General features: G+C 38.5%; 11 protein-coding genes across 15 annotated transcripts; 8 read left to right on the forward strand and 3 right to left on the reverse strand.

Annotated features, from left to right (window-relative positions):
* The first annotated feature begins 508 nt into the window (after positions 1-508).
* On the forward strand, positions 509-2,590 carry LOC126787624 (patatin-like protein 7). Its single transcript, XM_050513494.1, has 2 exons — positions 509-1,558; positions 1,942-2,590. Exons 1-2 carry the CDS (start codon positions 599-601, stop codon positions 2,323-2,325), a joined length of 1,344 nt encoding a protein of 447 aa, XP_050369451.1. The 5' UTR covers positions 509-598; the 3' UTR covers positions 2,326-2,590.
* Positions 2,591-5,955: 3,365 nt separating this feature from the next.
* On the forward strand, positions 5,956-8,215 carry LOC126787645 (uncharacterized). Of its 2 annotated transcripts, none has more exons than XM_050513532.1 (6): positions 5,956-6,087; positions 6,172-6,233; positions 6,644-6,724; positions 7,447-7,533; positions 7,706-7,759; positions 7,895-8,215. In XM_050513532.1, the coding sequence occupies exons 1-6, from the start codon at positions 6,033-6,035 to the stop codon at positions 8,126-8,128; spliced, it is 573 nt and encodes a 190-aa protein (XP_050369489.1). In that variant the 5' UTR covers positions 5,956-6,032; the 3' UTR covers positions 8,129-8,215. The 2 variants fall into 2 exon arrangements, with proteins under 2 accessions (XP_050369489.1, XP_050369488.1); XM_050513531.1 differs by having other exon boundaries at positions 5,975-6,087; positions 6,166-6,233.
* A 128-nt stretch (positions 8,216-8,343) lies between these two features.
* Positions 8,344-9,636, reverse strand: LOC126787647 (uncharacterized). Of its 2 annotated transcripts, none has more exons than XM_050513534.1 (2): positions 9,513-9,636; positions 8,344-9,016 (listed from the first exon to the last, which is right to left on the reverse strand). In XM_050513534.1, the coding sequence occupies exon 2, from the start codon at positions 8,971-8,973 to the stop codon at positions 8,476-8,478; it is 498 nt and encodes a 165-aa protein (XP_050369491.1). In that variant the 5' UTR covers positions 8,974-9,016; positions 9,513-9,636; the 3' UTR covers positions 8,344-8,475. The 2 variants fall into 2 exon arrangements, with proteins under 2 accessions (XP_050369491.1, XP_050369490.1); XM_050513533.1 differs by having other exon boundaries at positions 8,344-9,020; positions 9,513-9,610.
* A 5,219-nt stretch (positions 9,637-14,855) lies between these two features.
* On the forward strand, positions 14,856-23,046 carry LOC126786568 (probable LRR receptor-like serine/threonine-protein kinase At1g56130). Its single transcript, XM_050512417.1, has 24 exons — positions 14,856-15,054; positions 15,256-15,442; positions 15,564-15,635; positions 15,733-15,804; positions 16,118-16,189; positions 16,619-16,690; positions 16,801-16,872; positions 16,986-17,057; positions 17,153-17,224; positions 17,313-17,384; positions 17,506-17,577; positions 17,679-17,750; positions 17,921-17,986; positions 18,415-18,477; positions 18,720-18,767; positions 18,969-19,027; positions 19,480-19,865; positions 19,978-20,173; positions 20,267-20,431; positions 20,639-20,757; positions 21,041-21,251; positions 21,672-21,900; positions 22,185-22,335; positions 22,417-23,046. Exons 1-24 carry the CDS (start codon positions 14,919-14,921, stop codon positions 22,819-22,821), a joined length of 3,141 nt encoding a protein of 1,046 aa, XP_050368374.1. The 5' UTR covers positions 14,856-14,918; the 3' UTR covers positions 22,822-23,046.
* A 2,138-nt stretch (positions 23,047-25,184) lies between these two features.
* Positions 25,185-25,742, forward strand: LOC126788773 (uncharacterized). Its single transcript, XM_050514784.1, has one exon. It carries the CDS (start codon positions 25,299-25,301, stop codon positions 25,521-25,523), a length of 225 nt encoding a protein of 74 aa, XP_050370741.1. The 5' UTR covers positions 25,185-25,298; the 3' UTR covers positions 25,524-25,742.
* Positions 25,743-25,926: 184 nt separating this feature from the next.
* On the forward strand, positions 25,927-26,873 carry LOC126786908 (pathogenesis-related protein PRB1-2-like). The gene is made up of 3 exons (XM_050512868.1): positions 25,927-25,933; positions 26,111-26,157; positions 26,352-26,873. The coding sequence occupies exons 1-3, from the start codon at positions 25,927-25,929 to the stop codon at positions 26,871-26,873; spliced, it is 576 nt and encodes a 191-aa protein (XP_050368825.1).
* A 309-nt stretch (positions 26,874-27,182) lies between these two features.
* LOC126786909 (uncharacterized mitochondrial protein AtMg00810-like) lies at positions 27,183-28,325 on the reverse strand. The gene has a single exon (XM_050512869.1). It carries the CDS (start codon positions 28,323-28,325, stop codon positions 27,183-27,185), a length of 1,143 nt encoding a protein of 380 aa, XP_050368826.1.
* Positions 28,326-43,254: 14,929 nt separating this feature from the next.
* On the forward strand, positions 43,255-45,559 carry LOC126788548 (E3 ubiquitin-protein ligase WAV3-like). Its single transcript, XM_050514548.1, has 2 exons — positions 43,255-43,357; positions 43,656-45,559. The coding sequence occupies exons 1-2, from the start codon at positions 43,328-43,330 to the stop codon at positions 45,513-45,515; spliced, it is 1,890 nt and encodes a 629-aa protein (XP_050370505.1). The 5' UTR covers positions 43,255-43,327; the 3' UTR covers positions 45,516-45,559.
* A 645-nt stretch (positions 45,560-46,204) lies between these two features.
* On the forward strand, positions 46,205-54,889 carry LOC126789590 (vacuolar sorting protein 3). Of its 3 annotated transcripts, XR_007671540.1 has the most exons (16): positions 46,215-46,349; positions 46,750-47,949; positions 48,411-48,686; positions 48,803-48,999; positions 49,215-49,356; positions 50,092-50,361; positions 50,497-50,569; positions 51,180-51,228; positions 51,589-51,877; positions 52,102-52,157; positions 52,654-52,722; positions 52,885-52,996; positions 53,143-53,232; positions 53,456-53,626; positions 54,117-54,299; positions 54,574-54,889. XR_007671540.1 is itself a non-coding variant. In XM_050515787.1 (15 exons), exons 2-15 carry the CDS (start codon positions 46,807-46,809, stop codon positions 54,207-54,209), a joined length of 3,030 nt encoding a protein of 1,009 aa, XP_050371744.1. In that variant the 5' UTR covers positions 46,205-46,349; positions 46,774-46,806; the 3' UTR covers positions 54,210-54,889. The 3 variants fall into 3 exon arrangements, 2 of the variants coding, with proteins under 2 accessions (XP_050371744.1, XP_050371743.1); XM_050515787.1 differs by having other exon boundaries at positions 46,205-46,349; positions 46,774-47,949; positions 54,117-54,889; XM_050515786.1 differs by having other exon boundaries at positions 54,117-54,889.
* A 668-nt stretch (positions 54,890-55,557) lies between these two features.
* LOC126789591 (photosystem I reaction center subunit III, chloroplastic) lies at positions 55,558-56,487 on the forward strand. The gene has a single exon (XM_050515789.1). The coding sequence runs from the start codon at positions 55,686-55,688 to the stop codon at positions 56,355-56,357; it is 672 nt and encodes a 223-aa protein (XP_050371746.1). The 5' UTR covers positions 55,558-55,685; the 3' UTR covers positions 56,358-56,487.
* Positions 56,488-58,897: 2,410 nt separating this feature from the next.
* Positions 58,898-60,620, reverse strand: LOC126789592 (LOB domain-containing protein 4). The gene is made up of 2 exons (XM_050515790.1): positions 60,364-60,620; positions 58,898-59,597 (listed from the first exon to the last, which is right to left on the reverse strand). The coding sequence occupies exons 1-2, from the start codon at positions 60,544-60,546 to the stop codon at positions 59,262-59,264; spliced, it is 519 nt and encodes a 172-aa protein (XP_050371747.1). The 5' UTR covers positions 60,547-60,620; the 3' UTR covers positions 58,898-59,261.
* Positions 60,621-68,643: the final 8,023 nt, after the last annotated feature.

Below are 68,643 nucleotides of genomic sequence, written 5' to 3' on the forward strand. Positions count from 1 at the left end.
CACCCAGCAGCATCTTTTCCTTTTCTTTCTCCCCAATAAAAAAAAACTCCCTTTGTCGCCTGCATTAGCTCCCGATTAATCGCCCACCTAAGAATGTTCCGCGATCCTCACCGCAAAATTGGTCTTATAGAGTAATTATTTTGTGTACGTATTACGTTATGATATAATGAAAATGTACATAGTGAAAATGACAAAAATTTATTTACATATAAAAATCAATAAAAAATAATCACAAGAAAAAATGAGCTAATAACATTAAAAGGGTAGGACACGTGAGATATGTGGCGGGTATATATAATAATTTCTCTGATCGTAAAAAATGTTTAATTTATTATACATCAATGTATATTATATATTTCACATCCGACAATTAATATATATATATTATTTTTCTAAACTTACTCACAAAATAAACATTATTCTCCTCCATTCCCCCTCCTATATAAAACCTTCATATAGTGCTTCTCTACCCATCATCTTCATCAACAATCTTCAACTACAACAAATTCAACTCTCACCTACTACTAAACAAAAACCAAAGCTCTAGCTCCAGTAGTACTTCTATTTCGTACGGTTAAATCCCATTGAATTGTGTGCAATGGCGGCAGCAGCAGCAGCATTATCCACATCTTCACTGTTCAACATCGACTCCGACTCCGTCGACGTCGACAAGCTCAGCCACGAGATCTTCTCCATTCTCGAGAACAAGTTTCTCTTCGGCTACGACACTACCACTGCCACCACTCCTCTTCATCACATGAAATCTAGCAAGCACGTCACCGGCAAGGTCAGAATCTTGACAATCGACGGTTCTGGAGCCACCGACGGTATTTTGGCCGCCAGGTCTCTTGTCCACCTCGAGTCCTGTATCCGCCGCAAGTCCGGCGACTGCAACGCCGCTGTTTCTGACTACTTTGATGTTGTTTCTGGCTCTGGCCCTGGCGGCATTCTTGCGGCTCTACTGTTTACTAAAGCAGCAGATGGATCTGGCCGGCCGGTGTTCACTGCTCAGGAAGCACTGAACTTCCTCTTAGAAAACCGAAGTAAGATTTTCAAGTCATCATCCCAGGCGGGTATATTCCGGCGAGTTTTCCGGCCGGTGAAGGCGGAGAAGGAGAGAGAGAGGCTCTTCCGCAAGACGTTCGGCGATCAGCTTACTCTGAAGGACACCCTTAAGGCGGTGTTAATTCCCTGCTACGACATGTCATCCCGCGCGCCGTTTCTGTTTTCGCGCGCCGACGCGGTGGAAATGGACGGCTACGACTTCCAAATGAAGGACGTGTGCACCGCCACGTGCGCGCATCCCGCCGCAGTGGGCGCCGTAGATGTCAAGTCAGTCGACGGGAGGACGAAGATCATGGCCGTCGACGGCGGAATTGCCATGAACAACCCTACGGCCGCGGCTATTACGCACGTGTTGAATAACAAGCAAGAGTTTCCGTTCTGTTCTGGAGTGGAGGATCTCTTGGTGGTGTCACTCGGAAATGGAGAGTCGGAGTTCGGAAACTTGTCGCCTTCTGGCTGCCTAAGAATCGCCGGAGAAGGAGCTTCCGACTTGGTAAGACTTCTTAATATTTAATGATGTGCATTTTCTCTTGATTTTACTTTTACTTTGATTGAATCTTAAAAGCTTCAAATGTCAATATATGGCTCTTAACCTAAAATCTATAAAAGAGAGAATACGAGGGTTAGATACACTGTTTACTATGGTTTGATTCTTGTACTTACATGTATGGTGGTTAGGGTGGGCATGATAATTGTGGTACCTAATTATAATTGCTCGAAGTTCTTTCCATAACTTTTTTGTTAAAATAAGAGGTCCTTTTGTCCTTAATTTGGTGCAATATATATTCTCAAAGCATATTTGGCGCGCTATGATTTTAAATTTATCTTTTATGATCGAGTAGGTATGCTAACCAATTATTACTTGTAAACTTGTAGGTTGATCAAGCTGTTTCAATGGCATTTGGGGATTCCCGGACCAGCAATTATGTTCGCGTGCAAGCCACCGGCAACATAGCCAAAAGCGCTGCGCGTATGGACCACTCTAACAACAGCAACAAGAACAACACCAACAGAGACATATTGGCTTTGACAGATGAAATGTTGGCACAGAGGAACGTCGAGTCGACTTTATTCGAGGGGAAGAAAATTGTGGAGAGCACGAACTTGAAGAAGTTGGAGTTGTTCGCCGGAGAGGTGATCAAGGAAGAAGAGAGGAGAAAGACGAGCATTTTGCCGACGGTAGCTTTGAAGCAGACGTCAGGATCGCCAGCCAGAACTTCGTCTGCTACTACCCTATCGAGTTTGTCGTCGTCGTGTTGATTGATCAGTCTAGTGTTTGAGTTATTGAACCGGAGTTTGTATGTAATTCGCAGCCGCTCGCGGTGGTGATTAAGGAAATCAGGCATCCGAGTCTGAGCTGCAAGAGTGCGTTTGAGCTATGTAAACTTATGATAGAGTGGTGTATAAGGAAATTAAATTAGCATGAGGGTAACTAGCTAGTAGTGCAGAGATGATTTTAATTGAAGCTTGGAGAGGTTTCGATGTAGTATATGTATTTGATCCTACGATTGGGGTCCTTATTGTATTATATCACACAATTAATTTGTTATTGAACAGCTTTGGCTTTCGGTAGATGGATGAGGCTATACGTTCGACGTAATTGAAAAATTGTCTGCTATTTGCTAAACATTATTACACAACCAATATATTCAGATTCCACAATATGCGGTTCAGAACTAAGCAAAGTATATTTGAAACAATTCGTGGTGTGATAAAGCCTTAGCTTTGTGAGGTATGTCGGTCTAATTAGTTGCTACGATTCAACTTTAGTTTAGTGCTTATCTTCATTTTGGGTTAGATTTTTGTCCAACGAATCTTATTATCAGGAAAGGACATAAACAGAGGGATTGGGCGACAGAGTGTGACAAGTTTAAAACCACCTCTTCCTGTCCAATCTTGTTAGCAAGTGAGGCTTGTGTCATATAAATATAAAATGGGTGTTGCAAAATGTAACCAGTAAAATTTTACGCACACCCAACAATTATAAAATTAAACTTAAATTTTTGATTTTACCACTAATACCAAACGCACCTAGCAATAATATTTGAGTTGAGATTATACTTCAACCCTGGCTCCATCTACAAATTTGCAACCATTACCCGTAAACGCATATTTATATGGCTTAGGAGAAGCAAGGCTACACCAAAACCAATCAAGTTCCTTGTTTGATATCTATTTTCATATTCACTTATTACATGCAATCATATATATTAGTGTGGAAACCCCAAATAAAACCTAATTGGATGATCTTTGCAACTAATTTAGTAGATTGAATAAGCACGTACGAGGGACCCTAATTGGATGATCTTTGCAACTAATTTAGCAGATTGAAGAAGCATGAGGGATGGGGTCATTTGAATGACCCAAGCTGTTCATATCTAGAGGAAGAAAAGAAACATGAAGCAATAAAAAGAACTAACGGTTACTACTATAATGAAAACAAATAGATTAATATAGGGAATAAGAGATTGAGAATGGGCAGCAGTAGTGTCGATGCCTAATAAACAAATCTTGGCCATCCATTGTGAATTAACAACCAAGTTGAGCTAAATTGTTAAACGTTCTCCTACCCATCTCCCACACAATTCTCTCTCTTTCTCTCTCTCTCCTCCTATGAGCCCCAACAACTTTATTTTCTGCAAAATTAGATCGAGTGCTCTTTGTCTTCCATCCCCATCGCGTTGCCGCCACCTACATTCCCATCACTGCCGCCGATCTCTTCTTTTCACCATGAAAATATTGAGTGTTGGCGTGTTAATTACATGAACAACAAACTAATTACATGAATAACATGGTAAACACATCAATTACTTGCATATACCATTACAATGCTTTGTATAATTTGATTTTGAAGAAAGACTAAACTTCTTGACGGAAAAAAGAAGAAAGACTGCAGCTCCAACTAAACCTAACCATAACGTCAAAGCTATCTAGAAAGATTGGCTTTTCTCTAGTTCGATTGTCCCACTGCTCCTCTGATCTTTGTCCTTGTATTTATCACTCAAAGTTCCAGCATAACTGCATCGCTCATGAAAAATAGAGATCGGCGGCAACAACGACCAGGGTGGGGGGAGGGGGGGGGGGGGGGTAGGTGGCGGCGGCAACGATGGGGATGGAAGACAGAGAGGAGTAGATGACGGATCTAATTTTGCAGAAAATAAAAGTTAGGGCTGAGAGGGTAAAAAGAGAAAGAGGGAATTGGGTGAGAGAGAGGTAGGATAAATTTTTAACAATTTGGCTCATCTTGACTGTTGATTCATAATGAATGGCCACGATTTGTTTATTAGGTAATATTAGAAAAATCTTCATTAGGAGAGAATCCCGGTCCGTACTTTTACGCCCTTAAATAACATTTTTGGTATAACATAGCCCTTTATTGGATATGAGTTTGTTTTCACCTTTTGGATAATAATTCAATTGTAGCTAGATGAAGCCCAAATCAAATTAGTCTAGTTCCAATTCAAGTTTGAAGACATATTTTTGGCAAAATTGTCAAAATACACTCTAAATTTGGCTAAAACTGTCAATTTACACCATAAATTTGTATTTGAGTCAATTTACCTCCTAAACTTGGTAAAAATTGCTGATTTGCACCCCATCCGTTAAATTTAACTGTTTTATCCAATTTTGCGTGAAATGTCATGCACATGAGAGGTAATGTTGTCATTTTATATTTATATTTTTCTTAAAAACAAATACAAATATTCTTTAAAAGGAGGATTATTTTTTAATCAAATTATTTATTTACATCTTTTTTCTACATACTCAACCCTACTTCGAATTATATATTCAACATACCCACTCATTCAAATATAGTGTGTTATATATATATACACATTGTTAAAGGAGGAACGAAACGAGAATAATAACGACGTAATGGAACAAAACGTAACTACTTAATTATTGACAATGGGGCCTATATATATGCATTACCTAACTACAATCCCGTAGAATTCGGAGTCCTAATCTATTACAGAGATGCGAATATATCTCTAACAGGAAACCTAATAAGGCTAAGACACGCACAATGGTAGAATAGTAATTCTTCCAGAACACACATTTATTTTTAATTTTCAATATATTTATTTATATTTTTTAAATATATTTTAACATACTATATCACATAAAATAATAAATATATAAATCAATAACATATTTCGAAAAAAAATTGTAACAAGTGTTCATCTTAAGTAATTTTATTAATTTATTTCATTATTAAATATGAATAAATATATAATGACAATATTGCCCCTCAAATGCATGACATGTGACTTAAAATTGGATGGAAAACATTAAATTTAACGAATAGGGTGCAAATCATTAATTTTTACCAAATTTAGGAGGTAAATTGATCCAAATGCAAGTTCAGTGTGCAAATTGACAATTATGACCAAATTTGGAATGTAAATCGGTATTTTATCAAGTAAATAACTTAAATATTATATATGAATCTTACGTAAGTCAAACTCATAACCTCTCACTTAATAAAAGAAGACTATGTCACTAGACCAATACCGGAAATTGTTGTACTAATTGTTGTACTACTGTATATTGATAAGGATTATCAAGAAAAGATTATGTTCGGAACTAGCTTTAATACTTATATGAAGTAGAGTTGATCGAAATTTTCATTTTGCGTATCATTTAGGCTCAGAACGGAGTCAGGACCCATCTTCATATTTTGGGTCTAGTTTCCAATGTGAAGCCCAATTCAACTTTTATACAGAGCAGAAAGTGAAAGAAGCCCAAATTCCTGAAAAATTCAAACCAAACTGAACAGAACGAACCAAAATTAGGTCGGTTCGGGAAATGTTCTATTCGGTCGCCGACAAACTCACTTTCACATACGTATAAATTCATTTCCGCCAAATAGAATCTGATATTCGATCCGAAGACCCCAAACTGAAAACAGATCAAGGAAGAAGAACGGAGCATCAGACAAGGAGGGAAGGAAGGGAGTTAACGTTATGGCATTTCCAAAGCGATCCGGAACAAAGCGAAAACTGCATGCAGATGATAAAAGTTAGAGCTTGCTCTGAAACTTGTCTACTTTTTATTATATTTGATTTGTTCTGATTGTCTGAACCAATTGTTTCAAAGTTTCAGGTGCATCAGAATCTGAAAGTGATGATGTTTCAGAAAGCCTCTCTGACATTGACGATGCCGAGGTATGACTAGTGTAGCTTCTTTTGATGTGTTCCGAGTTGTTTTGATTGAATGGTTGTCGTCCATTTTGGCTAAGTAGATAGAAATGATGATATGAGTTCAGTTTTGTTTAAATTTGATTGCCCTGGAGTTTCTCATGGGCAAAGCTTTGTGCTTTTGTCATGGTTATGGCAATTGATTGAGATTTTGTGTCTGAAAGTTAGAGGGAAACATATAATGAAAGACAAATGCAGTGATTACAGTTCCCCGTCAGCTTTCTTCAAGATCGCTTGCCCCATAGCTGCTTGGTATATTGCTCGGTCCAAACTTGCTTGTTGCTAACATTTCTTCTTTTTGAGATTTGTAAATGGCTGGTTCATTGGTTTTTCTGATGTATGAAATTTCACATTGGAGGCATTTGTGTGATTTGCAGATTGCTCCCTACCTTAACAGCAAGAAGGAAGCATTCTATAAGCGCATCATTTGGGAAGCAATGAACAATGATTCTGTGAAGGTAATTCCCTTGCACTTACATGGATTCTCCATGTTTGTTTTGCAGGTCCTGTACTTTCTTTTTATTGATGGTTTTTGTCATGATCTATGTTTTAGCCTTTTTTTTGTACTTATTGTATTTGACTAAATGAGAGATAATAATCTAGTAGTAGTTGAGTGCAAGAAACATGTTCGCTCTATTGCACAGCATGTCTACGTTTTTAGTTGGCATTCTACCTGAGTCCTAATATCTGGTTTGTCTAAGCTTTAAGTCCCCAAAATCTTGAATTATGAAGCTTCTCTCTTCCTAATTCCAAGCAATCATTTGTCTCTTGAATGTAATGTTATTAACAAATTTGAACTTCTCTCGAAATCCTGATATTCACCTAATTATGAATCGTAAAGCTCCACTACATAAGTTATTACTGATTTCCTATTATGTTCATTCATCTTGTAATCAGTCTATGAGTCATATGACTAGGTTTGGTACCTAAATTATAATTTAATATGTGTTTATATCTGTATGGTTAGCCTCTCATGTGTGGATTGTGCTCCGAAGCATATGCTTGGAAGTCCTGATCAGCCTATTTGTGATTCTGTAAATACCTACGTAATTGTGAAATGTAATAGTTGTAATGATACGTTGGTGCTGCATTTGATTATTATCTAGTTATGCTCTTTACTATCTGGTAGACCTCTAGCATTGAATTTATTGATTTTTATAAACAATTATTAATCTGACAGGGAAAGGGAAAACAAGCACGAAAACCCCAGAAAACTTCTTCCCCAAACAAAGCAGTCAAAATTTCTGCTGAGATGGATGATGGAAAGGTGAGTTAGTAAGGTGGCTGAAAGTTATTTGCTGCTTTCATATTTGTGTGGTGCATTGTAACTTTTGAAGAAAATTGGTCTCTTCTTCTTTCTGCTCATACCTATTCCTTTTTCCTCAGGGTTGCATCTCCTCAATATTGGATATACTAATGTGGCTATTTTGTTCATGCAGAAGCGGAGTTCAAAAATCAACTATGAGATACTGAAGAATTCAAATGAAGAGGATGTAAGTCTCGTTTTGCTGGCTTATATATATGTAACCACTGTTGCTTTTTATGGCTATGTAAATTTATACCACATCTTCTCCGCTTAACTGCATGCTTAAAGTTGCAACATCTAATATTTTCACTGTAAAACTCAGGTTAACCATGCCCCTGACTTTGAAGAGAGCAGCCATGGTGATGTGGAGCACTCAAATGACAAATTCAATAGTGAAGCACAAAGTTTTGGAGACACTTGTGAAGATGAGTTTGATAATGAAAATGCATTTAGTGAGGAGGCTGAAGGCAGACAAGGCTATGAAGATGATGATACATATTTTGCAAATGATGATTATAACGAATATGGCTATGAGGACGAGTATGGTTTTGACTGATACTGACTCGGTTTTGTCAAGTGTTTTTTGCAATGATTCAATGTTTTCTTTCCTGGTTGTGTTGCATTATGTACCAAACCTAAAGCATTTTTTTCTCCTTAAACAAATTGTTGATGTACTGGGATCCCTAGCAATTTTGTCTCCTGCTCAAACAAATTGTTGAGATGTACTGGGATTCCTAGTCTGGAAAGAAATTCAAGCGAGAATTGAGCATATATTTTATACGGGGCTATTATTAATTTGAAGCTGTTTGATACAAAGCAAGGAGCAGTTTGAATGAACATTGCCTTCAGTTCAATTCACATGCTCTGACTGAATTATGCATAGGTTCTAATTTTCAACACCACTCACAGTTTGCTAGCGAGGGCAAGGTACTTGGTATGGCGGCCCTGAGCAATGATCTTCCCTGTCTTCTTCCTGAACTCAACACTAACAACAGCAACAGCTTTCCCAACCCTCAAAGTCTTGGCCTCAATCTCAATTTCTTCCCCAGCATATGCAGAATCCAAGTACGAAATATTGATCTCCACTGACACTCCAACAGTGGGAGCTCCAACAGTAAAGATTGCAGCCGACCCGATCAAATCCACAAGGGTTGCTGTGGCTCCCCCGTGCAGGAAACCACCCCCGTTCAGCAACCTTGGGGGCACTTTAAAGGTGCAGACAATTGTGCCGCGTTCAATGCGATCAACTTGAATGCCCTTCATGATAAAAGGCTCAAAGAACTTATCCGGCAGCGTATCCATGGAGGCTGCAGTTTCACCTTCCTTCTCCAAGTACCTCCTTGCCGCGTCCATATCTATTAGCACCTCGCCGCCCTTTGTGGCCTTCATTTCAGTTGCCATTCTGGGGATTTCTCGCTGCAATTGTGGTCAATGAGGTTGGTGTCTTCCTAAATATGCAAGAGGGACTTTGTCAATCACAGTCTCAGCAAATACAACAATGCAATTCTCAATGTATATAAGCCAAGTATTCCAATCACTAGCAGCAGAATTCAACTAAATTTCCCATCTTTTCCAAACTAGATACATCATTACTCAAATTATAAACATCAAAATCATTCCTTTCCATTCGCAGAAACACAATCAAGATAGAAGAGCTTCCTAACCATGAGAAAGAGATACAACCGCTTCATCCCTTGATATATTTTCATCTTAAGAGATGCAATTGGTTAATCCCACATGAAAGAACTGAACTTACATGTAAAGGAAGCAGATATATAACACATTCAAGCTGAAATTCCCAAACAGAACAGAAGTTCCCAATTATTAGGAAACAAGTCCAAATACTCTTTATAACTAAAACCCAGATCAGATCAATTGAAATAGCGGATTCCTGCTCTTGATTCAAAACCCAATTTAGGGGGATAGAGAGAGATCCAAACCTTGGGGTTGTCAGTGGTGGTCTTCCTCACTCGGACTCGGCCTCGCGCGACTGTGGGAGCTTAGCTGACAAACGTGAGAGATGAGAGATTATTATACTGAGAAACCGATACGGGTGTAAATGAATGAATGGTTAAAATAGATGTACCGCCGCACTGGTGAATATTACATGTAAAAGTGACAAAGAGTAGACCGTGTGCTTGGACGTTGTGTGTTTTCATCCTAAAAGTTGATATAATTTATTTATGAAATGCATAACACTATAATATGAGTCAAACAAAGAACTTACTATCGATGAGTATGGTAGTAGTTTTAATTTATCATATTTTGATGCTTTTGAACCGGATACAAATATCGTCACTGATCGTACGTGCTATGTCTTGATGTTGGTAGCAATGTATTGTTATACTCGGAATAGGGTAACCTTGATCGTAAGCCGAGGGCGATTGAGGGTATGAGCATAAAGATTGGTTCAAGAACTTGTGCCGTAATGCTAAAGTCAAAACTTTGCTTAAGTTTGTTAATGATTTTCTTGTGCTGCTAGATTTATTATTAGAGATTTCTCTAGTCATCCTATTTGCTACAGTGTTAGAAGGCTTTTCAACGCCTCATATCAAATTGACGTAGGTTCTAGTGTTCTACTATAAAAGATATATGGTGTGCTGGCTGCTAGAGAGTTTAATCTCTCGTGATCAGTTTACTAACATGTCCATTCTCTGGAAGCTGAAATCCATCATCAGGGATGTTAAAGTGAAAGGGTTGATTGGATTCTTCGACAAAGTCTCTATTTCAGATGTCTACAAATAGGGGAACTTCATTGCGGATGTACTTGCTTCTTTTTTAACCGTTCTCTTCTAGAGTCGAGAAAAGATGGACACCATCTTTTCCCTCCCTCCTCCAACGCACGCTAACATAATTCTGGTTCTCTATTCTTCTTTTGTTGGTTTCAGAGACGACTCACTGTAATCTCATTTTCTTTATTTATTTATTTTCAAAATTTTTATTTTTTAAGTATAGATCATACCATAAGAGTGATAAGACTGGGCCTTCTATTGAAATCCGTGATACATAAACGAATGTGAGTCGGACAGAAAAATCCATACCAAGCAAAGTGCTGGTTTTAACCCCCTAAAAAGAGTGCTAGTTCTAAGAGCATCTGCTCGGTAAGCTGCGGATGAAGCAATCGCGATCGTCTCTTCCTTACTATATATATGATTCTACCTGATATATCTGAGTTGTTTCTGGTTTCATGTTACCATGGCTCAAAGCCTGTACTTGGTAGAGTTTTTTGGCTCCGGTGATTATAAGCTAAGCCACTCAAAGTATTTGGTAAGTTGATTTCTTCCTTCTGGCTTCCAAAAACCTTCACTTTTTCCTCGACTTATAAAAGTTGGTTCCCCTACTTTTAGACACCAGAAGCCTAGAAAACACGGAGCTTTTGCAATTGCGAATTAATGAAACTTTTAAAATAACATTGGACACCCTCTTAAACATTTACAAATTATAAGATTGTTTTGCAAAACCAAAACGAGACAGTGAGAGACGTCGGCCTCTCTCTCTCTCTCTCTCTCTCTCTCTCTCAGTTGAGCTTGTTCCAGGGGTGAGATTCTAATTAGGATATGAATTTCTTATGTAGTGGTTGCGTATTGGCTTTTCTCATGAAGATTATATTGTTTACCTATAGTGAAGTCTTATGAGATTCTGAATGAGACATATCGTTGAAGGAACAAAAGGTGTTGCTGGATCACGAGAAGGTTTGGGTGGAGCATGTGAAGAGTTGTGTTCATACAATTTTGGGAGTTAATGGACCTCAATCACCATTTTGGGTTGAAGAATCAAAATCAAGCAACATGTCTTGGCATTCTAATTCAAGGTTAGTCTTTTAGCAATCTCAATTCCAAATTTCTCTAATTACGTCGTAAATTTGGCTACAAGTTTGTTCTGGGTTGTATGAATTTGGGATATGAGTGGTATACATGTTTATGATTTGTATGTTATTCTGTAATATGTGTATGAATGAATCATGATTTTTGTTTCTAGATCCGATCATTGAGTCTCCATATCTGATATGGCGGCGGGGTCAGGGTGTCATGTTTTGGCGCAGGCTTGGCGGCGTGTGGTGGCGGTGTGGTGATTCTGGCAAGGTGGTTCTACGATGATTATGTTCTGGTCGCAGGTGGAGATCTCTCTTCTCTCCTTAATCTGGGTTTGGGCCATATTGGGCTGGGCTTGGATTAAGGAATTAAGCCCATCTAGGGGCAACTATATTTTTACTGTTTTGTTATTTTTTGCTAGTAGGTTTTACGTTGTTGTTTTCAATAAACAGAAGTGGGCTTGGTCCCGGGGTTTGCACTCATTGTGTCTGGTTTATCCTAAGTAGGCGGCGAGTTCCTTACTTGGTCAAATGGTCGCAGCCTCCTAGTGGTAGGATGAAGCTTGAGGTTGCTGGTATGTTTCAGTGGCCGCATAGTGGGAAAGCTGATAGATATAGTAATTTATGGCTCTTTCCGGTATGTGCGACGAATTTGTAAAGCAAACGGAGCCGCCAATGTTGCGCTCCTTGCTAACTAGTGCTTGTTAGAATGCATAGGTTATGTGGAGAGATCTGATATTATTTTAGAGCGTTCTTGTAGTATGGGGTTTAAGCTCAATGTCCCCTCTTGTATTCTACGGTTTCATTAATGGATACGTTATGAGGGCATCCGCTCATTTCAAAAATTTGTATATTAATGTGATTAGTAATTGGTCTATGAACGTATTCAAGATATTGGCACATGCAATGAACAAATTGATGAGCAAGCAGTAGAGTACATTCATCATTATGAGGTTATAATAACTCTGGGAAGTTCATGCATGATCAATACTGCTACAAAGGAGAAAAGATAAGATTATTGGTTACAAACTTGAAGAGGGAGCTCGAAATAAGGCAATCTTCTTGCAGATTAATTGTTACTGTTGTTAGAGTATATTTATATAACGAAAGTGGTTGTTTTTTAGAATGAGACCAATGATTCATGTCCAGATTCATATTCACACATATGTATTGGATAAATCTTGAATCAATATTATTCATTATTCATTGCCAATTTTCCCATTATTCATTGTTTTTTTTTTCAGATAGAAATTGCTAGCTTGTACATCTGGTCTAATTGAAAGCTAAAAGAAATTATCATATATGTATTGGAATATGATCAATGCAAGTTTGTAAAAATTCTGAATATATATAGCAATATAATTACATGATACAAACTATATATAGCATGAGTCCCGAAACTCTTGTGGTAAGATCAAAGTGTACCCAAGCTGTGGTAATTTTAGTACACAAACTGATTATTATGTAGGGTTACACGATCAAAACCAACTTGTAATGTTAAGAATATATTGAATTAAAAAATTAAAAAACCATCCAATATTAATCATATGAAATACTACTTTACAATAAAATCAAATTAAAATTATCTTATAAGTCCAAATTGGATATTTGACAAATTAAAAACATAAGTTAGTTCGAGTTTACCAAACGCTATGTTATGACTTATGCTACTAACAACCACTTATATAATCTAGTTTACCAAACAGCCAGCTATTTCACTTATCAGCCACTTATTTTCAGAAATCAACATAAGCCAACTTTCTTTATAAGCCAAACTGTATCAAACACAGCTAAAAAAATCAAAATGCTACTACGTACCCATCTAAAGGCAGTACTATCGAGAAAAAAAAAAGAAAAGAAAAAAAAGAGCTTCTATTCATACCGCCCAAAACAACACGTAAATCTCTATTTTTTTTCTAAGTTAGTGTTGATTTTGTCAACTGATGTGAAATTACTAGTATGGAGTATGGACAAATGTAAGAATAAACAAAAAACACAAATATTTTCAACACCATACATTTGTTTTCTCATTTATTTTCATATAATAATAATTTCAAACGGCTTTCATCTATCTAAACTATGATATTATCATTTTAAATAATTCATATACATCTTAGCATAAAATATTATTCTCACTTTATAGACGTTTATTTTTATTTACTTTTTTATTTTTCTAGTTTATTATAATACACTCGTCTAAATGCACTTTATTGTTATGAATTGTCGATAAATTTTATTTGCCAATTGTACTGTGATTTTGTTCAAGCTTTGAGAGACTGATATACTTATAATAGGTTTGAATCAATTGAAAAAAAATTAATGTAAAAAATAGATTTATTGATTTTATTGGACTATGGGCATTTTGAGAAAATTAGAGAGATTTAAATAATATTTTGATTGTTTGTCAAACTGAATTAGTGGTCTAATTACTAAGAAAGTGCAAATGCCGATTTTAGAGATATGAATATAAGCACTACGGGAAAAAAAAAAAAAAAAAGGCAGAACTGGAGGTACACTGAACTTGACCTTGCTCCGGTCATCTCGTATAGAAAAACTTAAAACTATAAGTCTTGCATGGTTATACTGGATCATAAAGTCTTCGATTGTGTGTGCGATGACTTAGCTTACGTGATACAGATCAAAATCATATATCTTTAGAATTGATTCTCCGATTTGGACTGAACTGATAAAAAGAAAAAAAAAAGGCAGAACTGGAGGTAGTCGAGGTACACTGAACTTGACCTTGCTCTGGTCATCTCGTATAAAAAGACTTAAAACTGTAAGTCTTGCATGGTTATACTGGATCATAAAGTCTTCGATTGTGTGTGCGATGACTTAGCTTATGTGATACAGATCAAAATCACATATGTTTAGAATTGATTCTCCGATTTGGACTGAACTGATAAAATAATATAGGACTCGGTTGTTGACTGGTTGTACATTTTTACGGCCTGGATTACCAGTCAACATAGCAATCAAGCTTTTGGATTGGCAATAACAGTCGTATAATTGGGACATCAGTTAGGTGACGAAAGGGGTCTAGACAACCGATGCAATGCGTTTGATGGGTCTTAAACAGTAGTTAATGATAAATTGATCTTGCTCATCTTATTCTCTAATCAACCACTAAAGTCATATGTTTTTGAGAAGTCGTGACGGTAGAGGTTCAAGAATTGCAACTCATATATCTGCTTAAAGCGATTAAAGAATTTATTTAGAATTGACTAAGTGCTTGATGGCCAAGGATTATTCTTCAACTTGAAATTTATAGTGCAACATACAATACAGAGAACAAGTTGGATGAGAAAGGGTGACACCAAAAATAAAATAAAAAATAGATAAGTACTGCTGGTATGATTTCACCCACACAAAATAGATTATTAGATCTAGTGATCATGGCATGACTGATACATGACTGATATCATGCATATATATATATATATATATGTAGTTATTTATACATTTGCAGACTAGCTAGCTTCTTGTTTAGCTGCCTCCCAGTTGTCTTATGTTCATCATCATTCTTCTTTAATAGATGAAAATGAAGCAAATAGCTGCCTTCACTTTCGCTAGAATCTGTGATGCATCCTTCTATCTTATTTTCTGCTTCCTGGGTCGCTTCTGGTTCTATTCTTCCACTGCCCAAAATGCTACTACGGACCCAACCGAAGGTACTCCCTCTACTACTGTTAGTCCATAACAGCATTATATTTCGGGAAATCGGAAATCTTTGCATGTATATACATACATATATATATATATATATATATAGGTTATTGTTATGTATACATATGCCTATAATATGCATACAAACATGTCTATATAGCTAGATAAATGTGTGAATGATTTACTGGGTGGTGTTCACTGTTCAGTGGCTGCATTGAACTCGATGTTACTGCAATGGGACGCGCCGGCGGGGACTCTGTGGAATATCAGTGGAGAGCCATGCAGTGGATTGGCGCTCGATTCCTCCCAATTTGAGGCAAACGGCCTCAACAACCCTGCCATCATATGCGACTGTAGTTTCAACAGTAGCACCGTCTGCCATATCACTCACTTGTATGTTACTCTGTCTCTCTCTCTGTAGCTAACTCTGTTGCTTGAACTACGTCTACTTGTGATTGTAATGAAGAAGTAATCTTTACTTATTGCAGTCGATCTGTTTCTGGTTTCTTTTCAGGAGAGTTTATGCTCTGGACAAAACGGGGGTGCTACTAGAAGAGCTTGTGGCTTTGAAATATCTTACCTTTTTGTATGAACACTGTTGTTTGGATTACTAAAGATTTGAATTTGATGACCATTTCAGTTTGGACTTAAAATTGCTGTTGGCAATTGCAATTTTTCTGTAGTAAAATCGATCAGAACTTTTTCACCGGTTCCTTACCAGCATGGATTGGCAATATGTCTGAGTTGAATATGTTGTAAGTTTAGTAGATCCTTTTGCTACTTCCCTTTTGGTTTTTACAATTTTCAGACTCTCTGCCATTGTGTTGTTGCATTTTACTTTTATATCAGGGTGGCCAGTGTCTAATAAAAGACGGCCATTTTCCTACTTCAGCAGCTTAAGTTGTTGATCTTAGACCCAATTCAAGACTAGAATATACTATTCGTCTTCAATCCAAAGATGATAAACTATCTGTCTGCATTTGTTTGAGACTTAGAGCGTCCCTATATTTACAGAACAGTGGTCCCTATATGGCAATAACTTTAATTGATTTTAAATTCTTCTTACAGGTCAATTGCCCACAATGCATTCTTTGGTCCCATACCAAAGGAGCTTGGGAACCTTAAGAAACTAAATCTGCTGTAAGTCTTGATATATGTCTCTGAATTGTAGGATATGATAGTAATGATGTACTCTCCTGATGTAGTCAACTGAGGAAACCATATGATACAGAAACATGCATTAGAATGTAACATAACCAGAGTACTATATTTACTGTGTATATTCTGTGTAAGAATTTAGCTTTTCTTTCCTAAAAAAAAAAAAGAAGAAGAAAGAAGTTTAGCTTTTCTGTTTTCAATTCTGTTAGTGAAATAATTATCAAGAAGAATTACAGACTGAAAGTTTATGATAGGACTTGAGATGGATGGTTATATCTGAAAACTACATGTTAAACACAGCACCTGGTGCAACTTAGGAGAATACATGTGAACACACTGTATGTGTATCTCTCCCAGATTATTTGTGTTTGTCATCAAGTAATTTTATGCCTATTCATCATGACTTTGAAGGTCCTTTGGAATAAACAATTTCTCTGGGACACTGCCTCCAGAACTTGGTAATTTAGAGAATCTCGAAGAGCTGTAAGTTCTTTGCTTAGTTAATCAGAGTTCATTTATGTGTCTCTAATACTTTCTTTTGATCAGCAATCTATTCACAAGAAATGGTGGTGATTAAATTTTGATTGTCACAGTTACATAAACAGCTGTGGACTTGGTGGTGAAATTCCTAAAACATTTGCTAATCTTGAAAAAATGCGAATTCTGTAAGAATATTGTGTTTTAGCTTACCAATTGTTCCCTACAACTTTTGTAAATGTTGGTGAATAGATTTATACAATGAGCTGATTTTTACCATTGTCAATGGGTGGAATTTTAGAGGGGCATCAGATAGTCCTTTCTCAGGAAAGATACCAGATTTCATAGGGAATTGGACAAAGCTAACTTCCTTGTAAGTGTGAAAATATTTTCCTTTGTGAAGGGAGACCGTATGGCTAAGATTGCCTTTTTTTTTTTCCCCTCATGAGCCTCTTAATTGTGTTTTAGGAGATTTCAAGGGAATTCTTTTGAAGGCCCAATACCAAGCAGTTTTTCTCAGTTGACCTCAATGAATTCTCTGTAAGTACAAAAGCTTACTACAATTTTTTCATTCTCTTTCACAAAAGTAACTTAAGTTATGTTAAGTTTGGTTTAATTAATGATGCAGGCGAATTAGTGATATCTACAATGTGAGCTCCTCTCTTGACTTCATAAGGAATTTGAAGAACTTGACTGATTTGTAAGTAGCGGACACACTCATCATCTCATATATTGCAATATAAGTTTCTTCCAATAATGTTATTTGATACTCCATGTGCTCATCTGCTTTTTATTTGTCATATTAATTTGTGTCCTGATAGATCCCTCCGAAATGCACTAGTCACCGGACGCATCCCATCTGATATTAGAGAATATCAAAGTCTAAATATACTGTATGTTCCAAAAAACAGAAACATTAATTTGGTCTCAAGTAAATGAATTCATCTTGTTTCTATCCAACCGTTCCACTTGGTCACCAAAATTCATGTTTCAGGGATTTGGGTTTCAACAATATATCAGGACAACTTCCAAGTGACTTGTTCAACATGAGTTTACTCACGTCCTTGTAAGAACCTTCACAATCAGTTTTAATATTTGTTTGTTTTGTAGATCTAAATGTTCGGTTTTGGTTGAGATCTTAACTAAAGCACAAGATTTCATTCCCAGATACTTCGTGATATTTGACATCTAATCTTTACTTTTCTGGGATGCCTTCAACTATCATTGGAATTGCAGATTTCTTGGAAACAATAGTTTGTCTGGAGTTTTGCCTAGCCAAAAGAGTGATATTCTTCAAACCATGTAAGTCATGATGTCATGAAGTATTATTGGCACCCTCAGAAATCTAAATTTGTGTGCATCTGCATTTGCACCAATGCTGAGGATTTATAGAGTTTCTGTTAGCTGAAGCCTGAAGTGTTCTTTTATTTCTTTACAATAGCATATTCTATCTTGCATAGAATCCTCTGTCAAATGTCTCATTCCATTTTTAGAAGTATGATTTCTTCTGACTACTGGGATCTCTCCTGTCTTTCCCTTAAATGGAAAAATTTAACCAATATATGTTCAGCACATAACCCAATCATAGCCATACTAATGGGATGCAATAAATTCTGAGTCAGGACCTTTCAGTTTCCAATTGACTGTTTAAAGCAATACATTCCATTTTATTTTTCAAAATCATAACTTCCATACATCTTGCAACTCCTCATTCTTTCTCTTATGTGCAGAGATTTATCTTACAACTATTTATCAGGAAGTCTTCCCCCATGGGTAACCACAATATCACAACTGTATGTCGCTTTATTTTCATCTCCATTTACAGTATAAAATCACCAGATTCTACTTTAACAAAGTATCTTACCTTGTCCTATTGTATCTGTGTGTAAGATACTAAAATGATTTTGCAGAAAAAATGAGTGAACAATGATGTCTAAACCACCCCCTGTCAGTGTTTTAAATTTCTCTTGTTTGCATCCTTGTAACTTGTAAGTGCCATCAAATTGTATGTGATTGGTTGATAAACTCAATGCAGGAACTTGGTGGTCAACAACTTCACTTTTAACGAAAGTTCAGAAACAGCGTGAGTTGAGGTTCCTCTTACCCATTTTTATACCATTAATAGCATCACACATCAAACACATTTTTTTTATCAAAGGAAACACATCAAACACATCACCTGCATATATGATAAACAAAGTGATTGATGTCACAATTCTGCAGTTCAGTAAATTTTTCCATTTTCATGTGGACATAAATAAACATTAGTTCTCTGTATTTGCAGGCTTCCTGGATTGAATTGCCTTCAAAGAAATTTTCCATGCAATAGAAATCCTCCGCGCTGTAATAATCTTTTATTTGACTCATCATTTAGTGTTTCATTTATGACGCGATAGAAAAATCAAATTGCTTGCCAAAGTATATGAGCAAGCGATGCATTTTAAGAGAAAACATACTGTTAAGACAAGTAATGACACCCTTACTCCGGCTTGATTGGATGATGAGGCAGTTTTAATAGGAGCTTATAACTAATCAGTAAGCCAACCAAGACATGCTAAATATAGTACTGGAGATATTGTACATATTATGAAGCATTTCGAGATTAATGGTGTTTTTGCAAGTTCAGAACCAATTTAGTTTCCTTCAATTCTGATATCGGCCTGCTTGAAGTTCAACAATTATAGGGAACAATGAATAAACAAACCTGGTTAACAAAAAAACATCAATATGAGTCTTCTGTGTTCAGTTTGTGTTATTGTTGTGACTTGTGCTAGTATATGTACCTAACTTTACAGATGCAAACTTCTCAATCAAGTGTGGAGGACCAGACATGAGAGGAAGTGATGGCATCTTGTATGAGGCAGATAACTCAACTCTTGGCCCAGCAACATATAACGTAACTAGTACAGAGAAATGGGCTGTTAGCAATGTGGGATTGTTTGCAGAGAAGAAGAATCCAAGCTATCTGCTAACCACCCTGGATCAGGTCACTGGGTCTGATGTGACCCCAGAGCTTTTCCAAACTTCAAGATTGTCTCCAGGATCACTAAGATACTATGGCTTGGGTCTTGAGAATGGACCTTATACTGTAAAGTTACAATTTGCAGAAATGGTGTTCGATGATCGTGCATCAGAAACTTGGAAAAGTTTAGGGCGGCGAGTATTTGATATCTATATTCAGGTAAAATTAGTAGAGAAAAAGAACTTTAGGATGCTATATATGTATTATACATAATTTCATAAGACTAAAAGAGTAAAAGCATGTAATTAACATTGCTTCATTTTCATCTTAGGGCCATCTAGAAGTGAAGGACTTTGACATATCCAAGGAGGCAGGTGGAGTTTTAAGAGTAGTTGTTAGAAACTTCAATGTAAATGTGTCGGAGAATTACATTGAAATTCACTTGTTCTGGGCTGGTAAGGGGACCTGCTGCATACCTAACCAAGGTGATTATGGTCCTCTGATAGCCGCGGTGAATGCTATCCCAGGTATATAATGTTAAGTTACAAAAATTTGACATGCATGTGTCGTCTGATGTAAATGTTTGCGTACAGACACTGAAATTCTGCTCTTTTTGTAAGATTTTGAACCTTCTGTTTCTGGGATTCCACCAATTACTCGAGGAAAGAAGAGGATGACAGGGGTGATTGTTGGGGTTGCAGCCTCGGTTGGAGTTGTGAGCGTGCTACTAATATTTGTTGTTTTATATATGAGGAGAAAAATACCAGACAGGGATGATGATGAAGGTAAGAGCACCATATAAGTAGCATTCAAGGTTCTTTCTGATATTTGAGAATTACACATGCAACTTTGATAGTTGATATGCTGTGCAACAAGTGCAAATGATGCTCTTTTAGAAAATACTTGTGTTGTGACATTAACAGAAGTTCTGAAATAGCATGCACCTATGATCTATTGTTTCTGAAATTGGATTCTCCCTTTTGCATATGTAGAACTTCAAGGACTAGACCCTCGACCAAATACTTTCAGTTACAGCGAGTTAAAAGCTGCAACTGGAGATTTTAATCTTTCAAATAAACTAGGGGAGGGAGGCTATGGCGCTGTTTACAAGGTATTTATTTGTACTTTGGCATCATTATGATGGGGTGCATGTATTGTACATTGAGTGTATTTTCACATCAAGTTGACCAGTTCAATTCACATGTAGTATGTCCATTCAATGGTAAACTAACACGGCATGATCTTGAGCAGGTGTACTGTTGTAAGGAGTTGCACTAAATTTGATGTGCCAATTCGTTGTATTGAAATAAATCAAAGTTACATCTACAGAAAACATAAAGAAAGCTTTTACTTTCAATCATTTTTTTTGGCATTTAAATTGTACTACTGTATAGGGCATACTTTCCGAAGCAAGGTTAGTAGCTGTGAAGCAACTTTCCGTAGCATCTCACCAAGGGAAGAGTCAATTTGCAGCAGAAATTGCTGCCATATCTGCTGTGCAACATCGCAATCTGGTGAAATTGTACGGATGCTGTATTGAAGGAAACCAGAGAATTGTGGTATATGAATATCTTGAAAACAAGAGCCTTGATCAGGCACTATTTGGTACATATAATTCTATCATTTACTTCCTTTCATCTACATTCTACACAGTACATTTCTATGCTTTCCTCTGTTTTCAGAGATTGCAGACTGCAGACTGAAGGTAAAAGGCAATTGTGTGAAAATTAAGAAATTACAAACCTGCTTGGAGGTCTTCAAACAAAAATCAAATTGCTGCTGCTTATAGTTTACTTGCGCTATGTGTAATACTGTCATTACTGTGGATCAATTGTTTGTTAAACAATATAAGAGTCCACTTTGGTGTTTCAAACTTGCCCAAGACTCATTTTATTTTATTTCTGTTGGGTTTTGTTATTAATCTTACTAATAGCTTGCATTGCATTTCCTCATGCCTAAGTTTGATTTTGTCATATTTTTCGCATAGTAATATTTTCCAACTTGATTAAAAGGGTTGTACTTCAGGAAATGACTTGCATCTTGACTGGCTTACCCGATTCAATATCTTGTTGGGAACAGCCAGAGGACTGGCCTATCTTCATGAGGAGTCAAGGCCAAGGATTGTACATAGAGATGTCAAAGCCAGTAATATTTTGCTTGATGCAGAGCTCTGCCCAAAAATATCAGATTTTGGACTGGCAAAACTTTTTGATGATAAGAAAACACACATCAGCACCCGGGTTGCAGGGACAATGTAAGCTGCTGTCTTTTTCATAGCTGCTTTCCTGTACATTATACTCTGTTTTCTGCTACACCTGTTAATATGTACCAGCTTGTTGACATCTTGTTCTGTTTGAAGACTATTTACATATGTACCAAAGTATTCTTCCACATTGTTGATGATGGAAATGAGTTCATTTTCGTAGTAGCTGATGAATTTTAGATGCACTCATGCATATATAGCATATGTGGCATGCTATTATGTTGATAATGACTAAAACCATACAGCATTCAGTAACCAACTTCATTATCATGTAGAGGCTATCTGGCACCAGAGTATGCAATGCGGGGACATCTAACTGAGAAGGCTGATGTATTCGGTTTTGGGGTTGTCATTTTTGAGACTCTTAGTGGGAGACCGAACACTGACAATTACTTGGACGCTGGAGAGATTTATCTCCTTGATTGGGTTGGATTTATATTCCCTCTTGTTATTTCTTTATTGTGAAAGATCTTTATCCCTTTTAACCTTGTCATAAAAAAATTTCAGGCATGGACTCTGCATGAAAAAAATTGTGGTTTGGGGCTTATGGATCCAAGACTGACCGAGTTTGATGAAGATGAAGCAAATAGATTGATAAGAGTAGCTCTCCTGTGTACTCAGGCATCGCCATTGGTGCGACCATCTATGTCTCGTGTGGTGGGCATGCTTGCCGGAGATATTGAAGTAGGTACAGTAACGTCAAAGCCAAGTTATCTGACAGACTGGGACTTCGAAGATGTAACTGGTAGCTTCTTGATTGATGGTGAAACCCCCTCAACTGATGATATAACTCTCCCCAAAAATCAGCCTACTGGCAGCACAACCAGTCCTAGCACCGGAGTTGACCTGATCCAGTCTCCAGTAAATCCTAATCATCCATTGCTCACTGGGATGGCAGGAGAAGGAAGGTGATGACAGTATCTTAATAGAAGAAATCCAACGTTCTGTTACTTATTCAACAGTTTCTAATCCTGAATGCACTGTGATGTTTTAAATTTACTATTCTAATGTAAGTTTGTTACCTTTGAAAACCTTGAAACTACACATATAGTTTGGATAGTCAAGATTACATTATTGTTTATAAGTACACCTTGGTCTCATACGTAAATGGCTAAAAATTGCGTTGTATACAAGAATTGCGTTGGATAGTCAAGACATTTTATGCGTTGTATACATTATTGTTTGTAAGTACACCTTGGTCTCACACGGCCATGCATAAAAGAATTTTAAGCGAAAGAGCAAAGAGAAACGAAAACCTAAGTCCCAAAATGTCTCTCTCCGGCGAAAACACAGGCACGGTCAAACCCTATGGTACCGAGGCCGTGCCTCCCCGTTTCACCTTTACGCGAATGAAACCAGGAGAACTAGACCGTCTTTTCCCACTACGACGTCCCGTTGATACTGGTAAGCTCCCACCACCAGAAAGGAGTGCGTACCGATGCCCGTCTGTTCCTTGGACAAACACCCTTCAACTATATGCCCGTATTTCAGGTCTCACGTCCCGAAGAACGCAATTGTTGGTAAATTATCTGGTGTGTTTTGTAAGGTTTGTGGCAGTGTGTTTTCAGGGCGTTGTTGTGATCAAGATGTATGTTATGCTGGGCTCAAGGTTTGTGGACGCTGTTTCATGTATGGCGATCACTGGTCCCATGAGTGCACTACTGATCTGGATTCTGTTAATACATCTTTGGGTTGTCATCCCTTAAATCTAACTGACCGTAGCAGTATATTCAAGTGAAACCAGTGTTGTGTAATCTGGCTTGCTTCAGCTGTGCTGTGATAAGAAAATTTATGTGTTTTCATACCATGCGGAATAGTACTAATGTGTAGGATTTTCTTTTCATAACCAAAACTTTGTTGCTGTGAAAAAAAAAATGAAGGAGAGGGAGATGAGATTTCTTCTGACCAATCTGAACACTCTTCTTCTTCAGAGCAACAACAACAACAACAAATGGAACAAGAACAACCCAACTCAAGTTCAATCCGTAGATTCTAAGTGAGAACTCACTATCTAGATAGCTATAACTTCCTGATTCTTTACTTTTTTTGTGCTTCTTATTTTATTGTTGGTAGTTAAAGATTAAGAGTTTGTGGATACTGGTTTCTTCATGATCATTGATTGGACTTGATTTTTTGGAGTGTGGACTCTTTATGTTGGATTTGGATTCATAGAGATGAAAATATTAGCTGCACTTAATGGGTTTTAGTTGTTCAGTGCAATGCATTTGGATGTTTGACTGCGTATTGGAAGAATTTGGTTCTATATACGACTAGAAGTTTTGTTCTTGTGTTGATATCGGTTTATTCTTTATAGTTTTGTTCTATATAGGACTGAGGACTCAGCTCTTGGCTCAGCAGTCTAATCTTCAGATATATAGGCTGTTAGCAATGTGGGTTTTTTTGCTGACAGAAAGAATCCAAGCCTTGTGGTAAGTACCTAGGCACAAGTCACTGGCACAGATGTGACCGCAGAGCTATTCCAGACTTCAAGGTTGTCACAAGGATCACTGAGCTACTATGGCCTGCATGCGTCTCCAGAATGGACCTTATACTGTAACATTGCAATTGCAGAAACAACTTTTGATCATCGTGCCTTGCATTGCAAACTGTCTAGGACGGGGTATCACTCCATTCAGGTAAGAAGACTAGTAAAGAAACAACCTCACTAGGCAGGTTTATAAAGCTAGTTTTCAACCAATGTCATCGGCTACATTTCTAACTATCTCTTCAGTTTGTTCCTAGGGTACGTTGTTTTGGAGGACGTGGACATATCGAAGGAGGCAGGAGGGTCTTTTTAGAGCAGTTGTTTAATGTTTCAGAGAACTACATAGAAAATTCATGCATGTATTCTGGGCTGGTATGTGCTGCACACTTGATCGAGGTCATTTATGTCCACTAATAGCTGCTGTGCTTGTTGCTTCAGGTTCGTATGTGTTAAGTTATAAACATTTCACCATTGCTATAAATAATTCAGCAGCTACATGTCCTACATCAAATAACACCAAAACTCCAACAGGAGCCAGAATACCCTATTAGAAGCTTAAATGTGTGACAGAGTATGTACATGGTTTTATTTGGAAGCATGTACCCATCTAGATCACATATGGCCATATACTTCCTCTCTATTGGCGCAGAAAAAGTGACCGTTTGAAATATGAACGTTAAGGTCCCCCTCTTTCCTTTTCTAACATTATAAAATCGTTGCATTGCTATTCTGGAAAGAATCAGAAACCTCCAGATTACATCCCCCTTGTTTCGGTTGGATATAGTCATATATATTCTCCCCCGGTCTCATCACTTGGTGCCATTTCTTCTATCTCCTGCTCTCTTCAGTCTTCTTCTGAAATTAGATAGCTAGCAATTTGGTTTGAAACAAGAGAAAAGAAAAGATGGGAATGGTGGTGGTGATCTCTCTGCCTTTTATTCTCTTCACCATACTGCTTGGTTTCGGGTGTTACTTCTTCGGAAGGGCGAGAGGCCGAAAGGAGGCGATGACGAGTCCTCAAGTTTATGGGGTGCCAACTCCACCTCCAGGAGCAGCTAATACCACTTCACACCCTTCATCTCCTCAGACACATCCTTATTTCAAGCCAGACAACTCCGCCAATGTTTAAACCTTCCTTTGTTCTTCATCAAGCTATAGTATACCTTGTGCAGCCCATATTGTGTGGTTTTTGTTGTTAATATATTATGTGTGAATTTTGAGCTATGATAGGAAGAGGGTAAATCCCCCAATTGAGAATGTGGCCGGATAAGTGGCTTGGTGTATATTTATTTGTTGCGACTTGAATCAATAACTGTTGGAAAATTTATTCTTTCTTGTGTGGTAGTGTCAACTTGGATTTGTTTTAAATTGGCATAGTGCGGCCTTGAAGGGAACCTTTATCTAAGCTTAATATTAATATGTACATGAGATTTGCGATATAAATTCTGCGTCATAGGCACCAAGAATCATGAGGTTGACCTGATTTTAACTTGATTTAGTGATTGACCGACCAGCTATCCCACTTGATCATGATGGAAGGCATATAAGAATAATTTAGGAGCTGATGCTATCAATCATGAGTTTACTAACAGTGTGGTTGCTCTCTCTTCCTCACATGCTCTGATGTGTTGAAACATGAAACTAGCTAAACTTCATTAACAGCTTGATATATATGTTACTGTCCAAACAATACAAACTGCCTAACATTATGCACAGGGCAGATTAAAGGGCAAGAGCAACTGCATGTGCCTGATCTTCTGTGTGTTAGAACATCTGAGAACGGCTGCTTAGGTAAGGGAACTATTTAGCGAGAACGCAAGATGAATCGAAGATATGAAGATCAGATGCTAGATGAATTGCCTATACTTTAGGCAATTGAAACACATAGTATACATGTACTTAGAGCACACACCACTACACCAGTATACTTTGAAACACAAAGTATACATGTGCTTAGAGATCATTTTCAGTTTGGTTATTAAGAACCTTCCTCCTGCTTTCCATACTGTTTTGGCCATCTTTCTCACGCGGTTCACCCCATAAAACCTCCTCAACTCCCTCTTCTAACACCATTCAGCAGTACCTGGTTCCTCACAACTCTGAAAGATCAAAGCTCGGCCTCCCTCCTCTAAAATGGAGCAAGAAGCTCGAGCGCTACGCTTCCTGGTGGGCACGCCAACGGCGAGAAGACTGCTCATTGATTCATTCAAACAGCAAATATGGGGAGAACCTCTTCTGGGGGAGTGGACATGACTGGAAGCCAAGTGATGCAGTTAAAGCATGGGCAAAAGAGAGCTTCTATTACAACCACAAGACTAACTCTTGTGATCAGAACAAGGATTGCTTGCATTATACTCAAATAGTTTGGAGGCAGAGCTCAAAGATTGGTTGTGCTAAGATTATATGTAAGAGTGGGGATACAATTTTTGCTTGTGTTTATGATCCTCCAGGTAATGTCATAGGTGAAAAGCCATTTTGAACAGTGTTCATGTTTCAGAACGAATGTTCTTTCAATTGTAAATGTTTATAATGGCTAGTTCTGCATGTTCAGATTCCTAACAACTATTATAGAGTTATGGTCCTTCTATAAAGTCATGACATTCAAACTCATGCGTATGTGTAGAAATTGATTTTCATTGATTCCATAGAGTTTACAGTATACTGATATATATAGCCTATACATAAGCTACGGTTACAAAAGCATATAAAGAGCTTTAAATACAATTGATACAGAATATCAAAACTGAGCTATAATCACTCAATCAGTTTTGATTGTGCTGAGCTATAATCACTCAATCAGTTTTGATTGTGGAGAGGGAATCTCTCTAACACCCTCCCTCAAACTTGGCGGTCCTTGACGGACAAGTCTGCAAGTAAGCAAGACATGACGATGCTTATGAAGAGGCTTGGTCAGAAGATCTGCTGGTTGGTCAACAGAGGGAACGAAACAGACTCGATGACTACCAAGGGCGACCTTCTCACGAACAAAGTGATAATCAAGTTCAATGTGTTTAGTGCGAGCATGAAACACTGGATTAGAGGCCACATATGTAGCACTGAGATTATCACAATACAAGTGAATAGGATACTGAATGTTAGCGCCGAGTTCATAGAGTAAGAATGCTAACCAAGTCGACTCAGCACTAGCATGAGACAATGAGCGATACACCGACTCGGCACTGGATCGAGCAATGGTAGGCTGCTTCTTAGAGCACCAAGAGACCAAGTTGGTGCCAAGGTAGACTAGATATCCGGATGTGGACCGGTGAGAATCTGGACAGCCAGCCCAATCCGCATCAGCATAGGCAGCAAGAAAAGTGGGTTGATGTTGAGGACCAAAGAACAAGACATGATCAAGTGTGGCTTTGATATAGCGTAGTATACGTTTTGCAGCAATCAAATGAGGAGTGCGGGGCTGACTCATGAACTGAGAAATTGAGTTGACTGCAAATGCAATGTCAGGACGTGTAATGGTCAAGTACTGCAATGAACCAACAATTTCCCGAAAGGTGGAGGGATTGGAGAGGAAGTCCCCTTCTGTGGCAGTGAGAACTGCTTTGGATGACATGGGGGTGCTAACTGGCTTACTAAGTAGCATGTCGTGCTTCACAAGGAGATCATATGTATACTTCAGTTGACTAATATGAATGCCTTTATCCTGCGGTGTGACTTGTAAACCAAGGAAGTAATGAAGAGACCCAAGGTCTTTGATGTCAAAACCACGACCCAAGGCATCAATAAAACTCTGTAAGAGGCCATCATCACTGCCGGTAACCACAATGTCATCAACATATAGTAGGAAAAAAAATAGTATGGTGACCAAGGCGATAAATGAACAGAGAAGAATCATACACACTCTGAACAAAACCAGCAGCCAATAAGAAGCAAGACATTTGATGAAACCACGCACGAGGGGCTTGCTTGAGGCCATAGAGAGCTTTGTTGAGCTTGCAAACGTGAGAATGCCTGGATGGATCAATGAAACTTGGTGGTTGTGTCATAAATACATCTTACTGAAGAATGCCATGTAGAAAGGCATTCTTGACATCCAATTAACGAAGAGACCAGCCTCTAGACACATCAATAGATAACACAACACGGATGGTAGCAGGTTTAATCACAGGACTGAAGGTTTCAGTGTAGTCAATACCAGGTTGTTGATGAAATCCTTTGGCTACAAGACGAGCTTTATGACATTCTATTGTGCCATCTGCCTTGTGTTTTATCCGAAACACCCATTTGCAACCAACAAGATTCTGTGAGGGAGATGGAGGAACCAGAGTCCATGTATTATTTTTCAGCAAGGCATTGATTTCCTCAACCATCGCAGCACGCCACACTTCATGTTTCGAGGCCTGGGAATAGCAAGTTGGTTTAGCCGATTCAATCGCAGTAAGGAGAGCACAAGGAATCGGGTATTTGACTATGCCATCGGTACGAATGCGAGGCTTGACTATACCGTTTTGGAGCTGGGTCCTTGGGGGAGGTGGTGGGGCAGCTGGAGGTACTAGGGCAGCAGTAGGAGGAGGCAGGGCTGCTGGTGCTAGAAGAGGAGGATCTTCGGGAATGGCAGCAGGGGCCGGCTCGGAGGAGGCAGCGGGGGCTGGTGCGAGCTCCGCACGGGCCGGAGCGGAAGAGGAGAGTGAGGGTGAAGGTGGCGGTAATGGAGGGTCGGAGGTAGGCAGATCTGTGGTGGTGGGAGGTGGAGGATGGCGACGGGTATAAAAGTGAAGAAGAGGAGTGGGTAGAGCTGTGATGGGTGATGAGTTGGGTGTAGCTTGTGGCGTCAAAGGAGTATGGGATTGGGTGTTGACGCCGAGGTATGGAGAAGGAAAGGTGATCGTGGTTGCTGAAGTGGAGTGTGTAGGAGTTGAGGACACATCAACTAAACATGATTGATTTGGCTGCCCTAGGGATGGGCCAGAGTGAGAAGTTGGGCCCAAGGCAATATGTGGTGGATCCGGCCTGGTGGTGACAGTTGGAATGGGACTGGATAATAAAGTGAACTCCAACGGGCCAGAGTGAGAAGTTGGGCCCAAGGAAATATGTGGTGGATCCGGCCTGGTGGTGACAATTGGAATGGGACTGGATAATAAAGTGAACTCCAACGGGCCTGAGTTTGTCACCTGCAAATGCTTGTAGGGAAAATTTGTTTCGTCAAATAAAACATCCCTAGACACATAGACACGATTAGTGTTTGGATCAAGACAACGATAACCTTTGTGTTGGGGACTATACCCTATAAATACACACTCAACACTACGACTCAAAATTTTATCAGAGACATAAGACCCAAGATGGGGAAAACAAGAGCAACCGAAGACGCGAAGAGAAGAGTAAGAGGGTGGACTACCATAAAGGCGAGTATGTGGGGTATCCCAAGTAAGGGTGGAGGTAGGAAGAAGATTAATAAGATAAACAGAGGTCAAGACAGCTTCAACCCAAAGATGATGGGGTGTCCCAGAGTTAAGAAGAAGACTGCGAGTGACGGTGACAATATGACGATGTTTACGCTCGGCAAGACCATTTTGTTGTGGTGTATGGGGACAAGAAAATCTTTGTTGAATGCCCAAGGATCTGCAATAATGAGAGAAAGCATGATTGACATATTCAGTCCCATTGTCACTTTGGAGAAATTTAATGGTATGGTGAAAAATATTCTGAATCATTGCAACTAGAGTCTGAAAATGAGTCAAGACTTCACTTTTGCGGCGCATAGGATAAATCCAAGTGTAATGAGAGAATTCATCTGTAAAAAGGATATAATACTTGAAGCCACTAGCAGACAAAGTAGAGCATGACCATACATCACTATGAATAATATGAAAGGGAGTACTGGCAGTCTCGTGATGCAAAGTATAAGGCAATTGGTGAGATTTACTAAGAGCACAAGTTTGACAAAAAGAAGTAAAAGACAACTTAGAACCAAGAGCAGAACTCACACGCGCTAGAACGGTTGAGGATGGATGACCTAAACGATTGTGCCAAAGAGAAGAATGAATGGAGGCAAGAGCATGAGGAGTAGTGGATACATCTGAAAAATTGAGTGGATAGAGACCATTTTTACAGGGACCCTGAAACAAGAGGCAACCAGTACGTAGACAATAGATTTGATAAAAATCTGGAGCAAATAAGAAGAAAACAAGGTTGTCTTTAGTGAAACGAGCGACAGAGAGAAGATTCTTATGAATGGAGGGAATATGAAACACATTGTGTAAAGAAAATTTAGAAGAGCCTACTGACAAAGGAATGTTACCGGTGTGGGAAACGGACATTGAGTCACCATTACCTATAAAAACATTATGCGGCCCTCGATAGGGTAGGGGATTATTCACAGGCAGAGCGGTCATATGGTGGGTAGCTCCGGTGTCGGGATACCAAGTCGGGTCAACAGTAGAGTGGACACCAGCAAAAGGAGCGACAATATCAGGGCCGAAATATCTGTGGGGGCATTGGGAAATCCCATGATGATTAGAATGACAATTAGGACACCATCGTGAAGTAAGAGTGTTTAATCCATTAGAGCCAGTGTGCGCTACCCATGCGGGAGAAGGGAAGGGGCCATGCGCATGCTGTTGGTTCAAGAGAGATGGAAGCATGGTGGTGCAGTGAGTCCGGCCGGTAGAAAGATGGTGAGCACTGTAAGTGGAGGAGGAACCGTAACGGAGTGGTGTGGGATCCATTAAGTGAAGAAGAGACAGCGGATAAGATGGGGAATGACTGAATTGGGGAATATGTCTGGAATTTGAAAAGGCAAAGTGCATCAGCGGAAGAAACCTAAACTACTGATACCACGTAGAAATTGATTTTCATTGATTCCATAGAGTTTACAGTATACTGATATATATAGCCGATACATAAGCTACGGTTACAAAAGCATATAAAGAGCTTTAAATACAATTGATACAGAATATCAAAATTGAGCTATAATCACTCAATCAGTTTTGATTGTGGAGAGGGAATCTCTCTGACAATATGCCAATTTACATCTATGGTTGAACCGAAAATGGTGTATTTTAAGCATGTGTGGTACATGACGTAATTTTTTATCCTTTTTTTTTAGAAGGAGAGGAAAATATATCATACAACTCATTTACTATGACTCTTCGTTTTGCTTATTACTTTGTTTTGGTTATTGTGTTTTACCATACAACATGCTCTTATAATTATCCAATTTTAGGTCAGATATAACTCATTGTTCTGGGAGAATTACTATTCTACCCTTAGGTGTGTCTTAGCCTAATAGATTTCCTGTTAGGAGATAGATTAGCATCTCCGTAATAGATTAGGACTCCGAATCCTACGGGATTGTGGTTTTGTAAATGCCTATATATAGGCCACCATATCATTTAATAATACACAATTATTTTCATCATGCATCACGTTATCACGCACTTTGCCCTAAAACCCTGAACTTTTAGAGCCATAAATTTTTTTTCTCTCTCTTCTCCTCCGCCGGCCGCCGTCGATTCCAAGCTCCGGCATCTCCTCGCCGGCGCACCTCCTGCTCGCCGCCCCTGCAGCCGCCGCATCGCTGCCCCTGCCTCCCTGCAGCCCCCTCCCCGCAGCCCCTGTACGCTGCCCCTGCAGCCCATGCCCGCAGCCCTGCACGCGGCCCAGCCCCTGCAGCCAGCCCCTGCACGCTGCCCCTGCAGCCCTGCACGCGGCCCAGCCCCTGCAGCCAGCCCCGCAGCCCCGCAGCACCGCAGGGTCTCCTCCGCATTTGCTCCGGAAAAACATCTTTTTACCCCGCAAGTCCCCGCATCAAAGCATTCAAAATTGCTCCTCCCGCATATTCACGCAAGAGACGTGAAATTCACAAGCAAGGACTTCGCTCAAGAGAAGCTACTCCCGTATACTACAAACCTTTAAAGGTAAATTTTTCATAAACGTTCCCGCTTTTGAACGTATAGATATATTATATCAGGCGCTATTAGCCTTCTTCTTGTCTTAATTCCGGCCTTTCTTGTAACGCCGATGAGACTATAGAGGGATGAGTTTCCCCTCTTGGTCGATGTTTTCTGTGTGACGGTCCTGGGGGAGTCACGATTGTTTTGAAAAGGAAGTTAATCGATTTTCGTGTGGTCGCCTGAGTGCACCGCTGTTTTGGGTGCGATCATGAGTATCGCCGCTTGCATCGATTTTTTCTTGTGACCATATACGTCACCCCTTCTAATTCCTATTACACTTGAATCTAATCGATTCCGTATTCGTTTTGTAGATGTCATCGCCATCTCGACCGGAATTTGGCCTTCTTGATCTAGAAGGAAAGGAATAGCACCGCTGGGTTTCCGACATGGAACTCGCTTTCGAGAGCCGAGGGATTGAAGGCATGTTTGCCGACCCTCCTGCTGATTTCCCACCCATGGCTAAGACTCAGACTCTCATCTTCATGAGACGTCACATCTATGCAACTCTCAAGAGGCAATACTTGAACGTAAAAGATCCTAAAGAATTATGGGACAAACTACGCTTGTGGTACAACAACGTTCATGATAAGCTTCTTCCTGAATTGACTGTTAGATGGGATAACATCCGTCTATTGGACTATAAGAGAGTGGATGATTTCAATCAGGATATGCTATGCTTGCAATCCGATCTTGGCACCGTTGGTGTCATCAAGACCGACCTAGATCTTCTCAATAAGACATTGGACACGTTTCCAATCAACTATGAGGTTCAAGCTTATACGTACCGCACTCATGTAGAGGAAGGGAAGATCCGGTCTTTTGCCGACTTAATGGCACTCTTGGCTAAGAATGAGAGACATTCTGAGATTCTCCTCAAAAACAACAATAGACCTGTTGGCACTAAAAGAATTTCTACGCCACAGTCTAACTATGGGAAAGCTCCTAAGCAAAAAAATCAATTAAGGAACGCTCCATATCAGCACCAAAATAACAACTCTCGTGGTGGGAGACAACAAGGCCGATCTCGGCCTCGGTCCAATACTTGGACCCGTGATGGTGGCGGCGCCGCACCCTTTGGGGGAGGCCGTCCCCGTCCCAAACTCCAAGGAGGCCGTGCGCCTCCTAATGCCTCCACTTCCGGTAATGGCAAGTCTCCATGCTTCAAATATGGCTCCTTCAAGCACTTTAATCACGATTGTCGCGCTAGCGAAGAGATGATCAAGGCTTACTCCGCCTACAAGAAGTTTCTACAACCCGAATCGAATCATGTGGATGAGGACCATGAGATCGAGACTCACCATATCTCCATGAAGCCCGAGCCCCTTGCTTCTAAGGCTAGGCCTCCGGTTGCTACCATGGATACTCCCGACTTTGATTAGTCATTTTAGCTTCTTTAGCTTTATGATTCAAGTATTGTTATGGCCGACCGCCATTGTTATTTTCATTGACTTTGTAATAGTCTTTTGACTTTGGAATTAGAAGTTCATGTGTGATGTATTAAAGATTGGCATTCAATAAAATTTCTCATTTCTTGCTTACAAGACGATCTCTTTGAGAATTTTATTTACCTGACACTTAGCATGATGATCAACGTGTGCAACTCACGTGGTTTTTAAATTGGACGCTTTTGGGTCACATGAGACCCCAATATCACTACATTGTGAATTTGGAACTTAAAATTCGGAAAACGAACCTCAGAATGTCGAAAACGACGTCGTTTTGCCTTGGCCGGACCCGGTTACTATTCCAGCATTTTCGGCACGTTTTGCCGGCGTATTCGCCGTCTACCGGCCATTTCCCGGCGTTTCCGGCACCGCCACCCGGTTCCTGTCGGCGTCCCCTGTCGGACCTGAAGTTCCGGCCTCCATACCGGCCAGTTCCGACCGCCGCCGGCCGGTTTTCCGACAATTGGTGCCGCCGGTTTTCCAACGAGTTTTTCGATGATTTTTTCCATCGTTTCTCGTCATTTTTCCGGCATATTGCAGCAGTCCCTACTGCCACGTTTTGCTCGTCCAAAATTCACCCGGTTTTGAGTTCTTTTGACATGGTTTTCCGGTTTGTTTTTCCGGTTTTCTCCAAGTCCGTTATATGCACTCACCGGTACTCTTTGTGTGTGTCTTCCACACCATTTTTGGATGGTTTATACCACCCTAGTTTACTGTTTGGTATTTCACTGCTTCAATACCATGATTTCCAACTCTTTAGTTGAAGAATGTAGTACTATTGCCATGTGATACATTCGATGGGATCGACCTTTGTTCCGATTCCCATTCTTACAATATTCTATGGCATATTGTATAGAATTGTTCCCGTGTCGCTGACTCTCTTAATTGTCATTTTGTAGATATCCCGCGGTGAAATCGAATGTCTAGCTGATTGCGGAACCACCCACACTGTCCTACGGCACAAGCAGTTGTTCACAGATCTAGTGTTTTCGACTTCTTCGATGACTACAATGATTGGCTCGAAATCCATCATTCAAGGAAGAGGCACAGCTTCTTTCTTGTTGCCTAATGGTACGACTCTTAACGTCGTAGACGCTCTTTATGCGCCGAAGTCTCCCCGCACCTTGCTAAGTTTTAAGGACATACGTGCCAATGGTTTTCACCTCGATACTTATGTTGAGAATGGAGAGGAATATCTTTGTGTTACCTCTGAGAAAGCAGGCCATCGCCGCATCTTAGAGAAGATGAAGAGTCTTGGGAATGGTTTGTATCTTACTTCCATTCGGATCTTTGAATCATATGCGGTTGAACGCAACTTTTGTGATTCTGACTCTTATATGCTTTGGCATGCCCGTCTCGGGCACCTTGGACGTGATATGATGATTATAATTCTTAAGAATTCACATGGTCATCCATTTTTCAAGTCCCGGAAGCGATTGGAGGATCACCTCACCCGTGCTCCGCACGGTGAGGCCGTGCCTACCCATGGACCACATGGTGTGGCCGAGCATGCCTCACTCGGCAGCTCCACGGCTTTCATGCCGTCGGTGGCGGCATCCCCTCCTTCACAGGAGCTTGTGATGCCTCCCGTGCTTTCAAATGCCTCCATGGCAATTTCTGATGCCCATCGCTCATTTTGCAAAGCTTGTTCTCTTGCTAAATTTCAAAGAAGTCCTTCTTTTGCTAAGGCTTCAACCGATAACATTCCATTCTTACAACGTATCCAAGGTGACATTTGTGGACCTATTCAACCAGAATGCGGACCTTTTCGATATTTTATGGTATTGGTTGATGCATCGACGCGTTGGTCACACGTCGCTTTGCTATCCACAAGGAATGCTGCATTTGCCAAGTTATTAGCTGAGATCATCAAACTTCGGGCTCACCACCCCGATTATCCTATCAAATCCATTCGTTTGGATAATGCTGGAGAATTCACCTCCAAAACTTTTGATGATTACTGCATGTCTATTGGGATCGAAGTTGAACATCCCGTTCCTCATGTTCATTCACAGAACGGTCTAGCAGAGGCTACTATCAAGCGTATTCAGCTTGTTGCTCGGGCAATGGTTATGGGTACTAACCTGCCGGTCTCTGCGTGGGGATATGCAGTGTTGCATGCAGCGACACTTATTCGTTTCCGACCCGCGGCTAACCAAGCGTTTAGTGCGTACCAGATGGTAACTGGTTACGAACCCAATATTTCACACTTACGCATCTTTGGTTGCGCCGTTTATGTGCCTATTACGCCTCCGCTGCATACTAAGATGGGTCCTCAGAGACGATTAGGTATCTATGTTGGCTATAATTCCCCAACGATTGCCCGCTACTTTTAACCAACCACCGAAGATCTCTTTACTGCAAGATTTGTAGATTGTCACTTTGATGAGACATGCTTCCCATCGTTAGGGGGAGATGAGAATGTTATCATTCCAAATGAACGTCAGGAATTGACGTGGTGTGTCCCCACTATGTCTCATTATGATCCCCGCACTGCTCAAAGCGAGTTAGAAGTGCAACGCATTATCGACCTCCAGAAAGTCACGGATTCGATGCCCGACGGCTTTGTAGATATTGCTAAAGTGACGAGATCAAACATACCCGCTGCGAACGTACCGGCACGGTTGGATGTCCCGAAATACGGGCGTGGAAGACAAGCTCCTGGACCTAACAACATTGGCACCGCCCCTGACAGTGGGACGGAGGCCGGCGGCGGCACCACCATACGTCGTGGTGTTGCCGGCGCCCCTTGTGGCGACGATGCCGAGATGGCCCGGCATGGAGCAGCTTCGGCCTTGGCTCCTCAAAGAAAAAGGGGGAGACCGATAAACTCTAGGGATTCAAAACCTAGAAAGAAGCGAATGACTAAGGCACAGCGCATCATCAACGATGAATCACCATCGTATGAAGTTGTCTCTGATTACAGCTATGTCCATGAATCAACTCAAGTGTTACCGTGGGATGCTATGGAACCTTGTTTGATGCCAGAGAATAACGAAATCTCAGTGAACTACACAAGTGAGCAGTCGGTCCGAAACCGAGCCACTACATGCATTGATGACGCTTTCGCTTATTCCGTCGCACATGAGATCATATCTGAAGACGACGTTGAACCTCGCTCTGTAGCGGAATGCGAACGCAGAGCAGATTGGCCGAAGTGGAAGGAAGCAATCCAGGTAGAACTTGACTCATTAGCGAAGCGAGAAGTCTTCGGAAAGGTTGAATTGACTCCAAGAGATGTCAAACCTGTTGGACATAAATGGGTCTTCGTTCGTAAGCGTAATGAGATGAACGAGATCGTGCGCTATAAGGCAAGACTCGTGGCGCAAGGATTCTCACAACGATCTGGTATTGACTATGAAGAGACTTATTCTCCTGTTATGGACATCATTACCTTCCGCTACCTTATTAGTCTGGTAGTGTCCGAAAGACTAAACATGCAGCTTATGGATGTGGTCACAGCTTATCTCTATGGCGATCTTGACGCAAAGATATACATGAAAGCTCCAGAGGGACTACCTTTACCTCCATCAAGTGCCTCCAGACCACGGAGTGCTCATGCAGTCAGATTACGTCGTTCATTGTACGGGTTAAAGCAATCTGGAAGAATGTGGTACAATCGGTTGCATCAATACTTGGTGAGAAGGGGTTACAAGAATGATGAATTATGCCCATGCGTGTTCATACGAAAGACAAATTCTGGATTCGTCATCGTTGCGGTCTACGTTGATGACATGAACATAATCGGTACTCTTGATGAGATTGAAGAGACCGTGTCTTATTTGAAGTCGAAATTTGAGATGAAAGACCTAGGGAGGACGAAATTCTGTCTTGGCCTTGAGCTTGTGCATATGGCCGACGACATCTTAGGGCATCAGTCAAATTACACGCAGAAGATGCTTCGACGTTTCAATATGGATCTATGCAGTCCATTGTCTACTCCCATGGTCGTCCGAAGTCTAGATATCAAGAAGGATCCCTTCCGTCCTAAAGAGGATGATGAAGAAGTTCTTGGTCTTGAAGTTCCATACCTTAGTGTGATTGGGGCACTATTGTATCTTGCTCAATGCACTAGACCGGACATATCTTTCGCAGTGAACTTATTAGCTAAATTTAGCTCCGCGCCTACGCTACGTCATTGGAATGGAATCAAGCATTTGTTTCGATACTTGAAAGGTTCCCTTGACATGGGATTGTTCTACCCCTATTGCAGAGAGAACACCGCCACGGTATCTCCCCACACCACCGCCGACCCCGGCCTTGCCGCCATACGCCGCAGCGACGCCGCCGGCCGCTGGCCGCCATGACGTGGAGACCGTGCGCGGCCCCGATGCAAAGACTCCAAACAACTTGTTAGTTGGTTATGCCGACGCAGGGTACCTCTCTGACCCTCACAAGGCTCGTTCTCAAACCGGTTATGTGTTCACTATTGGGAATACGGCGATATCTTGGAGATCCACAAAGCAAACTCTTGTTGCTACTTCTTCGAATCACGCGGAGATCATCTCTCTCCATGAAGCAGTTAAAGAATGTGTTTGGCTACGATCACTAGTTCGCCATATTCGTGATTCTTGTGGATTAGTCTCTACAATTGATCAACCTACGTGCATTTATGAAGATAACGCTGCTTGCATAGAGCAGACAAAGTTAGGTTTCATCAAGGGAGACAACACCAAGCATATTTCGCCTAAGTTCTTCTACAACGTTCAACAACAGAAGTTCTTGAATGTTCAGATCAATCAAGTGAGTTCATAATCCAATGTTGCAGATTTGTTCACCAAGTCTTTACCTAAATCTACTTTTGTGAAACATGTGAAGAGCATTGGCATGCGTCGTTTATCGGAACACTAGAGTTTGGTAGACTTCAGGGGGAGTCTACATCACATGTTAAGATCCTTAAGTAGTTGGTGCGTTGTGCTCTTTTTCCCTTCGATCAAGCTTTTGTTTTACCCAAGAGGTTTTTGTTTTGCTTGACAAGGTTTTTACCGAGGCAACGATATATGCACCATGCAACCTAGGCATGCGACACAAGGGGGAGTGTTCCGGGAGAATTACTATTCTACCCTTATGTGTGTCTTAGCCTAATAGGTTTCCTGTTAGGAGATAGATTAGCATCTCCGTAATAGATTAGGACTCCGAATCCTACGGGATTGTGGTTTTGTAAATGCCTATATATAGGCCACCATATCATTCAATAATACACAATTATTTTCATCCTGCATCACTCATATATATATAAGGTCGATTCTTGTTGTACTGATTCATATAAGCGTAATTCTGCTGTAGATATTGTGTGTGTGTTTTTCTTTTCGGGTTTCTTTCTTTGGATCTAGTGAAATTCGTTTCATATAAAGCCTTTTTTCTATTGTAATTCTTGAGAATTGGTGAGCAGTGTTTAGATGAGTGAACTTTTACCAACCAGACTTTGTTTTTGGGCAGAATTTATGCGGCATTTGCTTTAGAAATATAAGAACAGAGGACGGTGATGTCGACTTCACTGCTCAGTGTAGACATGAATTCCATTTTATGTTGCTGCCCATCTGTGGATCATATTGGGAGGACCAAGTTCCTTCTCCAATACAATTTCGACATCAGCAGCCTCCTCCTCTGAACCCATTTACTCAGAACCTACACCAGCAGATCCTATCCCAACGGCTATCCCAAAGTCCATCAGGAACCTGCTAGCTACTCTGATGATGAACCTCTCCTATCCACCTCATCCACTCAATCCTCGGGAACCGAGCATGTTGTAATACCCTGGAAATTCTTATCTAATTTCCAATGAGTTCCATGATATTATTAAGTTGGTCATTGTCCAATTTTATTAGACGAGGATGAAAACGAAAGAGTCCGAAAGATTAATTGTTCGGAAACGTTCAATTTGACGAGTCTAAGAATTGACTTTTGACTCATGGGGTTTCTTAGAAAACTTCTTACATGAAAGTCGTAGAACTCGTCGATACGAATTCGTAGACACGTGGCACACCTAAATCAGAGTTCGTATGAAGAAGTTACGAATCAAAAGGTATTTGGATATTTTTGGAAAATAATATAAATAGGAGAATTAAAGAGAAAAATGAGGAGAAAAATCAGAAATTCGGATCGGTACTGTTCACGGGTACTGTTCACCACAAAAAATATGAAAATTCTCTCTCCCGAATAGCCGACTTTGAGCCGCCGGATCTCCGCCGTCCAGCCACCATAGAGCGGCGCACTGGTCACGTTTGAAAGGTTGCTGCGTCCCCTGTCGATTGGTGGCAGCACCACCCGTCATCTCGCCACCGTTTAGGAGCAGTGAAGCCCGGAAGTTCTCTCGAAAAAGCATATTTCGTCGAACTTCGACTCGTCAGATCTCCCTCCTCCGGCAACCAATCGGTAAAATTCTTGTCCCATCTTGAAGGTCTCCTTCCATACTACAAACCCTCCAAAAGATTTAACTCAAAACGTTGTGTGCTAAGAGAATCGAAGAAAAGAAATCCTAGGTTTTAATTTGAGACTTTTCGGTTTTTGTTAAATTGAAGTGTTTAGGCTCAAAATTAGACTTTGTGGTAAACTAGAAAGTTGTTAGGAATATCAAGTAGATTGTGGTGGTGAAATTTGGTGGTCATTGATATCTGTTGGTGAACAGTGTTCATGAATAGCCCTGTGAACATTGTGCATGAACAGTACTCGACAAACAGTAAATATGAACAGTACTCTGTGAACAGGCAATGTAAAAATAGTAAATTTGAAAAGTGTTTAGTAAAACAATAAAACATGAACAATTATGTGAACAATGTTTTATGAACATCATTTAACTGTACTGGAAATTGTCACTTGATATTTTACGTATCATTTTCTAAGCATTTTATCATGCTATTAGGTGACTGATGAAACGAGTGAGGAAATTACTTTCAGTGTCGTGGAAGTTGCACGCAGGAAATAAGGTGAGTAAACCTCACAATGATCATTATGATCGAAGTAATATTATAATTATGAATTTAGTTGAGTTGTCACCATAGTCGTTGCATCACTAGTTTATAAAAATTATTAAAAAAAAATATGTTTTAGTTTAAATTACATGAACTTGATCGTCTACGGTTCATGCGTAAGTGAAATGCTATTTTAATAAATGATTTTGAAAAAGTTTTTGTGATTATGGAGTATGGTGAATGTGAGTAAATCTCACTATAACGAGCCAACCCTTGGTGGTGACTCATATTTACGTTTTCTTAAAAAGATCGAACTATGACATGTATATAATATAATGGGTTATGTATGAGTATAAAATAGTAAATACGATACATATATATGAGTTGCTATTTTATATACTGTTACGTTCTTATTTTCAAATGAATTATATTGTGGAAACTATATTTATTTTATTTAAGCAAGAGTTGTTTGTTGTAGTACAATAACATGAGTGTATTGTTATTGTACGTGGTTTTAACATTGAGTTTTGTTAAAACGTTTTCTGTCTTCGAACGTGTTGGCATGTCGGAACCTAGTCTTGGCCGAGCGAAAGTTACGATACAATTAGAGCTCTAGTCTGTCTGCCGGTATACTGGCATGAGAGGTAACAAATGAGTTACCGGCTTATGAGTACCCATATTTTTTTGGATATTGGGTAGCAAGTGGTTGCCCAATGTCTGGCGGCGTACTACATGAGGGGTAACAGATGAGTACCAGCGCTCATGAGTACACGTATTATAAATGTATTTGGGTAAACAGAGGGGTTGCCCGATTTCTCATGAGCACGCATATTTTCAGATATTATTGGACAACCAGATGGGCCGTCCAATGACTCATGAGTACATTTTATAATTAAATGTTTTCAGTATTTTCTTTTGTGTTTATATGCGAGTTATATTGGTTTACTCATACGAGGTGCAAAGCTTACTGGGTTTGTGTTTACAATCCCGGTGCACCTATTCGATGGTGTAGGGGATAGTTATGCATGTGTGGATTAACAGAATTAGAGAGTTTTCGTTGAAGATTGTCGAAGATTTCTTTATGCTGTTTGTGGTGAGGATTGAGTGAATTTTACATTTCCATTGGTTATAATATTGAGGTATAAACTGGTTATATATTATTCAAGTCGACTGAGTCATGTTGTGGATTCATTTTCAATACACTGTTATGATAAGATGATTTCAATATATTTGAGATTGTTTTAGAGTTTTCATGGCTTCGAAATCGAATTTTTAATATTGAAATTTCGGGGCTGTGACAAAGGGTGACGCAGCATTCTCGTTTCTAAATATGTTCTAACTGTGTTTTTTAAACACCTGCTTTGGTCATGGTAGAAAAATCACAGAAGAAGAATGAACCTGCGCCAGACCAAGTCTAACTCCCCTCTCTAAGTCTAGCTACACTCTATTTGGACTTCTAAGACTTCTGGCAGAATTAGGTACTTGTTTTAATTTGGTCTAGCATGCTTGTGTGAATTCGCATACAATGTTCTTCAGTGATGTTTGGGTTTCTGTATATGCTAGATTTTGGTTAATTCCTACGGTTAATGGAAGATCGTGAATTTTTCTTGGTGTTAAATACTTAAGCTTGCTCTTTGCATAATGTCGGAACATTTCTTCCCCCGGCCACTAAGATTAAGACTGAATTATATTCCGTTGAAGTTTGATGGGTTCTAATTCTGGGTGTGGTGGGTCACATTCAACATAGACTTTGTCGAACAAAATTTCAAAAGAAAATCCTTATATGATATCTATCACGTTAGACACCAATAACAAACATCCGATATCCAACACGTAAAGTCACATTACGTAAAACACAAAGAGAACAAAATTAGATAGCATTATATATAAGCCCTTAAATAGGTATCAGGTTCTGAAATGGACCAGTAGTGAGCACCATGCTCCATTTAAGGATGGTTCGCTGGAGCACCTGCATGAGTTACCACATTCCCTGCTGCAGCAGATGAAGCTACGTCGCTGCAAAAACTTGATTTCACATGAGATTGATTCCTCAACGTGGAAATGGAGAAGGAAATAAAGATAATATGATTCAATATCTAACCATCAAGGAGTCAAGGTCAGTCTTATCCCTTCATGTCTTCATTGTTAATTACTATGATTGCTACCATTGCTTTTGTCCTTTGGAACATCACTTGCAATTGTAGTCTTGTGTATTTATATCTATGTTTGATCAACTTTGCCATCGTTTTTTTGTTTGTATCATATATGTGTTCGTTTTGTTGCCGCTGGAGGCATCTACCTGTTGTTTTCGCTAAGAAAGACGAACCTACCGCTGCCCCCTGCTCTGCATCTTTGTTTTTATGCAAAGATTTAGTACGTTCTTTTCAGTTTACGTATGTATATACGTACTGAAGAATACTTAAGAAATTGGAAATTAAGCTTGATCACTCGGTTATCATATATTACATTGTTATTTTAATCGGTGATGATTGCAATGGGAAATTATCATATCTTGGAGGTGAAGGAAAATCTTAAAAGTCTCTCACATATAACGATGCATTTCTTCAAAGAATATAATACCTTGTGAAGCTGTAGTTCAGAGTCCTTACCCTCTGCTCTAGTGTTTGGTCATTTTGGTGCGTAAAGACTTGCTAGACCAACCCAGACATGGATTTAACTGAGGCTGCATCTGATCAGGTTAGTAATTGTGTGATATATCTAGTCAAAACTTTGGTATCTACTAGGAATATGGTTAAAGAACCAGTCTTTTGATTAAGGTTCTACGAATGTTTATACATAATTGATTAGTCTTGTGAGGTTTATGAATTTTCTTATAGACAGAATATAGTGTCATGACTTGTAACTTGTGAGGCTTTTTCTTATAGACAGATGCTAACAAAATAATGTTTGAACAGCTTTTAGATTTTTGTTTTTGAGTAAGTTTTACTGGTGGATCTGGTTGATAATTGTTTAAAATTCTTATTTTCCTATACAGAACAATTGTGGCATTTGCAGGACTAGCCTGAGAAGAGGGCTAAGCGAAGCCATCTTCACTGCTGAATGCTTGCACATTTTCCACTATCATTGCATTCTCAACAATGCAAATCTTGGAAACCTTTGCTGCCCTGTCTGTTTGGCGAAGTGGAATAAGGATAATGTACCTTTCCAGGTTCCTCCTCCTCAAAACAACAACAAGGGCACAATCCCTCTTCACTTTCCATACTTGTCGCAACAACTACCCTGTTGGCAATCTATGCATGAACCCCCTGAGCCACCAACCTTTTCTGACGATGAACCTCTCCCACAGTGTACCTCATCCATTCAATCCTTTTCCCCTCAAAGTATAACAGTCAAGACTTATGCTGAGTTCTCTGCTATTTCTTCTGCCGAAACTGTGTCCGGATTTCCTGTTCTTGTCAGCATTGTTGCACCTTCCCTTCAAGATTCTGAGGGCCATGGCCGTACGCCAATTGACCTTGTAACAGTTCTAGACGTAAGTGGTAGCATGGAAGGCACAAAGCTTTCCCTTCTCAAGCAAGCTGTCACTTTTGTCATAGAAAACTTGGGGCCTTTGGATAGACTTTCTATAGTTTCATTCTCATCTAGTTCTAAACGAGTCCTTCCTCTCCAGAGAATGTCTATTGATGGCCGTGAAAGTGCCATTTCAGCCATCCAGTCTCTTAGAGCAGATGGTGGAACTAACATTGCAGAAGGACTGAAGAAAGGAACTAAAGTCCTTGAAGATCGCAGGGAAAGAAACCCAGTTTCAAGTATCATCCTCTTATCTGATGGCAAAGATACCTACAATATAACTGCAAGTCGACTGTTAAACCAGTTACCTAATTCGCTTCGTTCTAGAGACATGCAACAAGAAATTTCAGTCCATGCATTTGGATTTGGTTTAGATCATGATCCGAAAATTATGCATTCTATATCTGATGTTTCAGGTGGCACTTTTTCGTTCATTGAATCAGTTGGAATGATACAAGACTCATTTGCTCTGTGTATTGGTGGTCTTCTCAGTGTTGTAGCGCAAGAAGTTCGCCTAACAGTAAAGTCTGCCTCGCCTGGGGTCAAGATTTTAGTGATACCATCAGGGAGATATGTGAATGAGATCTCTGATGAGGATCAGCACGGTGTTATTCATCTTGGAAATATGTATGCTCAAGAGGGGAAACAATTTTTGGTCTACCTCTTAGTTCCAGAATCCTCAGCTTCACATACTAAGATGTCATTGCTAGATGTGTTATGCATGTACAAAGATCTAGCTTCAAATGAGCTGATGGAGGTGCAAGGTGAGAAAATAGAGATACTGAGACCTGAGGTTTGTTCCCCTGCTGAAAAGATAGTCTCTTTGGAGGTTGATCGACAGCGGAACAGAATTATGGTGGCTGAAGCCATTGTTGAGGCCCAAAGGTTGGCTGAGGTGGGAAATCTGGAGGCTGCACATGCGCTTTTGGCTCATCGTAAAGAAATGCTCTTAACATCTCCAGCATCTCAAGCTGGGGATTACCACAGTAATTTGTTTGAAACTGAGCTTAGAGAAATCATGGAGAAAATGTCATCTATGCAGTTGTATAAACAATCCGGGCACGCTTACGTCCTTGCAGGAATTAGTTCCCATATGTCACAAAGGGCCACTACTAGGGGTGACACAAGAGCCTCCTGTCTCAATGCAGGTTCAGTTGGCTCTAGGAGGAGGGGTCCTCGCAGTCGCAGTAGCTACAGGTTTCCAAATGCTGCTCCAAGTGAGATGTGTCAACCACCTGCAGCGGTTGGTGTTTTCGAAACACCTTCTATGGTCAGAATGGTACGAAGATCACAGAAGAGAAATCAACCTGCAGGGGCATACTAATACTAGTGATAATTCTGCATAGGTGGTCTTCAGACCGGCGTGTGTAAATACATCGTTATAATGCCTTCTGTTTGTGCTGTTTGGAACTTTGGATTACCTTTGTTTGAAGCTGTGTCTTATGTTTTGTATCTTCCTTTGATTAAAATATTTTGTACAGTTCAGTAAATGCCTTCCATTTTCATTGGTAATTTCTTTATCTTTATCAAGAGTTCTTTGGTTATTCCATTTGGATTTCTGAATCTCCAATAGGGACTTGTTGACTGTTGGCTTTCCTTGATCAGGGTAATACTAAAGTAGTCTGCTATACTTTGTTCTACTCAATAGCTCTCAAAATCATCAACTCCCAATTTCTAATCCCCCATGTATCCATCAAAATATGACAGTGCGTTGCAACATTTACCGGAACATACGGGTATGAAGCTCATCCATCATTGCGGAATTCGCACGATTTTCAAAGAACTAGAATGAAAATTTGAAACTTTAGATGTGCTTTGTTATATGTGTGTTAGTGTGTGTGTATATATATCTTCGTATAGACTATAGAGCACGCGACGTCTGACATATATTTAAATTTCTTTGTCAAAAAAAAAAAACATATATTTAAATTTCAGAGATAAAATGAGGAGGTTGGTCATTTTTATTTAAACAAAAACAAAAAAAAGAAAGAAGAAAACGCTGGAGGACATATATAGGAATTGACGGTCTTCCCCAAACAAAAAACCAAAAAGGGAGCCAGAAATCAAAAAATTCCAAGTCCGGCGAGTCACTGAGTCCACAGCTCAGAAGCACCGTCTGAACTCTGTTCACTTCCGGCGATCACTCACAGCTTACCGAGTACGACTCCTCTCTTCAATTTCCTATCTTTTATACTCTCTTCTGCTTCGATATCCAATTCGATCAGTACATAGATTACCCCAAGCTCAATTCTTTAGTGATTCTCAAAACCAATTTGGTCCGATTCAATGCACAATGAATCGGTTTTACGGTTTTACTCTAGTTCTAGAATCGTCTCTGCACATTTTTGCTGCTGTAAATTTGACTGTGTGTTTGTGCTTTACAAATTTTTAGGGCTTAGGAAACAAGATTGAACAATGCTTTAGGATTGTTGTTTATCACTGTAATGAGATTCAGTTTCACCTTGAAATTTGACTAGTAGCTGTAAAGATAGTTTACTATGTTATCATTTTCGTATGCTTAGGATTGTGATTGGTTTTGGATTTGCTTGAAATTTCAGGTTGTGTGGTGTTTTTTATGGTAGGGCATTAGAATTCGATACTTTTTAGGGGTTTACATGGCGAAGCCTGAGCCGAGGGCTCGCACTGTTATTGAGCCATTGTCATACTTCAACCTCTCTGAGCAGTCTCGTGCGCCGGTTAGGTCCCTTGCTATATTGAATGTCTCGGATTCGGAGTGTTTAATCTACCTTGGGACTCAGTTTGGAGGGCTGTTTTTGTTCTCTCTAGACCCTAAGGATCTCAATGCTTCGTCTGCGTCCGATCCTTCGGGCAGCCCTTTGGTCACGCAGAATATTAAGTTTGTGAGGAACATTTTGGTTGGGAGTTCCTCGGTGGATTATTTGCATGTGTTTGGCGAGATTGGGAAGGTTTTAGTGCTCTTGGATGGCTTTTTGTATTTGGTTGATTCACTTCTGCTGCAGCCGGTGAAGAAGTTGAGTTTCCTGAGAGGAATATCTGTCATTACAAGGAGGTTGAAAAGTAGTGAATCAGAGTGTTCGAATTTGTCAGAAGGTGCTGGCAGTTCAACAGAGTCTACGAGTACAAGTCAGCGTTTTTTGAAAAAGTTGGGAGGTGGGATAAGAGCAAATGGATTGAAAGTGAAGGAATCAGTGCAACACCAGGTGGGCAATTATGTATTTTCTGTCGTGATCGGTAAAAGATTGATATTGATAGAGTTTGTTTTGAGTAATAGATTGGGTAAAAGTGACGAAGACGTCAATGATGGGTCTTTTGTCATTCTTAAAGAAATTCAATGTATTGATGGGGTTATGGCCATGGTATGGCTCAATGATTCAATAATTGTGAGCACACTCAGTGGATATACTTTGTTCTCATGTGTCACTGGACAAAGTGGTGTAATATTCTCGTTGCCAGATGTTTCTTGCCCACCACGGCTTAAATTGTTGTATAAAGAATGGAATGTTCTCTTGTTGGTGGATAATGTGGGCATCATAGCAAATGCCCATGGACAGCCAGTTGGTGGGAGCCTGGTGTTCCATCGTGACCCAGATTCTATTGGAGAGATATCTTCATATGTGGTTGTTGCAAGGGATGGAAAGATGGAACTCTATCATAAGAAAACAGGTAGGTGTGTTCAGATGGTCACCTTTGGTGGTGAAGGGGTTGGAGGGCCTTGCATTGTTGCAGATGAGGAAGATGGATGTGGAAAACTCATTGTTGTTGCGACGCCCACCAAGGTATGAAACATGTAATCTTTCAGAGTTTTTAATAAGTATTCATCTTTTTTTTTTCCTGATTTTATCAAATCTTCATGGTTTCCACTAGATGAAGACGATTGTACTTTTATGTTACCTAGAATGCTGCTGGGAAATCTTGTTCTCGTATTTGATTAGAGCTAAACCATTTATTACAATCACTTATTCTATATAGATGACGATATCTTCTCTTCTGTCATTGCTGATAAAAAAATTCCGGAGTGTCTTTCTTGAAACATGTGTTCATAGAGTAACGAAGATCTGTTGAATCGTATGCTTTCCTTTGACATGTTGCCATGTGCCACTGTAGCTTGTTCTAGTCAACTTGATACATGATTGCTAACCATTAGAAATTGACAGTGATACTTATCCTTTTCCTGATTAAAGAGTTGATTGTTCAGAGTTTTTTTACATCTCATCCTCTTCATGTTGCAAAATTCTAGGTTATTTGCTACCAGAAGTTACCTTCTGAAGAACAGATAAAAGATCTGTTGAGGAAAAAAAATTTCAAGGAAGCCATCTCCTTAGTGGAGGAACTAGAGTGTGAAGGCGAATTATCTAAAGATATGCTGTCATTCGTTCATGCTCAAGTGGGTTTCCTCTTACTTTTTGACTTGCATTTTGAGGAAGCAGTAAATCACTTTTTGCAGTCTGAGACATTGCAGCCTTCCGAAGTATTTCCATTTATAATGAGGGATCCAAATCGATGGTCACTGCTGGTATGTTCTTGGACACTCTGGTAGTTCACTCTTATGCATACTTTTTACATTCACAGACACTGAACCTTAAATTACTAGTGTTTTTTAATCATTAGCTTTTGAACTTGCACTCTTAGGTTCCTCGAAACCGTTATTGGGGTTTGCATCCTCCCCCTGCACCTCTGGAAGATGTTGTAGATGATGGATTGATGGCGATCCAAAGAGCAATCTTTCTGAGGAAAGCAGGTGTAGAGACTGTGGTAGATGATGCATTTCTTCTTAATCTGCCAAGCCGAGATGATCTTTTGGAGTCGGCGATCAAGTCAATTACTAGGTCTGTACTTTATTCTGGTTATATATATATATATAATTATATATATATATATATATATTACCCATGAAATTGCTATGCTTGTTCTTTAGGAAAGGGTAGGGGTGGAAATGATATTATGTAGCTTTTAATTTCTTGATATTGCTAAAATTTGGATAATCATTTGTTTAATTATTGGCAGTTACTTGTACATGTTTCTGAATTCTTTCTTGTCACAGGTATTTGGAGCTTTCCCGTGATAAGAAGTTGACTCCATCAGTGAAGGAGGGAGTTGACACATTATTAATGTACTTGTACAGAGCTTTAAATAATATCAGTGAAATGGAGAAGCTAGTATCTTCTGCAAATTCTTGTGTTGTGGTATGTTTTCTTATCCTTCCTTTTTCCTCAAAGTTTTTTCTGTTCATGTGCTGCTTCCTAATACATCATTTTACAATGCTGAAGGATCTTTCTTTTGTTTCCATTCTGGAGTATATTACTTCTAAAGAATCCCGATCTAGTGGAAAACCATAAAATGGGAGGAAAGTGGATATGTTATATAGTCTTAGGTAAAACAGAATTGAAAAACCAGAGTATATGCACTTTTACGAATAATAAGAAACATAGGCAGTGCTTTTGTAGACCCAATTTGTTCAGTTGATCTCACCATTCTAGAAAATATTATATTTCCATTTATGTTAAAATTTTGATCAGATAAAATGTATTAGTGTTGTGAGAGAAAAAAAAAATGAGATAGGTTGGCTAATTGTGTAGTTGAAAGAAAAGAGTCAGACACTCCACAAACCTGACCACAGTAATATTCAGCCCTCATATTTTTGGGGTTCTGGAACCCATTATTGTATCTGTAATTTACTTTTAGATGACAGTTTTGGATTTTAACCAACTAGAAAGGGAAATCTGTCCTAGATTACTGTCTTGAATTCATTTCATTTATGTCTGATTTTGGAATCAAGAGAAGCATATTAAATGGGCCTCAAGACAATGCATTTTGTGGATGTTGATTAATTGTGAAATTCTACCATCCTAATGCATTCAAAATGGCTATTTATCTGGAGCCTTTGAAAGATAATTGAAGAACTTGCTTGGGTGGTGCAGGAGGAGTTGGAAAGTCTATTAGATGACTCGGGGCATTTGCGTACGCTTGCCTTTCTGTATTCAAGTAAAGGAATGAGCGCAAAAGCTCTTGCCATCTGGCGCATTTTGGCAAGAAATTATTCATCTGGCCTTTGGAAGGATCCTTCTCCGGAAAGTGGCTCACACAGAGTTAGTAATATTATCTCTGGTAAGGAGATTGCTGCAGCTGAGGCATCAAAGATTCTTCAGGAGTCATCTGTTTCACAGCTGGTTCTACAACATCTTGGATGGGTATGTTAGTTGTTCTGTAAACTTGTTTCTATATTGTTGTGAGTGGTCTGAATTATTTCTACATTGTCCGCGATTATAGAGAATGTAATGCTTCACAAATCTAATGTTGAATCACCAACTGGTTGGTGTTGTTAGGTTGCAGATATCAATCAGGTCTTTGCAGTTCAGATTTTGACATCGGAGCAAAGAGACAATCAGCTTCCACCAGGTGTGATTTTATCATCTCCTAGTAAATTTGGTTCTGATGTTGACTTCATTGATCATATGCCTATGATGTCAAGGTTAAACAAATGTTAAGTCAGTATAAGATTGGGGTTATGATTCTGGGCCTATGATGTCAAGGTTAAACAAATGTTAAGTCAGTATAAGATTGGGGTTATGATTCTGGGATTTTTTTTCACATTCTTTCTAACTTGGTAAGATCTGGTTGTCTTTTGAAAAGGATGTGGAAGTTTAACAAACTTTTATATTCTTTTGGGTCTGCCAGCTTCCCATGGGTAATAGTCCAAATTTCCCGGTGGAATATTGTAAACTGTGACAGATGTCACTTGTTATCTTAAAACCTTGAGATTCAGTATATTGATTCTATTTAGGTTAAGCAATGTAAAGTCATTATGTGTTTGTTTTTTAAAAAGAGCAGAAACCTCAAACGTATAATCTTCTTTTCACATTCAACCTATAAAATAATCTTTGTTTTGTGGCTTTTCTGAACTATTTTACATCTAGGTACCTAATGTTTATTGATTGAGCACTCTAGCGGTTCAGTCTATTAAAGGAATCTATACTTGATCCTTAGATAATGTTTGTTTTGACTGCAGAGGAAGTAATTGCAGCTATTGATCCAAAGAAAGTTGAAATACTTCAAAGGTATGTCATTATGTTACTGCACTAAACACCCTTTCTGTGTCAGTAAAATTCTGCTGGTGTGTGCTCAGTAATTTTTAAGAAATGTAAAAACTGGGTTGTTTTATGCTATCTTGAGTGCAATTGAACTGGAGATGAGAGGTACTCAGCTAACAAACTGCACCAGATTAGGTTGATAACTCTTCTATGTAATAGAAAGAAAAAGAGGAGGGAGAAAGAGAATCATATATAATTATTACTTGATCAATTATACATACATACATACAGATAAATATATATATATATATATATATATATATATATATATATATATATCATTATTGTGTTATATGGTTTTCACATTGAGGTCCTTTAACCGGACAGGTACCTTCAGTGGTTGATTGAAGACCAAGATTCTATTGATACTCAGTTCCACACAATATATGCGCTCTCACTTGCTAAGTCAGCCATTGAATCATTCGTAGCAGAAATTGCCTCCGAACTCCCTGATCCTGTAAGGAGAGAGGAGACGGGCATTTCTGAATATAACACGAGTGCAATATTTCAAAGTCCTGTGCGGGAACGGCTCCAGATATTTTTACTGTCTTCAGACTTGTATGACCCAGAGGAGATTCTTGACTTGATTGAAGGATCAGAATTATGGTCAGAGAAGGTCTGTCATAGTTTTTTAAAACCTTGCCTTTTCAACCACATTTTGAACAATTGCAAGCTGGTTATGCTGATTATACACGATAAGGCCATGGAAAATTAATATAATTTAGCTTTTAGGCCAGCCTTATTCATCCCTAATATTGATGATGCCAATTAGCCAATATGGTTAGTAATCCTTGAATTATATTGCTACTGCTGGTCTCTGATTCTGGATTTATTCAACAGGCTATTCTATACAAAAAATTAGGGCAAGAGGCACTAGTACTCCAAATTTTGGCCTTGTAAGTTTCCTCTTTGTAAGGTCTTTGAAAGGTTATTGTAACAAGTTCACAGTTCACTGGTTCTCATATTTGCATGTGATTGTGCATCATCTGTTGTTTATTTATCTAGTTTACTCATTTATTTTAAATCTATAATACAATTTAGTATTATCTTCATTATGGTGTTTGATTTGTGAATTTGTTAAATCGCATCCTGTACATTTTGATATCTATGTTGAGTAATTTCCTGCATTTCATGGATTTATGACTAGCAATAACAGGAAGAAATTAGGTTATCAAAATGAGATTAATGAAAAAGTACATGTATTCTATTGCTCTACAGAACTGAATCTTGTTCTTTGGTTTCATTGCATTCCAGTGCACATTGAAACGTATTTTCCATTGGGCACTGTAATTGAGTCCACACGCTGAAAATGTGAAATAATTATTTCAAAGATGAAAACTGCATTGGTGCAATGTTTCAGAATATTTGTACTAATGTACATTGGTCTTTTAGGAAGCTAGAAGACAGTGAAGCTGCAGAGCAATATTGTGCTGAGATTGGCAGACCAGATGTCTATATGCAGTTGGTTCTCTCTCCCTCTGTCTTCCTCACTCAACACTTGCGTACACACACGCAAAGGAAACGCCTAAAAACACGTGCTGGCATGCGTACTTGAAGTATGCTTGTGATGAACTAATTATAGCTTCCCTAATTTTTCTTTTTGTTTATTTTGTGATAACTCAGGTTACTTGATATGTATTTGGATCCACAAGATGGGAAGGAGCCTATGTTTAAAGCTGCTGTTTGCCTACTCCACAATCATGGGGAATCACTAGATCCTTTGCAAGTTTTAGAGGTAGCCAATTCTCTTCTCTTTTGTTTTTTGAAATTTAAGAAAGAAAAAAAAAAGAGAATACTGGAACTTTGTACGATCTACCGGCTTTTCTTCAGTTGGTTCAAGTAGAAGTCTATTGTTGAGGAATCTTGGGTTTCATGTTGCAGAGATTGTCGCCAGATATGCCCCTTCAACTTGCTTCTGAGACTATATTAAGAATGTTGAGAGCCAGACTTCATCATCATCGTCAAGGACGTGTAAGCTTTTCATTTGGTATTTCATCAGAGATTTTGGTTTTCATCAGGACGTGTGACTTTGCACGATCAATGAAGAATTGTACAAAAGTTCTTAACTGGAATTAGTTAACCTCTGTATTTTGTTGGAAGTTGTTGTTAGCATTATGTCATTCAGCCTTTGCACCTGGCCCCATTTTTGAGTGATTTTCATTCCATATTAAGCCATTCGTTGATTCCTTTTCAGATTGTGCATAATCTGGCCCGTGCCTTGGATACTGATGCAAGTTTAGCAATATTAGAGGAGAGATCAAGGCATGTGCAGATAAATGATGAAAGCCTTTGCGACTCTTGTCATGCACGTCTGGGAACTAAACTTTTTGCTATGTACCCTGATGACACCATCGTCTGTTATAAGGTTGGCAATGTTAACCTTTACTCATTTAATGATTTTTTTATCGTTTTTGGATCCTCATTAGTGAGACATTCGTTGCTTATTTATGAATTCAGACAAAAATGAGAAAAAAAAACTTTATTTCTAAAACCTTCACTAGACAACCTGACTGTCTTTTCTATTGTAGTTATTACATTTGGTCTTTGTGTTTGTAGCAAAAACAGGCATTTTACTGCTGTAGAGATTTATACCATTAGTTGAAGTAACCATTACTAATAGTGCTTTTACACTAAAAAAATAGTTAGAATACTTTCATATCAATCAGAGGACTTAAATTTGCACGACTTGAGGAAAACTTTAATATATTTAAATATTATAAAAATGTCTTTATACCAGTTCATACTGTACAAAATGAGCAAGGAAAGTAAGGCATAGCATTCCTAAAGTGAGTAATCTTACTGGTGATAAAAAAATTACTGATCTTGAGGACATATAATGAACCTTTCTTTTGCAGTGTTTTCGTCGTCAGGGTGAGTCTACTTCAGTCACTGGTCGCAACTTTAAACAAGATGTCCTAGTGAAACCTGGCTGGCTTGTGACCCGGTAATCCATTGAAACTTGATGTGACATTGACTGAAGATTGAGGCTGCACGGTCTGATTATGTTGTATCTTGAGGCAGAGGATCAGAACTTTCAGGTAGTGGATTGCTGAAGCTCTTACGGGGACAATTCAGACACTTTTCTTGTTAGATACAAGTGACTGAGTCCCAACTTTCTAGCTTATCATTCCATAGAGGAAGACAATCTATCCGGATAGTACGTCTTCGTTGTTCAGTTGTTTTATCCTCACCAGTCCCAGCTTTTTCAATAACTGCAAGCACGGTTACTGGGTTCAGTTGTGACCTGATTGAAGCTCTATTCAGAAAGTTGAGATCCTGCTAACCGTTCTTGCTCTCTATGGTCGCTTACAGCTCGAGATCAGAAAAAAGAACCTGTGAGTTTTGATAACTTGAGTCGTGTTGTTATGTTGACCAAAATACTGCATGTATGATTGAAGTTGGAGGGATCAGGAATCCTGATTCAGGATTCTGCATTGCTCAGTCTTGTAGATACACCGAGCATCGATCTTCTTGTCTACACTGTCGTCAGAGTTCAAGTCCCCATCACCAGAGGTTAAATAGGGATGTTGTACATTCAAAATTTTGACAGATTTTTGTACTTGTATGCAATCATTGTTGTTCAGACCAAAAAAAGAATGCAATCATTGTTAATTTTCGAGATTAGGAAGGTATCGTCCACTGATTGAATTCTTCAACATGGCAGAACTCGTAGGCTGTTCATATAATCCAACCACAGATGATTACGTAGGCTCTTCATATTCATATTTGAATTGTTTATTTTTACGGTTTCCACTTTCCAGTCTATGCAGAAGATATGAAACTCAAAATCGAACCTTAAATGGTTTCTTGTGGACATTGAAGAGGCTAAATGATGTCATTTAAGTTTGGTTAATCCATCTTTGATCCTTTTTTTTTGGGGGGGGGGGGGGTAAGGGCCAATGAGGCAGTCCTCAATCAATCATCGGATACAAGGGGGATATGAAGCTTAAATCTTTAATTATAAAAGTCTGAAATAATATCAGACATTTTTATAAATAAATATCTAACAAAGCACTAATTAGTAAATAGTACTATCCTTAATTATAAAATTCTGAAATAATATCAGACATCTCTACAAACAAGTATTCAACAAAACCCTAGGAAAGAGTACTACGAGCATGGTAGACCACTCTGGCTCTTTATCCACAGATAGCTTCAATAGCAGGATGGATAAACAGAATCGAAGTGAGCCACCAGTTTAGCCCTAAGCCAATGACAACCTTCCAACTCAGCCTTCTTACTTCCTCCACCTTATCCCTCTCTTCCTTCTTCCCTACACCACCAATCTTCTACTCCAAGAATCTAAAACCCTGTCCTCCACACTCTCCCTTTCAGATCTTCCTCTTCTTCCTCTTCTCTACTCTTCATCACAATCCTCACAAACACACAACACAACCCAAAAAAGAGGGGGAGAAGTAATCAAGATGTCTCTCACTATTCCCACAAACCTCTCCATGTTGAAGCCTAATCTCAGCTCTCCCTTAGCCCTAAAGCCAAGGGCCATGGCCACTGTGTGCTCAGCCACCCCAAACCCCGAGAAGATATCCACTGCTTCAGCAATGCAGACTTTCTCTGCTGCCCTAGCACTCTCCTCCATCATCTTGGGGGCAGCTCCCATCCCAGCCATGGCTGACATCTCAGGGCTAACCCCATGCAAAGACTCCAAGCAGTTTGCCAAGCGCGAGAAGCAATCGATCAAGAAGCTTGAGTCTTCCCTGAAGCTGTACGCACCGGACAGCGCACCTGCCTTGGCCATCAAGGCAACCGTAGAGAAAACCAAGAGAAGGTTTGACAACTATGGCAAGCAGGGTTTGCTGTGTGGAGCTGACGGGCTCCCTCATTTGATTGTGAGCGGTGACCAGAGGCACTGGGGTGAGTTCATCACCCCCGGGATTCTGTTCCTTTACATTTCTGGGTGGATCGGGTGGGTTGGAAGGAGCTACTTGATTGCCATTAGGGATGAAAAGAAGCCAACACAGAAGGAGATCATCATTGATGTACCTTTGGCTACTGGCTTGGTTTTCAGAGGCTTCAGCTGGCCCATTGCTGCTTACAGAGAGTTCTTGAATGGTGAACTCGTTGCCAAGGACGTGTAAACTTAGCTTTTTAGGTCATTTTGGGGTTTGATTTGTTTTAATTTCTTGTATAATATGTAAAACTTATCTCAATATGTGTATGAAATGCTTTTGTTCGAAACTGATCTATCCAGCAACTTTGACATGGCTACCTTTGTTGCCCAGCACAATTAACAGTAGTCATTATTTATAAAATTATAGATAATTAATTAGATATAGTGTTTGTGTGTGTTGCTTACTTTAATTAGGGTGTGTGATCGATGTACTAGTAACAAATTAACAAATTAACAAATAGTTTAAGATCCGGTGAACTTGAAAATTTAGTTTTGAAAAGTGGCACACATGAAGGATATGATACAAATATATAGGTAGTGGTTCAAGAAATTAATGGGTACGTTGAAAAACAAAGAATGCATCGAAGAGTAAATTATGCATTCTTAAACATTCGTCTCAGAAAACCCTCGAGTTCTAATCGTTGATACCATATGATCGTATGAGCATCCATAGAGTTCTAGCTGTTCATAATCATATTTCTCATTTAAGAGTGTACCACAGTACGAGTCATCCACGATGATCGGAGTGTGTGTGAAATACACATAATAACCTAGAGTTGTTCATGCATTGAAGTTCACTTTGATAACTTGTGCGTGCTTACTATGCAACAAATGGCACTAATGGATGTGAATATTGGATAAGATATATTACGCAAAGCTTGAAAATTTGACAGCTTCCATTTCAGGAGGTAATGCAACGACAAACAAACCATTATGTTAACTGTCAAACAAGGTTCTTCAATTATATTTTGAGGTTAAATACGTACTCCATCATATACGTTTAACAAATATATGTTAGAAAGCAGATATATTATATCTTTCTCATTTAGGTTCGATTGATTTGTATTCTAGATGTATATCAGTTGTGATAGCTTACCTTTTATGTTCCTTAGATAGTGCACATGTTCCTGACGTGTAGGAACTGATTGTAATCACACTTGTATAAAGGAATGTCTCTGTATCAATGAAAAATATATTCAGCCAAAAATCTTCTCTTTTATGGTATAAGAGAAGAGTAAGATTAATGTTTTAAAAAGCGAAGGCGTACCTCAAGGCGTTTTCTTGAGAGTCTTTGAGCCTTAAAACTTGAAGCGCATAAGGCGTAAGCCTTATGTTATAAAAAAAAAATAGTAGTTATATATAATTATACACATACAAAAAAAACAAATATACATAAGAACTTACTAATTTATTGCATTTAGATATAATAAAATTAATAATCCAAACGTTTTAGATAGTTTTTCTTAAATTAAACACATTATATAAAAAGATACTTAAAAAGATTATTTTCGAAGGCGTAGTAAAATGCGTAAAAACGTAACATAAGGCATAAAAGGCGAGTCTCGGTGTCCAGACCGAAAAACAGAGACGTTATGTAAATAACTTTAAACTTTTTAAGCCTCAAACGAGCCTTGAGACGAGTTTTTTTTAAACATTGAGTAAGATCATGACTCTATCATCTTGATCGGATGGTTCAATGGTCACAAGGTATGTGAATTTTGTCTATCAACTTGTCGATGTTCTTGCTAAACCTTTGAGGAAATAAATCTTTGTTCCTATGATTCGCAAGTTAAGAGTCCAAGACATCCACTCTCCAACTTGTGCAGCCCTCTCACCTTGATCGGATGGTTCAATGGTCACAAGGTATGTGAATTCTGTCTATCAACTTGCTGATGTTCTTGCTAAACCTATGAGGAAATAAATCTTTGTTCCTATGATTCGCAAGTTAGGAGTCCAAGACATCGATTCTCAAACTTGAGTGAGAATGTTAGAAAGCAGTTCTATCATATATTTCTCATTTAAGTTTGACTGATTTGTATTATATATGTATATTAGCTGTGATAGCTTACCTTTTATGTTCCTTAGATAGTGCACACGTTCCTGACTTGTAGGAGCTTGTAATCACACTTTTATAAAAGAATGTCTCTGTATCAATGAAATATATATTCACCCAAACATCATCTCTTTTAATATATGCATGCCCGGCCCGCCTCCTATACCATATATTCTTCGGTCAGCTTTGTTGCAAAATGGAACTCTTAAGTACGTTTAAACTACATGCATTGATTGAACATATAGTTTAGGCAATAGAACTACAAACTACAATTCTATTGAACTCTTATACAGGACTGCAGAAACCAATCATATCAAAGCCAACAACAAATTAAAGGATACAATGTACACTATCAGGCCATATAAGTTGCAACGCTTATACTGCCTAAGTTTGCAACGTTCTCCTCTTCGATCTTCTTCTTCTTCCTTATACCATCTATTTATCTATATATATCATGCACATGGATCGTTGGATGTGAGAAACAAAAATGCTAGTCGGCACCGTAAAACATCCCATCAATCAAAAACATGCAATTCACAAAGAACATCTTGTTTCATAAGTAGCGAACCGGAAAACATTCAAACATTGAGACCACAATAAGAGATTAGAGTCATGGCTCTCATCTCAACGTACACTATCCCCTTTCCTCTTTCAAATACTGTGCCCAACTCTACTTCCGAACCCATCTAAAAATGTTGGTGTGTTCAAAGTCATCAACCACTCGAAGCAAATTACAATACCAAAGTCATAAAGTCACTTACTTCATAATGAAAATAAGTCCCACAAGCCAATATATGATTACCCAATATATGAAAAGTTAAAACTATATTTACAATCTAGCAACTCGTAGAAACCGGGCGAATCACCTTAGTCAGTACCGTCACTGTCTCCGCCGCCTCCGCTTTCACCGTCACTAGACTTTACTCCGTGTGTAGTAAGGAACTAATGGTACATAAGCAAAATTAAGCAGGATCAATTACTCTAGAATATACTAGAGTGAACGATAATTAGCGTTCCTTGTGTAGTAATTAAGCTCGATCAGCACCACATGGGAGAGTCCAAGCTGCTATGGTCCATCATCATATCCATGTCGAAAATGGGCCGAGCCTGTGAACCAATGAACCTCGACGACGGCGAGCCGCTATTACTTGGGCTTGAGGGGCTCAGCCCATTGTTGGAGATGGAGGCGGTCTGCCTAACCCTAAGGTGCACCACCTCAGCTTGAGCCAGAGCCAGCTGGGTTTGAAGTACATCAATCTGTTGTTGTAGAGATGATATGGCCCCTACGCAACCGTAAACCGGGTCCCTAACCCTTGCATTTGCTTCATACACCATGCTGCTCACCGCATCTCCTCTCTGGTGCTCCGGTAGCTCCTGAAAATGTCACAATGTACTTGGACTCAGAACCGTAACCTTGATTTATCTCTCTCATTGTGTATAACAGATTAATCGACGGAACTAATCTCCGACGAGCTACGTAGGGTTGATGTAATGGTTACATCACTCTGTGATGATCTTTACGGAAGCTTAATCACGCGTCATTATTTATGTATATGCATGCTTATCTGCCTGAACAGAATTACTCATGGTCCCAAATAAGGTCATTCCTCTCTATGAGGTATCATTGCCTTACCCTTACTTCCTGACCCTAGAAAGAAAATCATTTTTTTGGATGGTACTGGAGTTTGGTATCTTTCTTTTTTTATCACACCTGATATGTCCAAATCAAAGAAGAGTGTCCACTGTCCAAATATAATACGTACTTTCTATTTCCAACATACAGTATTTCTAGCTTATACGGAATAAAAAAACTAAGGATGGAAGAAACAGCTTCACGTGATGAGGTAAAAAGCCTTTGGAAGAAAATACAAAACATATTTTCTTTTTTCTCAGTAGATATTGAAAAAGAAGCTAGGAGACTTGGTGCCCCAGGCCCCAGCCATTGTGTTCTGTCATATCTCACAAATATCGACTTTATTACTCTTTGTCAGATTCAAAGACCTAGAGATCACTCTCAAATCTCTCTCTCATGAGTTTAGCCAAAAGGGTTTCGGAAATTAACTTCAAAGATACAATTGTTGATGTAGATTTTAGTATACAGTTGTTTTCATAACGAAATGATAATGGTTCGACGAAATACCTGCAACATTTTGTTGACATTACTGGCACCAAAGACCTTGTGAACATTAGCGAACTTCTGGGGCTCATCTGCAGGAAAGTAAGGAGCGAAAACACAGTCCTGCGCGCACCTCCTCCTCAGTAGCTTGCAAGCTGCGCATGGTGACGCTGCACCCTGTTTCCTACTGCAACCATTCTCCTTCATGCTGCCTATAACGAAGCTCAAGGAGGCTAGCTAATTGTTAAGGGAGAAGAAGAAAGAAAAGGCAGAGCAGAGAAGAAGATCATAGACAGTGAAAGACTGGAATAGAAAAAGATGAGAGGAGGGTGGGGAGTGAGGCATTTTATATATAACAAGTCTGAGGTGGGGTTCGGTCCTACAAGGAAACCCTTTAAGATTTTGGTCGACAAAATAAATCCTGACCTGACAAATTTATTTGGCGCCCATTTAATTTTCTCAACTTATTTTTTTCCCTCCTCATGCTCATAACTCATAAGTCATGTAGATAAGATAATAACTAATTATATGTAATAGTATACTAAGTAATCATGAAGTTTTATATGCATATGCTTTTCGTACTGTGATATTGGCTCATTTTGTGCCGTTGAGATCTGCGCAAATGTCAATGATCAATAGTACTAGCACACTAATCTCAATCGTAATATACATACAGGCATCGAAGAAATAATTGAATTATGTTTATTTATACGAGAGTTTTTCCAATGAGAACTATTTTGTTAAGAAGTAGTTGAGGGTTAAGAAGATTCATCAATTTTTCGTTCTTATATTCAGATCTCAACCGTTTAGTTTGTAGATATATATGAGTAGATTTTCCTTGTAAATTTTTATTCAATTTGAAAATCGTTAAGATATTCATAAATGTAATTTACTCATTATGAACTTGAACGGTTCATATTTGACAATTTTTGTCCGTTCACTAATTTGATCAACTTTAATACCTTAATCATTACCATATTAGCTACAAATTTGTATAATTAATCTACTTATATAGATCTAAAATCTAAACGGTTGAAATGAAAAAATATATCAAAAAATATGTCAAATTAATAATTAAGTCTTTAGTCATCAACTAGGCCTCGATAATATGATCGTTTGATTCTCAACTAGTCCTCGATAACATTGTCATTTGGTCCTCAACTAGCCGTATAGTCATAGTTAGAAAAGCTTCATTCTCTGTATATCTTACAGGTGAGGATCCAATGCATATAAGTCAGTGTATCTTTATCTGCAGGCTGCAGCACGCGCGGCTATTTAGATAACTGGAACACCGAAAACCAGAAACCAGTTGATGAGAGTGTGAACTTATGGACTTCTTGACTTGTATGAGACCAATTCAAATTTGGAATATACCATCGGGAGCTAGAAAATGAGCTAGCGCAAACAATTTAAAAGAAGTAATGCAGTACCACAATTTCTTTATAGATTAGACTTGGTTTCTTTATAAAAATATGAGAAGACCTGCATAGAGCTAGCAGGATGGGTAGGTAGGACTATTTACACTGGAAAATCCAGTATTCTGAAGTCCTTTTTCTAGTAAGAGATTTATGTGGTTTTCCAAAGTTAAAAATGGAAATTACTCGGCATGCACTTTTCTCTAAAAAGTTGGAGGACTACATGACTTTGATCCCAAAATCCCAAAAAGTAAAAAGAAAATTTTGGCAAATTCTAAATTAACGGGCGGGTTATATGTTAACCACCTTTGCTAATCACTTGGTGGGATCTACAACAAAGTAAAACTGATTTGATGCATCCACTTAATTATGTAGTTAACTTGTGGAGCATCCATGTACAATACAATATATTGTATATATGGCTATATAGGTCAATTCCTTTAATTCGTTTATATGGTGGTCTTCTGTTTAACTGTTTAATTTGTTGGTAATAATCTCGTTTTTCTTAGACATCTTATAGAACTGCTAGCTTGTACTTGAGAATGAATAATAGATTCAGGGTTCGGATATATATAATTAACCAAGATAGTCAATCTTTAGAGTAAAGTCTATTTACGTGGACTTGGTGATGAAAATCAAAGTGCTCCCGAATTTTCATTTGTAATGGGATGCCTAAGCATAATGCATTAGTTTAAATCATCATTTCAATACTAATCGTAGCGCATAAGTTATAAAAAAAAATCCACTTAATTTGTTCCTTGGCATAATGCAAGATGCCTGGCATGTGTGCCACACTGCCACTCCAAATTTTATGATAACAACATGCGTGTGCTAATTAATTAAAAGTCATTATCATGAAAAAATAAAAGTTGGCAAGCATTTTGCTGATTTCCTATTGAAGAATAGGCAAGTGAGATCGAATATAAACATTAAAAACATTGCGTATACATATTGATCTAGTTAAAGTATGAACATAACACAGTTTTTAAATAAAATGTTAGTTAGGTATCAGTTAGGTACTTTCAAATTAGGAGGCAACTAGTTCCAACTTCCAAGTAGTCCAAATTGGTTATGATCATATATCACCGGTATTACTTCTAGCTAGTACGCGCGTGTAGTGTTGTATCTCTCTGCATTTCTTTGTCAGATTCTCATGTTAGGTGTTCCTTACATATTTTATATAGTTTACTGTTTATATATCCAAACTGGGTCATGCATGAACGATCGAGCAGTTTCGCTAATACTCGACGTACTATACTACCAGTGTACCACGTACTCATATCCAATTATCCATCCATCCATCATCCACAATGATCGAAGAAGAAATATATAGCAGAACTGCACAAGCTAGGTAAATTAAGTAAAATACTAACATGGATCTATTTGATTATATAGTTCAGGTAGCAGTTTGGTAATCAAGGTGCAAGAGTCGATCGACATGTTATAACAGATACCGTCTTTGTGATTTAAGTCATATAACCATTTATATCGATATCGATCAATTACTATGTATCTTAATTGACCAGTGATTAAAGATCACCATGAATCACAAGTTTTATACACATCTAACCCAGCGTCTGTGGATGCATGCATATTCTTCAGATTTTAACCCAGAAGAATTGCATAGGTAAGTTAAATATCTAGCTAGCAAGGTAACATGGATGGTGCGGCGGCAGCACATGGACATGTTCTTATTGTATTGAATGATATATCATATATGGTTATGAGAGCATGCACCACGTCCCAACTCATTTTAATTTTCAGTAAGTAGTTGTTAGACTGATCAGGACTACATACAATAACTCTATCTATGAAAGGATCGATCGAGTCGAACAAATTATGAACTAGATCGATAGATACCAAATTGCATTGCAAACTGTCGGCAGCTACCGAGCCTCTTGTTTCATGCATGTGTGTGTGTATATATATATATATATATATATATATATATCATTTTTCTTCACATTAAGAATATTTGTCGAAAAAAAGAATATTTGTCGAAATTAATTATAGTGTTACAGTGTTACTAACTTGGCTAAGATCACCCCCAACTGCCGATCGATTTCATTCACATTGTCGGTATTGTTAACTGTGCCTATGCTCTATATTTTTATATTAAATAACAAAGAAAATGTTAGGTTTTATCATCACATTTTTTAATTTGTTGAATTTTTATATTTCAACAAATTGTAATCGTTAAAATGATACTATCAGTGGATGCATTTTGATAAATAAGATATATATATATATATATATATATATATATATGGCATGGCAGCCGGTGATCAAATTTATCTCTTTGAAACTAACCTGACCAAGAGATGAGGCATGTCTGTGATGGTGAAAGTCAATTTCACAAGAATATAGAGGCAATATAAGCTAGCTAGACAACTCGGTTAGGGTTAATTTTCGATCAGTAATTAACAATATTAGGGTTTACACACTTTTGAGAAGGAAAATTAAAGGAAACTAATATTAAGGCAACCCAACTAGTTCCTTTATTAAAAAAAATAAAAGTAATAAGCCATGCATACATATCATTTTTAGAGAATATATATAACCAACATTGCTTGATTAACAAAATCTTCCGCCTTTATGCACAACCCAAAATCAACTTCCACCAACAAAACAGATACAAAAAGGAATAGCATTAACAAAATTTAAATATATGCACACATAATGGCTAACTGACCATATAGGGGATCCAATGGTCCCAGAAAACGATCTAACTAATGGTCGATTGGTTCTGAGGCGTATGTTCATGAATGCCAAAATCTTCGAGGTTATGGCTTTAGTAATGAAAATTGTCCAGTCAACTACGGGGTCTACAGGCAGTTGGTGTATGATTATGTTTGAGCAACACTGATTAGAGCTCCACTATACTAAAAGTAGTGAAATAAAACAACCTCGAATCATCGCAGGAATTTGTGGGCGACATATAGATACGCTTTTGTGGTTCAATACGTATAGGGTTTGTTTTAAAAATTAAATTTGATCTGTAGTTTTCTCTGTACACTTTGGTATCAGTCAAAATGTCCTTGCTCTTTACATTTGATGTTGAAATAAGAGCTGAAGTGAATCCATTTCTAGTTAAATTACTTACAGGAGTTACAGCAGAATGGAAGAACAGATATAATTTACTTAAGCACTACTCCTGTTTATTGCTAGTTATACACCTGAATTGATTAGATGCAAATCATCATTCTGCTTAGTAATAAGCTTCCATAATATACCTCAAAATTTTCCATGGACTGAGATCGATGTTAATCACTTGATCTCGATGATGATTACTAATGCTGTTGTCTCTAATCTTTCATTATGAAAACCTATCATAGCTAGCTCCAGCCCTTTTCCTGTGTGTGTGAAAAATGATGTGTTTTACACACAAGTAATAGAAATGCGTGCCACTAATGATGAGACCGGTTATATGATTCTAACTTGAAAATGAAATTCGTACGGCATTAGTTTGTTTGTCCAACTATTTTCCAAAAGCTGCGTTGAAAATCTTGATAATATTTTTTTCTAATCTTTAGCATCAGACTTGTAGAGATAGAGTTGTAATATATAGACTAGATTAATTAGTAGGAGTATTCAAAAACAAAAAAGACTATATGCCGAAGTGGTACGTGTGTATATATATATATATATATATTTTTTTTCTCAAATGCGGAGGTCCGCACCAATGATTTTGATGCGGATTTCCATCTTTTTACTATTTTTTGATCGAATTTTCTCATCTCCACCGTCTAGTAACTAGATAATATTGTGTAGATCATCTCTTCAAATTTTTAGCCAATTTGGTAATCCTTAAGGCCCCCAAAATCGAATAACAAATGGACGGACTGAATTCTGTTGAACCGTTACCGTTCATATTTTTAACAGAAAAACGCAATTTTGAGGGCCTTAACGATTACCAAATTGGCTGAAATTTTGCATAGATGATCTACACAATATTGTCTAGATACTAGACGGTGGAGATGAGAAAATTTGATCAAAAAGTAGTAAAAAGATGGAAATCCGCACCAAAATCTTGGTGCGGATCTCCGCAACTAAGAAGGGCTGATATATATATATAACAGCAGATGGCCCAATCGAGGGTCAACCAAACAAAAATTCCATCGGCGGGTGAGTTTGGTAATCCATCGATCAATCATTCGTCTGATGGAGAACCAACAACAAACCTACTTTTTTAATTTGAACCAACTACAAACTAATTAGGCATGCATGGTGTTGATCAAAACGGTGGAAATTCGCTCAAATTAAACTAATGATATCTAGCTAGGTATCACCTACAGTAATCATATGACACTTTGGGAATTAATCTCAACTCGATCTTGTATCTGGGACAAAGTATTCACGCACATTCAACCATTGAAGTTAAGAAAAAGGGATCGGAGACTATAACTTGCTCTCTTTGAGTTGGTAGAGAAAAGCAGGGAATTGGCAACAAGAATTTTCAAATTCACAAACCCAGAAAGGCATGAAATTTCTAAGCAAGAGAGTCCCAACTTGGTAGTGTTTATCAACTTTCTGTCCCCAAAACACCTTCTTCCACTATATGGTGGTTCATGCTTTCCCATTATCGCATTTGAAACCCTAGAGGGCGAATTATCTCCAACGAAGAGGGAACACACACATATATACTTCTTTTGTCTTACTATTATAAAATGGAAATGCTAATTCCGTGTACCTACTTACGTATCTCATTTAGAGGGCATGTCGCAATTGATCAGTGCATGTTGACCTTCTAATATGTTCCATGGTTTGTGTTGCAATGTTGAATGATTGATCATCCTCAGAAAGGTATAACATTCCAGTTTACATGCATGAAAGCTTTCTGTGTATATATTTTTTTACATACAAAAGTTCCATCAATTATAATCGAGAAGGCCGGTACTTAGTTATGTAGCAATCATGTTTACATAAATTAAATTAGTAAATCGAATATGTATCCGATCTAATTAGCGATTTTACCATCTGAACATATATATGATTACTATCCATACTGGCACTGTTTACTGTTAATTAACTTGTCTAATATTCGCAAAGTAAGGTAAGGTTATGTACATATGTTCGCATATAAACGTAAAACAGACATGGTTTAGATATTAGATTAGTGAAATCTATCTAGTGCATCTGTCCGAACCAGAGGCGGAGGCACACAGGAGCCTACTGGTTTCTGTGTACCAGTACTTATTTCATATTTTATTAATACATCTCATATGTGTTTGCATGGCGTAGTAGTTTTGATGTTTATATAACTTTCTCAAGGTCAACAGTTCGAATCTTGCATGCACTGCTTTCCTGTTTTTGTTTTTGCACGTGCAACTGTTAGTGTTCTAAATATTGGATATATCGGTGATATTTAGAAAACGATACGATATCACCTATATCGGTTGAATATATCGGTCAAACTCCGATATATCAGTTAAATATCGGTCAAATTTTAATTTTTTTTAATTTTTAATGTTTCTTTCCTCTCGTTTTTTGAAAAACTTATTTTTTTTTCATTTTTCATATATATTTTTAATTTATATATATTTTAAATATATATGATGAATTTCAAACATAAATAATCATTCTTAAATACCTATTTTTATTATTAAGTGTCGTTCGTGTACTTTAATTGTCATAAAATCAAGTATTTATTTTCTTTAGTTTACTTAGTACCGTTTTTTAGTTTATTTGGTACATATTGAAGTATAATTTTATAAATTTTATTGAAAATAAGCAAACCCGATTAAACCGATATATATCGATATATTTCCGATATATCGTTTTACCCCTCGACCGATACGATACCGATAAGCGATATTTAGATCATTGACAATAGCCAACAATGCATTTCTTCTCCCAAAATTAAAAAGTGGTTTTGCTGTATTTGTTTTTCAATATTGACAATGACATCATATTCTTTTCTAGTTTTTGTTGAATTTCGTATATATAATCAAGGTTGAAGTTTTTTTAAATTGTCAATTTTGATGGGCCCAATATTTAAATTTCTTTTTATGTTCTTGATTTAGAATATAAAAAAATTTAATTTAATTTACATCAAATGATTATAAAATTTGTGCACCAGTTAACTCAAATTTCTACTCCACCACTTGTCCGAACAATTATATATATGCATCATAATGCATGTAATATTCCTCAAAAAGAATTAATAAACATAAAAGGTACAAATTCTTAAGAGAGGATCTCTGCATCTTATATGCACTTCTGCTATATCACGAAGTTTCTAGAACACATTCTTAAATTAAACTCTACGAATTAAAGTAGATTCAACTCACACATATGCAACGGCAGTCAGCAGGTTGCAACAAATTAAGCTCGGGCTTAAAAGCACCAAATATCGTAATTAACTAATTCATTCTACTCTTAACGAAATCTTTACATCACCAAATGGAGGGGTAGAGTATAATGGTGATGTGATATAATTGCTCCTTTCTTTTCTCTTTGTAATGTCACCAAGATTTCTCTTGATTACAAATGCAAGATCTTGCCTGGAGCTTGACATGAACAGAGGCAAGGATCCCAGCAAATGATACTGACCCTTCAGATATCATCAATTTGTTTAAGTAATTAGAGTTAAGACCCTAATGATAATGACTTAAAGGCCTTTAACCCAGTCATATTCATCCTTAGTGATCTATATATGTAAAACCATGTTTGATAATTGATATGATACGTTCATCAGATATGATAAATTAAAAAAAAGTTCGAACTCTCATTGGTGATTTGAGTTTTCTGGTTCAGACATCCCATGTTTAGTGATCACATGGTCGAAGAATTTATATTGAAACATAACATCATTGAGAGTGAGTCTCCCTTGAGGCTTAAGCAAATCGTTTGCGTCTAATAATTCCCGTTATCCACTACTCTAAAGTGA

The sequence above is a fragment of the Argentina anserina genome, chromosome 3 (assembly GCF_933775445.1).
Source record: "Argentina anserina chromosome 3, drPotAnse1.1, whole genome shotgun sequence".
NCBI lineage: Eukaryota > Viridiplantae > Streptophyta > Magnoliopsida > Rosales > Rosaceae > Argentina > Argentina anserina.

What these genes read in the sequence shown, in the direction of transcription:
- LOC126789590 (XM_050515787.1), top strand. Translation starts at nt 46,807, where the DNA reads ATGGCGAAGCCTGAGCCGAGGGCTCGCACTGTTATTGAGCCATTGTCA. An exon ending in CAAATCGATGGTCACTGCTG is followed by an intron (nt 48,687 to 48,802) that starts GTATGTTCTTGG and finishes TTGCACTCTTAG; the next exon opens with GTTCCTCGAAACCGTTATTG. An exon ending in ACACCATCGTCTGTTATAAG is followed by an intron (nt 53,627 to 54,116) that starts GTTGGCAATGTT and finishes TTTCTTTTGCAG; the next exon opens with TGTTTTCGTCGTCAGGGTGA.
- LOC126787624 (XM_050513494.1), top strand. Translation starts at nt 599, where the DNA reads ATGGCGGCAGCAGCAGCAGCATTATCCACATCTTCACTGTTCAACATC. An exon ending in GAGAAGGAGCTTCCGACTTG is followed by an intron (nt 1,559 to 1,941) that starts GTAAGACTTCTT and finishes GTAAACTTGTAG; the next exon opens with GTTGATCAAGCTGTTTCAAT.
- LOC126789592 (XM_050515790.1), bottom strand. Translation starts at nt 60,546, where the DNA reads ATGAAGGAGAATGGTTGCAGTAGGAAACAGGGTGCAGCGTCACCATGC. An exon ending in ATGTCAACAAAATGTTGCAG is followed by an intron (nt 59,598 to 60,363) that starts GTATTTCGTCGA and finishes TGACATTTTCAG; the next exon opens with GAGCTACCGGAGCACCAGAG.
- LOC126787647 (XM_050513534.1), bottom strand. Translation starts at nt 8,973, where the DNA reads ATGGCAACTGAAATGAAGGCCACAAAGGGCGGCGAGGTGCTAATAGAT.
- LOC126787645 (XM_050513531.1), top strand. Translation starts at nt 6,033, where the DNA reads ATGGCATTTCCAAAGCGATCCGGAACAAAGCGAAAACTGCATGCAGAT. An exon ending in CTGACATTGACGATGCCGAG is followed by an intron (nt 6,234 to 6,643) that starts GTATGACTAGTG and finishes TGTGATTTGCAG; the next exon opens with ATTGCTCCCTACCTTAACAG. An exon ending in TGAACAATGATTCTGTGAAG is followed by an intron (nt 6,725 to 7,446) that starts GTAATTCCCTTG and finishes TTAATCTGACAG; the next exon opens with GGAAAGGGAAAACAAGCACG.
- LOC126789591 (XM_050515789.1), top strand. Translation starts at nt 55,686, where the DNA reads ATGTCTCTCACTATTCCCACAAACCTCTCCATGTTGAAGCCTAATCTC.
- LOC126788773 (XM_050514784.1), top strand. Translation starts at nt 25,299, where the DNA reads ATGGGAATGGTGGTGGTGATCTCTCTGCCTTTTATTCTCTTCACCATA.
- LOC126786568 (XM_050512417.1), top strand. Translation starts at nt 14,919, where the DNA reads ATGAAAATGAAGCAAATAGCTGCCTTCACTTTCGCTAGAATCTGTGAT. An exon ending in GTCTGCCATATCACTCACTT is followed by an intron (nt 15,443 to 15,563) that starts GTATGTTACTCT and finishes GTTTCTTTTCAG; the next exon opens with GAGAGTTTATGCTCTGGACA. An exon ending in CTTGAAAAAATGCGAATTCT is followed by an intron (nt 16,873 to 16,985) that starts GTAAGAATATTG and finishes GTGGAATTTTAG; the next exon opens with AGGGGCATCAGATAGTCCTT.
- LOC126786909 (XM_050512869.1), bottom strand. Translation starts at nt 28,325, where the DNA reads ATGGCCTCAAGCAAGCCCCTCGTGCGTGGTTTCATCAAATGTCTTGCT.
- LOC126788548 (XM_050514548.1), top strand. Translation starts at nt 43,328, where the DNA reads ATGGATTTAACTGAGGCTGCATCTGATCAG. An exon ending in CTGAGGCTGCATCTGATCAG is followed by an intron (nt 43,358 to 43,655) that starts GTTAGTAATTGT and finishes TTTCCTATACAG; the next exon opens with AACAATTGTGGCATTTGCAG.
- LOC126786908 (XM_050512868.1), top strand. An exon ending in ATGTGCCTGATCTTCTGTGT is followed by an intron (nt 26,158 to 26,351) that starts GTTAGAACATCT and finishes ACATGTGCTTAG; the next exon opens with AGATCATTTTCAGTTTGGTT.